At 39.6% G+C, this 60,948-nt stretch overlaps 2 protein-coding genes across 5 annotated transcripts; one reads left to right on the top strand and one right to left on the bottom strand.

Moving 5' to 3' along the window:
- Nucleotides 1-3,416: 3,416 nt before the first annotated feature.
- Nucleotides 3,417-20,400, bottom strand: ALG12 (ALG12 alpha-1,6-mannosyltransferase). Of its 4 annotated transcripts, XM_052668819.1 has the most exons (12): nucleotides 20,158-20,400; nucleotides 19,407-19,502; nucleotides 14,549-14,628; nucleotides 13,729-13,924; nucleotides 13,449-13,581; nucleotides 12,797-12,970; nucleotides 11,264-11,458; nucleotides 10,175-10,278; nucleotides 9,493-9,716; nucleotides 8,559-8,728; nucleotides 8,318-8,393; nucleotides 3,417-4,535 (listed from the first exon to the last, which is right to left on the bottom strand). In XM_052668819.1, exons 4-12 carry the CDS (start codon nucleotides 13,894-13,896, stop codon nucleotides 4,304-4,306), a joined length of 1,476 nt encoding a protein of 491 aa, XP_052524779.1. In that variant the 5' UTR covers nucleotides 13,897-13,924; nucleotides 14,549-14,628; nucleotides 19,407-19,502; nucleotides 20,158-20,400; the 3' UTR covers nucleotides 3,417-4,303. The 4 variants fall into 4 exon arrangements, with proteins under 4 accessions (XP_052524779.1, XP_052524777.1, XP_052524780.1 ...); XM_052668817.1 differs by lacking the exon at nucleotides 14,549-14,628 and having other exon boundaries at nucleotides 20,158-20,399; XM_052668820.1 differs by lacking the exons at nucleotides 14,549-14,628; nucleotides 19,407-19,502 and having other exon boundaries at nucleotides 20,158-20,220.
- Nucleotides 20,401-20,591: 191 nt separating this feature from the next.
- Nucleotides 20,592-31,422, top strand: CRELD2 (cysteine rich with EGF like domains 2). Its single transcript, XM_052668821.1, has 10 exons — nucleotides 20,592-20,909; nucleotides 21,293-21,375; nucleotides 22,227-22,337; nucleotides 24,899-24,990; nucleotides 25,766-25,942; nucleotides 26,911-27,009; nucleotides 28,194-28,271; nucleotides 28,598-28,693; nucleotides 29,563-29,703; nucleotides 30,853-31,422. Exons 1-10 carry the CDS (start codon nucleotides 20,607-20,609, stop codon nucleotides 30,909-30,911), a joined length of 1,239 nt encoding a protein of 412 aa, XP_052524781.1. The 5' UTR covers nucleotides 20,592-20,606; the 3' UTR covers nucleotides 30,912-31,422.
- Nucleotides 31,423-60,948: the final 29,526 nt, after the last annotated feature.

Here is a 60,948-nt window from a genome sequence, read left to right as displayed (position 1 = left end):
GCCCAGCTTTCCAGCCTGTCGAGGTCCCTCTGAATGGCATCCCTTCCTTCCACCGTGTCAACCGCACCACTCAGCTTGGTGTCGTCAGCAAACTTGCTGAGGGTGCACTCGATTCCACCACTGATGTAGACGTTGAAGAGCACCAGTCCCAAGACAGACCCCTGGGGGACACCGCTCGTTACTGTCCTCCATCTGGACACAGAACCATTAATTACCGCCCTCTGTCTGCATCCTTTCAACCAATTTCTTACCCATCGAGTGGTTCACCCATCAAATCCACATCCCTCCAATTTGGAGAGAAGGTTGTGGTGGGGGACCATATCAAAGGCCTTGCTCAAGTCCACCAGTTGCCTTTCCCTTGTCCACCAATGCCATCACTCCATTACAGAAGGCCACAAGATTGGTCAAACGTGACCTTCCCCTGGTGAAGCCGTGCTGGCTGTCTTGGATCACATGCTCATTCCTCATGTGATCAAGCATGTCATGCAGGATGATCTGTTCCACGATCTTCCCAGGCACAGATGTGAGACTCACCAGTCTCTAGTTCTCCAGGTCCTCCTTGCTCCCTTTCTTATGTGTGGGAGTGATGTGACCCTTCCTCCAATCACCCAGGACCTCACCTGACAGCCACAACTTTTCAAATATGATAGAAAGCAGCTCGGCAACCACCTCTGCCAGCTCCTTCAGAACGCTGGGATGCACGCCATCCGGCCCCATAAACCTGTACACATTCAATCCCATGAGGTGGTCTCAGACCTGCTCTGCCCTTACAGTGGGGGGGGATTTACTGCCCCGGTCCCCACCTAGAGATTTAAGGATGCAGGGCTCAGGGATGTGAGAAATACTAGAATCATGGCTGCCAGTGAAGACCAAGGCAAAGAACTCATCCAGTACCTCAGCCTTCTCTTCATCCATTGAAGCCAGTTGTGCTTTTACATTTACCAAAGGAGGTACACTCGCTTTGGCCTGTCTCTTCTGTCCAATGCATCTGTAGAATGTCTTCATACTGTTTTTCACATACCTCACTAAGTTCAGTTCTGCCTGTGCCTTGGCTTTCCTGATCCCACATCTGCATGTCTGGATGGCATCCCTGTTTTCTTCCCAGGTGACGCCCTTGTTTCCAGAGCTTGTACACATCTTTCTTTGCCCTCAGTGTGCCCAGCAGGTCCTTGCTGAGCCATGCCAGCTTCCTGCCTCCTCTGCCTGCCTTGGTATTCAGAGAGACAGAAATCTCTTGTGATCTCAGAAAGGCATCTTTGAAGAGTAGCCAGCTTTCCTCTTTGTCTTTAAGGACAGCAGCCCAAGAGATCTTTCCTCACAATTCCTTGAACAGCTTAAAGTTCACTCTTTCCAAGTTCAGATCCTGGCCCCCATCTGCTAGGCCCACATTCAAGATCACGCCCTAGACCAGGGCATGATCACTGCAGCCCACGCTGTCGCCAGCCTTAATACTTTGAATGATCTCCTCCACACTGGTGAGCTCCAGGTCCAGCAACCCTTCTCCCTCTGGTCAGTCTGTCCAATATCTGAACCAGAAGGTTATCATCAATGGATTCCAGGAGCCTCCTGGATCTCTTGCAGCTCTCTGTCCAGCATCTCTTCCAACAGATATCCAGGTTGAAGTCCCCCACCAGGATGAGAGCCTGTGAGCACAACACCCCTAAGCAGTCTCCCTTGGATCAGGTGGCCTGTAGTATACCCCTATCACCAGCTGATCTTTATTAGTCCTATCCCTAATTCTAACCCACAGGCTCAACCTGTTCCTGACTGTTGCTCAGAAAGAGCTCCTCACATTCTATCCACTCTTTGACATGAACTCTTTGACTCCCCCACTGTTCCTACCTTGCCTCTCCCTTCTAAAGAGACGATACCCCTCAGCGGTGGTATTCCAGTTATCAGACTCATCCCACCATGTTTCCATGATAGCAACAAGGTCAGAAGTTTCCAAGTGCATTAGTTTCCAACTTCCCCTGCTTATTTCCCAGGCTGTGTGCATTGGTATAAAGGCACTTCAGCTGGGCTTTGTCTCACCACCTTTCTAGAGGATCTAGGGTCCCATAGAACAGCAGCATCCCACTGCCCTACTCCATCATTTTGTACTCCACCCTCTGCTCAACCCCAGTGGCCCTTATTTTATCCCCATTCCCCTTTGTATGTAGTTTGAAGACCTTTCAGTCCTGCCAGTTCCTCAATTAGAATCCTCTTACCCCTTGGAGACAGGCTACTTCCATCTGCAGCCATCATGCCAGGTGCCCAGTAAATTGTCTCATGGTCAAAAAAACAAACAAAATTCCTGTTTTTGCACCAACCTCTAAGCCATTTATTTATGAGGTGAGTTTTCCTGATCCTCTCAGTATCCTTCTCCACTACTGAAGTTAAGAAGAAAAAAACATCTGCATGCCTGTTCCAAACTATCCACCCCACTCCCCTTAAGACTTTTTTCTCAGCATCATATCTACAACCTCAACTTGGTTTCAGATGGAAAAACTAAGCACTTCTTGTGAACCACAGATGTAGAGCAAGATATAACAGATCCAAATAAACCCTAGAGTCTGTCTGAAACTGCAATTCAGTATTTCATTTTTTTGTCCTTGAATGTATATTTCCTTTCTCTACTCCTAAAAGACATAATAAACAGGCCAATTTGAGCTGCTAGTATATACTTTCAATCAGCAGCAAGTTTGAGAGCAGTAGTACACGCTGCTACCACTGCCAGATGCTTGTCTATATTTCAGACAGGATAAATTTCACTTCAGGCTCTTCAGTTACAGCTTACACTGTGAGGGAGTTACATAACGCAGATCAGACTTAAATCCTTACTCAAAAATTTCCATTCATCATGTCCCAAGTTCTCAGCTATTTGCACATATACTTCCTTCTGTATCATGTCAATTATTTGATGTTCAAACTGGCTCTGGAGGAAGCTGAGTTTTCTTCCAAAGTCAAATAGATAGTACTTCACTGATTTCAATTTCAAGAGGAGCCACGGACTGGACTAACGAGTTCTGCAGGTTGCCTCTGCCAGATCTCAGTGTGAGGAAGCCTGCACAACAGCCACCCACTATGGGACAGACTCCACCTCACTAGATCAGTTCCTCTGATACATAATCTACAGGATAAAAGGAAAATACAGTCTAAAAAACTGAAGCACATGCAGATAAACAGTTTCTGAATGAAACACTTTAAGAAAAAAAAAAAAAAAAAAAACACTCAATTCTTTTACTTGAGTTTTCAGTCAGCAAGGAACAGCTTTCTGCCCATGCTTATTTCACCAGTTCTGAATTTTTACACTACTGGAATTCTTGCCATATTACAAATATCCCTACTGAAAATTTTCCCTCTTTTTTACCCCTAAATTTCTTCCATTCAGCAGTCCAGGCAGACATCCTTAACAAAAACATCTAATAAAGAAGAAATTACAGAGCATACTATTTTATTCTAATTTATACAATTCTAACACATGGTACTTTATTCTTTTCCAAGGGGACTACTTGATACAGAAATAAAACAGCACCTGTCTTCTTCAAGTGTATTCAAGTAAATATTTTTGTAGGTAAACTTTTGCACTGCAAATTAAGATACAACTGCAGAAGAAAAGGGAAAATAGTTTTAAAATACTATTTTCTGTGAAATCCAAGTCGCACTGCTCATTCATGAACTACTGAAATAAAGATAACCGTTCTTTAATACTGTTTAATACTGTTAACAAAACAGCGTTGCCAAAAGGTCCAAATGCTGTTTAAGTGAACCTTTCACTTTAATTAGTTTAATAGCCCAGAGGGCACAATCATGTATTGTGATGAAGCTACAATGAATATGGCTTTCCTATGCTGATAACATCATTCAAGTTTCACACAGGCAATCTGACAACTAAGCGGGTTACAGTCCTGCAGATATATCGAGTAATACATCTTTGCACACACAGATTACATATAAAGTTATTGCCAAAGTAAGATCTCGTTCCATTATGTATCTTATATAGGACAATTAGGACATACCTGTGCTGCATTATGAAACAACTACCCAAATTAAGTAGACATTTCACTTAATAGCACTAAACTTGCAGGCAGCCTCTCTCAAACACATCTAATAATATCTAACTCAGATTTGAGTTTATACTGACTAGGAATGCATTATAGTATTCATATAATAAACAGGATGAAGCTAAATACTGATCAATACAAAGATTTTCTGTACCTTTTCACAGAAGCTGAACTGCAGTGCTGGAATGATAATCTGCTGTTGTCATAGATCATTCAGTCATCAGCAAAATTACACCAAAAGACTTACATAAAATTCACAGTCAAGATGATAGAGGAAGTTTTTCCAACAGTACTAATTTTGGTTTTAAGTTTAAAGTAAAAGGAGGTAGTGCAGTAAGGTTCAACCCAATTTTACTGATGCCAGGTATATTTGCCAGCGGCCTGTGGGTTGTCTTGTAATGTGATATCTGAAGAGGGTTTGTTTCCATCAGTATGTGTGTATAAGAAAACATCAGCTGGTCTCCTGGTTTAACATCTTCTCTTTTATCATACCTGTAGAGAATACACAAGCTTTAGTTACATTCCTCTCTACACATCACAAGGCAGATACTCTCCAAGATGAAACAAAACAAACAAATGCAAAACACTCTCAGTTATATGCCTGCTTTAAAATTATTTGGAGAACAAAACGTTATTTTTTCAAGAGGCTAGAGAGCTAGTCATCCCATGCAAATCTTTCTGCTACTACTATCATCTAATTTAGGACTTGTAGAAAATTTCTTATCTAGCCTTCTAAGTTCTGTGGAAAAAGCACGAAGCCAATGACTATAGAGAATAACAGGCAGTCTGAGCATTATCTACAAAAATTGATGTTTGGATAACAGTCTTGCCTTTTCCTTTTGAAATTAAGAAAATCTGTTATGAAGCATTTCATCAGAAATCTTTCTTTCCTGGTAGTGAAATGTTCAAGTATGAGCCCCAGAAAACAGCAGGGAAAACACTGCACTGAACACCACAGGAAAGAAAGAACAGCTTGGAAACTGAAGTGTTAACCTGGCACTTGTTCAATTTCCTGATCTACAGCATGCTTGGGCAGTTGACTTAAGGTCAGCTTTTATAAACCTGTTAAAGAGTACTAAATACACGTTATTATCTCTATATAATACATATATAAAAGGCAACTAAGTTTCAAAAGTACTTAACATGTCCACTTACAGTTATTTGTTAAGAAGGCTTACGTTCAATCTAGCTGCAGAGGGAATTTAAGAGATGAAAAACCAAATGGCTGAAGTATTTGACAGGGATATTGAAGATTTAGATGTACGTTCTCTGTCTGATCTGAGCCCAGAACTGAGCACTTGAGTTCAGTTCATCCCTCACATGTCACAGAAATGCATAAACCTAATTATCTAGACTATGAGGAATCTCTCTTAGTGTCTCATGAAGATGCTGTCTTCACTGAAGAGAAGAAGGTGAACTTTGTAGCCCAAGGGTTAGGATGCTCATATTGGATGTGACATCCTAATTGAGTCCTCAATCCAACAACTTCACAAGGGGAAGGACAAGTTGAGTGCAGCCCTCAATATTCCACAGACCACTGTTTCCTGTACTTCTGAAAGGCGAAGACCTGGCTTTAATTCTTTGTTCCATATTCCAGAAAAATATCCCACACTTACTAATGATGGAAAACAGTACAGAAGATAGAGGTTAAAAGCAAAGTTACTTACCTTTAGTTCGTTTAGGACAGAACAGTCATAAGTATCTAACCATAACAAGAGTGTTAAAAAAAAATAATCTGTAAGCCAACTGAAGAGTGATGCAGCTCTTCACTCTTTCTGTTGCCCTCTTCTGCAAGCTATTCTCCACCAGCTTTTGTAACTTAGGCACCTGATTCCTCCCCACATGTTTCACAATTAACTTACTCAAGTCTGTGGCTGTTGTTACTGAAGTGAACACCGGTACTAAAGTTGTGCAATCCCAAGCCTGCAACTACTCTTGCATGTACCTATGAGCATCCTTTACCATGTGTAGCTTTGCAGACCTGGCTTCTCATCTCCCTGAATTCTCTGTGGAAAACTGGAAGCAATAATCTCACATATTTCCAACAAAGTCACTAACATTTAAGATATGTGAAGCGACAGACACTCTACAGCAAACTAAAGGATTTGTGTGCATGGTTAACCAAATACAGGACCAGATCTTGCATTACAAGTGTTCTGAAACAGAAAACAAAAACAACAACAAAAAAAGCACACTCTAATTTCATCTGCTATTGCCAGAAAGATCATTTAGGATGCCATGTAGGATGATAGATGTGTTAAAACTGGCAGAAAGAATGATATACTTTGTAATAGGCTTTACCAACTACTAGTTTTGCATTTTCCTCATCAGCAAATAAAAGGCCTTTCATCTGGCTGCAAGCATTTTTGAATTTTATTATTTTTAAATACTTGAAGCTTACACAGCATATTTATTCCTGGTTCAAAGAGACTACATAATTGAAGACAAGACTGTAACACCTGTCTTGTGTAAGAATCTGCACCAAGCTTATTTCAGTCAACCTTTGAAGAAAAATAATGGATCACCTGCATTTTTCTTGAGGCACATAGATTTAATCTAAGCACACCACTGAAAGCTGTTAACTTCTAAGAGACTTTCATTTGTAGATTGTAGTTTTCCTAAAGAATCATCAGTCCTCATAGCTGCGCCATCCATAAAGCTATCTATGAAGATGGTAGGTTAGTTTTCTCCCATCTGTCACATTCTTAAATAAAGAGAAAATGGACAGCTGATGACACTAAACTCTGCACTATTGTGCTGTCAGACAACACAGTAGCCCTTTGTATGTGAAACTTTATAATGAACCAGCCCTCCCTTAAGACTTCTTATGATAAGGAAAGATAAAAGTGATAGAGACCCTACAGCTCCAACACTATGAACCATCCATCAGTGACAGGGATATTATTCATGCACTTTCCAATCCCACTGCACCACAAAAACCTCGATCAAGTAATAAGAAATATCCAAACAAACTCTATCATCTAAAAAAGGCCAACAAACTTAAGCACTGTATTTGGAAAGTTTTGTTTATCCAATACATTTAAGAGTAGTTTAAATAAGTATTTATGTATCTTCAAAAAAAAGACTGGAGCTTTTCAGTTATCATGTGTGTTCTATCACTTGTACTAATAGAGTAATGTCTCCCCCAACTACTCATGTATTAAAACCCTCTCTACACAGAAGATGCAAAAAAAATAATTCTGAACAGCGGATTGGTAAATATGACAGAAATTCTGCCTTTAACTGACAATATCATCATGATACTAAAGAAGAGCACAGAGAAAAGAAAAAAAGGCAATACAGCAATTCCTGCAGCTTGTCCTGGAAGCATACTATTCCCTTCTTTTTCTCTATTACAAATTTTTTTCTCAAACAATGCAGTAAATTAGTTATGTTTCTTCATTTTATCCTGAACAGCTCAAGTTGGGAAAAACAACTCTAACTCAGACTTAAACTAAAACCAAAACCTGTTTGTGCAAGGATAAAGTAAGGTTTTTCATTAAGATGACATTTTAAATTAGAAATCCTGACTTCGGTTGATAAGGTAGGCCTTGAATCATAGAGACACCCTTTTTTTGCATCAACCTGAAAAGCAAGCAACGGCACCCCACAGATATCCTCTACTATTTGTTTAGATATTATGATTCTTAATACACTGTGTATTCTGCTCATGGTAACAAAGCTCTCAAAACTGTTATCTACCAGAGAATGAACATAACTAACAGTCTATGTGACAGCAGCTTTAACATAATCTATCTGAAGGATGTTTCACATAAAAAGACTTTAAATATTAATACGTAGATAAGCTTCACTTTGCAACACAGCATTTAAAAACAGATAAAATAAGATTCCCCCCAATTATTATGTCCCTATTAATTTACTTTATTAATAAATGTATTATGTTCTACCAAGAACAGAAAGATGTTCATCTACAACTGTGTTTTATAAAACCTAGTGAAATAGCAAATGTAGCTCTTTTAAGGATATCAGTGCCTTAGCAAAATAACTTCTGTGCTGTCCTTTTATTTCTCATGTATTTAAAGATTATATGGCATTAAAGCAAAACAGAACTAACCAAAACAGTGTTCTGTCTCTAAATTGGCAGCACTTCACATACCCAAATTCCCTGAAGATTCATATATACATATGTATAAAAATTAAGTATCAGGTGCTTATTTTATGAATGATTATATATATATATAAATAATATATATAATAAATATAATATATATATAAATATATATATATATATTCCTTTTAAAATCTGAACATACCTCCAATCTGAATTGATTTCTAGAAACCGAGAGACTCCTGTTTGTGCTGCAGCTACATCAATATGAACAGAGACCTCTGCAGAAACAAACAAAGTTTCAAAATTACTGTAAGGTCACCAATAGTAACTGAAAAGATGCATGAAAACGTGAAGAAGCAAAATTCAATACATGTAAAAATGTACTAATAGCAAAAAATTACGACTGAGTTAGACAAACATACCTCAAAACCAGCTTGACATACCTGCTGTTGAAGGTACCAACTCATGCAACTTCTGAATTGCTACTCCTCCAGGATAATTGAAATGTGAAACATACAGAGAAGTTCCAGAATAAGCAGCATTAACTAGAAGATGCATTACAACAAAAAAAGATCCAAGTTTGTACAGCCAGGATTTCCGGTAGTTATTCAATCTATTGAGAGGGGAAAAAAGAGCAAGACTAAACTGTTATATTTGTTTCCTAATGGTCATTGATTACTGTGATTTTTCACAAACAAAAAAAAAACCCAGTTAGATAATAAAGAACAGTGCAAACTTAATTACAATCACGTAAGGAATGCATTCATTATTACTAGGAGACTAAATTATAGCAACAAACACTTAAATTTGAATATCCTTATTAAAAAAATTGACTAAGGTTTATCATTACAGAGAAGTATTTCTGCATTCAAAACTCAGCTATGGATATACTCTATTTCAGATAAATTCAGAATTCAACTTAAATTTGTTTACTCAAGATACTCAAGTGTAGTCATTTAATACAAACTCCAAGTTTCATGAGTATATATGGTAACATATGATTCCACCTGTGTATTAAACAATTTCCTGAGGAAACTTATGTTAACAACACACTAGTAACTCCTTCTCTATTGGATAAACTGAATTGCAATAGCATGATGCTACTGCAATTCAGAACTCTAGATCACAACTCCATTTTTGCCTCTGCCACAGACTTATCAAATTATTGCTTCAAATCCTATCACTTTTGTCTCCATTTCTCTCACTAGAAGAATAGGCAGAATGATACAGACATTCTTTCTCTAGACCTTAATATAATCACGATTCCAGGAGAGAAAGAATTGTATAAGAACAGTAACACGTTCTCCTTCTTCTTACATTCCAAAAAAGAAAAAGAAAAAGAAAAAAAAAAAAAGGAAAAAGCCATCTCAAACTTACATTCGTGAGCACACTTTAGCAGCTACTATGTTGAAGACGGGGAAAGTGTACATGATAAAGCGCAACTCTTTGTGTGGAAGGAATGAATACAAGAAAATAAAGCCCAGTGCTGGCAAAAGTAATATCCGAGTTCTCTTTTCTGCTGCACCTAAAGGTACAAATATAATGCTGCATCCCAAAGCACGAGGCAAAGCTGAATAGAAATACCAAAAGAAGGGGGATATCTTCAAGGTGAAAAGGAGAGTTAAGGATGGTTTTACTGCTAATGAGTAACTATTCTTTACAGCAACAGACAAAATTTGCAAACATGCAGTAGAATTTTGTATATCACATTATTCCAGGGATTTGGTTTTCTGCCTTACTCTTGAAAAGCAAGAGCAGTTGCCTAACTGCTTTCAAATCATCCAATAAAGGTACATTAAGTGTTGTTACTGATGAAGAAAATCACAGGGAAGGAACCTGGATTTATACTGGGACACCAAGAAGAAGCAAAAAGAAAAACCAGCAGAGGAAAGTTAAAATTTTAAGGAAAGATCTAAGGTACTGACATTGCCTTATAACTTCACATACACTCTGCTTTTCATCAAGTATTTCAGTAACACCAGAACTGAGTCTCAGGAGTAAGTCTTCACATCAGCTGACAATGTTACAGCTCTTTTTCCCTGGATGTTTCAAAGGATACTCCCCAGTTGGAACTTTTGTTTAAAATTGTATTATACCAGAGCACTTTCCCTTCAGGCCACACAAGTTGCCTCCAAAATAGAGAGTCCACAGCCACTGTTAGCCCTGAAAGAATTAAATACACATCTGGATGAATTAAAAACTAAGGCAAACCAAACAAGCACATCCACACTGCACATTTACTGATGACAGCAACACAAACTTGATGATAAAGGATGATAACGGATTAAAGGCAAACAGAAAAGCAGCAAATCCATCAGTCCTATCTCCTCCACTCAGCTCCCCAAGAACCGCTCTGGTATTTATGAATTTTGCCAGTGAGGGAATGGGAGTATCAGTGAAACTCCTGTTGGACCTATGGACTCTGAATGAAGTGCTTCCGAATGCACGTGCAATGATCCTTCACTGTCTCTGCTGCCCACACTGCAGAAAATTAACCATGCTACCATAGCTCATCACTGGTCATCTGATGATAGTATTTTTATCAGTCAGGCTGGCAGAAAAGCTTAGAGTGTTTAAATGCATGTGCATGAGCTGTCCGTGAATAAGTAGAAACAAAATTTTTCAGCCTCTCCAACGTGGAAAATCATAGCTGTTGAAGTTAATGTAATAAAGAGACACAACGGAGAATTTTTTTAAACCTCAAGCATACAAAGTAGAACTGTGACCCTCCACAATCCTCTTATTCAGTACCCCTGTCTGTCACTTTCATTTCATCCTCAGTTTCAGCCTGTCATCATGGCAATAGATAATACAGCTGATAATGTACCTGGAACTGCAGCCTGGTACTAATTATACTTGTACATCTAAGATTTTTCAAGACCAGGACATCATACAGGATATCTGAAGGCAGAGATCACCTTCCTGGGGCTCTGTGCATACTTACTTCCTTGCACACAAACATACAAAGAAATAAACATGATTAACATGCTTGGGGTATTACTGGTAAACAGAATGAGACAAAACCAAACCCCAAGGGCCAGGACACTAGAGGAGAAATAAAAAAAAATAAAAATAAGCAAATCTCCATATTTCTGCTGAATTTAATATGTGGCTTCTCCTTCCCCCCTCCCCCCCAGCAAATACTTACCCAACCAAAAACATCCAGCAGGAACAGCATGGGAAAGTATCTTTAAAATGGAGATCCTTTTGGTTAAAAATGTCACGAGAAGCATGAGACCTAAGAATATGGCAAGCTCTGATCTGAAGACTATAATTGCCAAAGCTGAGAACCAAATGAATGGCCTCTGCTTTTGCTGTATCCAAAATGTCAATGCCAACAGCACTGTAAAGATAAAATACACTGTCTCATCTATTTGTTTTCTACAGGGCAACGCTTTTATTAAGAAAAGCACTCTGTTACTCAAACTTCCCAACCCATCCCATCTCAGTCTTCCTAGAAGTTTTTGTCCAGAAATCCTCCTTCTGTCACAGAAACAGAGCTTGGAAAATCATGTATCATACTATCACTGATGCTTAAGTAATCAGAAAAAGCATACTGCAAAAGGAACATGTGGCAGCTCTTCTGGACAGTGCATTTGATAGCTTTTGACCCCCACCCCATTCAAATTTAAATACTAATTGCCTTTCAAACTAAGACTCATAATTATCATTTCCCACCATCTCCTGAAAAGTTTTTTTTTTTTTCCCTTAGATTAGTATATCTTGTATTACTGACAACAGCACCCCATTTCAAATATGAAAAAGAGACTACAGACTACAGGTGAGGGAGAAGGAACTACGAATCCATCTGTAATGTTAGCTGGAGATAAACTGTATCTCCACAAAGTTACCTCTGCTACTACAGAGTTCAAATCACTGACTACATTGTAAAGTGGTCTGGACCCTAAGCAAAATGCAAAGGAACAATACCAACTGATTACATGTGAAATACTAAGAGTAGAAACACTTAAAACAATTTGTATTTTTAATACCCACAGAAATGAGCTGGAAAGTTTACTACTACACAGTGTTTGATGACTCAGTTTTCTTCGTTTTGTTTTTCAGTTCTGATCTATGCAGGCTCCTACATCAAGCCAAACAAATTCCACTGAAGCATTAAGTGACTATGCTAATATTTAGTATATGTGGTTAATTTTTCCTCCCATCATCTCTGGGGAAAAACCATGTACGTAGGGTATGATTTTGACATGGATTTTTTTTTCCCCAGTTCTGTACTGTTAGATTTATAGGTGATTCCAGAAAAGTAAGGTGGAGAGCTTGCCGTGAGAGTTAGTTCCACAGCCTCATGAGAAAATGGCTTCCTGTGTAGATTAAGTCCTACAGATCTGTGTTTGTTTTTTCTTTTAAACAGAAAGTATGCCTACTGCTTTAGTTTTACCAAAACCTTTGTTTTATGCATTAGATAAGTGTACTCAAGTCTCTGAGAAACTCCAACTCATCATGTATTCAGATGTTGTATTAGATTTAACAGTCACTGTAAACATTTCTGGGAAAAAAAAAACCCACCTCAAAACCACTCAAGTTTTCTCATCTTGTTATCACATAGCATAACAGAGCATAAATATTAACTTGGGCAGACCATATTTTTTCTATAGCTTAATTATCCACACATTTGAAAAGAATTTCCACATTTTGAAATTATCCATACGCAAATACTTACCAAAAGGAAGTGCAAATACATTGGGAAGGGTTCGTGTACAGTAAAACATCAAGTGAAACTGAGTAACAGTTATGAGACAGAAGATTGTTGATGTAGTTGCTCCAAACTGCTTTCTAACTTCTTTCTGCAACTTCCATAGCGTGTAAATCACACTGAGCCCCAAGCTTCCTCTGACTATCAGAACAATACAAACACAACATAATCAGACTGATCACCAATGAATGTGTAAAGACACAAAGGGAAGAAATTACTAAGAACATAACTGAAGAGCTTATAACGCAAGCCACTTTATAGAAAAGAACCAAACCCTTTCCACATTAGTTTGTTTTAACTCATCTTTAACTTGCTTGATACTTCTGCGCAGAGGTCAGTGATTCTGTGCCCAAATCAAGCAATATCTTACAAAGTGTAAATGGAAGTATACAATGGAATATATTCTCTGAACACACTTTCTCTAGGTTTTTGCTAAGAAACACTTCCTCTGTGTTGTTAATTACAGCCCCCCCCAAAAACAAGTGGAATTGCTATGCTGGCTCCACATAACTACAGTTTGTAAAATCCCTCATTAGCAAAAATACAGCATTTTAACCACTGACTCAAACACTGAATATTACATTACATTAAACCAAGTTTGAATTCAAAGTTCACATACCAATCAGTTGGGAGTAAAACTTGGACATTTTTAACAGGGAAAGTATGTATATGGCTGGGCTGGAAAGAGCAGCAATAAAGATCGGTCCAAGAAACGTTCTTGGGACAACTCCAGGAAATTCATGGTGGTCATACTGCAAAAAGAAAAACTTAAGATAGGCAAATTAGAAACAAAAGAAAATCAAGATAAATTATATTCACACTGCATATTTTCTACTCATATAGAAAGTAATAGCAAGCTTTAACAGTATCCAAAAAAAGAACACCTATTTTGAATTTACCTTATCCAAGTCCAGTTGGTGGTACACAACATCATGGATAGCCTGTAGGTTAAAGCTTTCCTCCACTTTTGTAAATGGGCAGACAGTTAAATGAACAAAAGCCACAACAATAATCAACAACAATAATGGGAATGACCGCCCACCACTTGAGCTCCTCTTCTGAGCCATCCTGTGTTCAAAATTCACATATATTCACCTATCAAGACCAGAAGATAAAAGAACACACATTAATAGCATGGTATAGAAATTAATACATTAATAACGAGGTACAGAAACAGAGAGAAATTGGTCAGGGTGATTCGTACAGAAAGAAAAGGTACTACCATACTAAACAAAAAAATAAATAAACTGAATAATCTACAGCTATGGACTAGATAGACAAAAAGATATTCAGACTACATTTCAGGATTTGTGCCATCTCCAGCAAGTGCAAAGGCTCTCATTTTCAATCTGTAACATTTCAGTTAACACAGACCCTACTTCAAATGCTTCCCTTTGTGCCCCATACTGTCTCTACTGCCAAGAGCACCATCTCAATTATGCCTGTGTTTTATGGAAGAGAGCTCTGTAATTTCTTCTCCCTTTAATCTCACACTGGATTTACACATGATCTTCAGGACATACTATCTCTTTTGTCTGGGACTCTGAAGCTCATGGGAGAGGAAGCCAGAAGATGATTAATTGTTCAGAACAGAGTACTTTGAACTTCTGAGTTTGTTAGCTTGCCAGTGGCTAGGTATGGTCTTGGCAAGCAGAAAGGAATCCCCCTTGGCACCCACACCACACATCATTACAGGGTGAGCACTGTCAAAACCCAAACCTTCACACTACTGCATAGAAGGAAAGGCCATCTGTCCATAGTGCTTTGTTTCACAACACCGTGCTGACCCATGGCATTACCTGCAAAGTATTTCAGCTGATATCAAGGGCATAAAAAACACAGGTATTTTAATGCTAACCTTTAGTAATTTAAAATCATAAACTAGTTTTAAAAAGTCAACTTCCGTTATCATTTCCAGCAGAAATGGTGGTCTAGTTCTACTATTTTAAGCTTCCCACTTTTCTAGGTTAAATTTCATAAAAGTCGAGGTATTTTGTTTATTGTTATTCTTGTTCCGTTCTCAAAGACATGAAACTTGAAAAATGGCACTTTTTAGGTACAATTGGGTTTTTGGTTGGAAATGTTTTCTCCCGTGTTTTGGTCTAAATCTGTCCATCAGACAGATGTCAGACAACTGGCAGATTTATTAGGATCATTCAGCAATTGCCTCCTATAGTCACCTTTTCCTCGATTTGTCCTTCCTAACATTAAAGAGAAACAGATATAATGTCATAAATACTCTTTATTTCCAAACTAATGTCAATTAATCCAGAAAACTATACAATCCCTGCAAATAGCATGCATCTATATTGTGCTATATACACAGATTGCTCTGAAGGTAAAGCTTATTTCCACAAAAACTACAACAGACACAAGGAACACAATAACGCTAACTGACAGAGCAAATTCTAAGCTACAAACTACCTTTTTTAACATTAACTACGCATTTCTGACAGCAACGAACAAGAGCCTACATGCTATGGTTGTAGAAATATGCACCAGCAGAGGTGATCTGCTGCCACTGTCACCACTGCTGAAACTCACCAGTCACTGCGTGAGCGTGCTCATATCCACTGCTTGGTCCCCATAAACATTCAGCAAGTCTCAATGCATGTCAATGGGTGCCACTTCTTCCACATGGAGGAATTCAATGAGACACTTTTGCTTCATACGCATTTCCACATCAGACACCATTTTGTCAGACTGCCCCTCTGCTGCCATCTGTCACATGGCAACAGGATGTAACAGAATCTTGATGCAAAGGTTCAACCCTTACTTCCATACCACCAACATCCATCCCGATGTTGTAGACCAATATAATAAATTGGAGGCAGTATGTCCAGAGCAGCCCTCATATATACTCACAAATTTTTATTGATGACCTGGATAAGGGCATCGCATGCACCCTCAGTAAGTTTGTGGAGAACACCAAGTTGGCTGGAAGTGTGGATCTGCCTGGGGGTAGCGAGGACCTACAGAGGGATCTGGACAGGCTGGGCTGAAGCCAATGGGATGAGGTTCAACAAGGCCAAATGCCGGGTCCTGCACTTTGGCCACAACAACTCCAGGCAATGCTACAGGATTGGGGTGGAATGGCTGGAGGACTGCATAGAGGAAATGGACCTGGGGGTATTGATTGATGCTTGGCTGAACACGAGCCAGCAGTGTGCCCAGGTGGCCAAGAAGGCCAATGGCATCCTGGCTTGCATCAGAAGCAGTGTTGCCAGCAGGAACAGGGCAGTGATTGTCCCCCTGTACTCAGCACTAGTGAGGCTGCACCAAACTGCACAACCTGTGTCCGGTTTTGGGCCCCTCTCTGCAAGAAAGACACTGAGGCCCTGGAGCGGGTTCAAAGGAGGGCAACAAACCTGGTGAGGGGTCTGGAGCACAGGCCTTGTGAGAGCGGCTGAAGGAGCTGGGAATGTTCAGCCTGGAGAAGAGGAGGCTCAGGGGAGACCTTATTGCTCTCCATAACTACCTGAAGGGACACTGTAGTGAGCTGGGGGTCGGCCTCTTCTCTCGTGTAACTGCGATAGGACTAGAGGGAATGGCTTCAAGCTGTGCCAAGGGAGATTCAGGCTGGACATTAGGAAATACTGCTTCTCTGAAAGAGTGGTCAGGCACTGGAATGGGCTGCCCAGAGAGGTGGTGGAGTCACCGACTCTGGAGGTGTTCAAGGAATGTTTGGATGCTGTGTTGAAGAACAAGTTTTAGTGAGATCTACTGGTGATAGGTTGGACTGGATGGGTCTTTTCCAACCTTGGTGATTCCGATTCAATCCATACATACATCTACATATATATTCCTACACATAATAGGAAAAGTTACTAGAAAATAGTACTAGAAATCTTCTATTTTGTGTAATTCCTACTGTTACAGACTCTAACAAAAGCTCTGATCTGGGGCTCAAAGGAAGAGTTCTGCGGTAGGTCTTTACAATTTTTGCCTTGTTTTACAATGTAAATAGCCTAAATAAACATATCCCATGAAATGGAAAGTTGTTAACCCATGCCTAGTACTACTTCTTTACTCGGATGGATAAAAATGAGTTCTGTCACAGCATAATCCTTTTTCCACAGCAGTAGTAAATGAGGTATTGGACTACCACTTCAAGAAGTGCTGGATAGGAATTAAGTATCTGTACAGTGCAGTCTACCTTGTATAAACTCTTGCCTCTAGAAAGCTCCCTTGCTGAATTCTTCCATTAAATACAGAGATACCTGACATTTCTGAAAAATCTACCCACAGAAAAATGGACGCTGAAGAATCAGGCCATATAGCAGCACAAATGTTTGAACAACTTGTATTTGACACGTATCCCAGCAGCAAGCTGAAATTCCTTCATCCAAACTTCAGCTATTACAGGAGTCAATGAATCCTTGGAAAAGGACTCAAGAGCCAAACAGCTTTATCAGTGAGTGACACTGAAGTTGCATATCCCATATACAGTTTAATCACAAAGCTTTTTTTTTTTCGTTCTTTTCTAAGATCTTGTAGACTCCAATCCTAGTGCATGCCTGAAGAAAGGAAGCTTTTGCCAGAGCACTGAGATTTTGAAGATAAATGTATGCATTATATGTCCTGAAATTCCCTGAAGGGAAACAAGCTAGGAGATTAAAAACAAAGCATGAAGACAACACCTAGTCTTCTGAGATCAAGTTTAATAAATTTAGTGATCTTGTCAAGTTTCAAGATAACCTACTCTGTTGAAAATTGATGTTGACAAGCCTCAAAATTCAAGTGCCGTTTATCACAAGTAGGCAGGGAGGCACTGAATTTGATTCTTAAAATGAATTGGCTATATAAAAGCAAGAATACATGCAATTTACATTTTTTTTTTTTAACTGCCAAAAACAGGTTTCAATTAAAAAAACCCACTACCTTTTAATAATAAAGGTTAGAGTAATATACTAATCAAATACAGTCTTATTCATCATCAACATTCTAGCAACTTTTGAAGAATCTTCAGAGCCAGATGACATAACAACGTTTACTCCCTCACAGAAATTGAACCTCAGAGAGATTCTCAACAGGAGTTCATCCCTTCCTGGAATTCAATGGGGTGAAAATAATGTTTAAAAAAAACCATCTGAAAGAAACAAATGTCTCAAACAGTTCTTTCAAAAGTAGCTTATTCTTTTCTTAATATTTCTTTTGTGGAAGCATGAGAAGTTTCAAGAATTCACTTTCCAGTCTTCCCTACTTGGCTCAGCTATGCTTTTTAGACACTCTTCAGGATAAATACATGAAGAGTTTTGCAGCCAATCCACACACTGAATCACACAATCACTAAGGTTATAACAGACCATTAAGATCAACTAATCCAACAATCAAGCCATTATCACCATGCCCACTAAACCGTGTCCCCAAGTACCACATCTACATGTTTCTTGAACACCTCTAGAGACCACTCAACCACTTCTATAGGCAGCCTGCTCCAATGCTTCACCACTATAAGAATTTTTTCCTAATATCTAACCTAAACCTCCCCTAGCACAACTTCGGGCCACTGACTCTCATTCTATCACTACGCAGAAGAGGCTGACTGCCACCTTGCTAGGATCTCCTTTCAAGTAGGACAGGAGAGCAATAAAGTCTCTTCTAAGCCTCCTCTTGGCCAGCCTCAACAATCCCAGTTCTCCCTGCTGTTCCCTGTAAGACTTGTTCTCCAGACCATTCACAGCTTTGTTGCCCTTCTTTGGCACACTCCAGGGCCTCAGTATCTTTCTCAGTGAGCAACCCAAATTGAACACAGCAGTCAAGGTGCAGTCTCACCCAGCACTGAGTATAAAAGGATGACCACCTCCCTGCTCCTGCTGACTGCACTATTTTTGAAGCATACTAGGATGCCATTGGCCTTCTTAGTCACCTGGGCATGCTGGTGGCAGACATGCAGCCAGCTGTCAACAACATCCCTAGACCCATTTCTCTGCTGCAGCTTGCCAGCCACTCTGCCCTCAAGCCTGCAGCAATGCATCAGATTGTGCCCAAATTTCTCCAGAGATGGCATTTCACCCCTTCACACACTGTCTGGAAGCATTCAAGCAGAGCCATCAAGAGCACGCCAACTAGCATCCTCCCTTGTTGGCTACTATCTTTGGTACGCTTCAATAGCTTGTCCAACTCCATTCTAGAGATAACCTCTGAGGTCAGATTTAAGCACTGAAGGTGTTTGTTTGTTTGTTTTTTAACCCATCAACATTTATAAAAATGAATGTGATAGTTGCTATTTTAAGCTGTATCCCTGCTCATTAGCTTGGGAAGTTATGAAAGTAGAAAAAAAAAGCAACAGGAAATAGAAATCTGAGCCAGGAAACAAAGCCTGGGACAGTACCAGCTACGAAGGAACTATAAAGCTACGTAGAATACGCCTACTGGAGAGTGAAAAAGCACTTTCTCCCTTCCATACAACACACTTACAGACGAGATACACGGGACGCTCCCGACCAAACCAATCCTCTCCTTACACACACGCCGCCAACCTGGGCTGGTCAACAGGCCCTTAAGGACCAATGGACTCCGCTCCGCGCGGGCACAGCGCCCTCTGGCGGTCGTTTCACGCCGGGCCGCCACCTACCTGGGCAGCGCCGCCAGCCGAGCACGGGTCGGGGACCCTCAGCCACTCCGCTCCTCCCGACACTCCTCCTTGCTCCCAGCGTCAGCTATAGAATCACTGCCAAATGAATCAAGTACGTGACCGCATCTTACGTGCTGTACCCCGCAGGGTATCGTAAGAGATAAGGTAACACCGCATTTCCATAGGTTAGGAATTGAGGAATCACAACGGCTTAACGCCAGGTTATAGGGCCAGCATTTAGGAGCGCACTGGCCTGTATACTGACGTACGCGCTGACTTCCCTGATTGCTACAGAGCTATTTTCGGAATAAAGAGCCATCGCCGCAGAGGCGAGCAGCCTCCTGTCGTGGCGTCGAGCCCGACGGAGCGGGGTGACCCCAACCCGCGGGGTGTCGCGACCCCAGGGAGCGCACCCGCAAGGCCGCTCCTCCCCGTCCCCCACCCCCCGCCAGGCCACGGCAGCGCTACGCGACGGGAGCCAGAAAGAGCCGAGGGGAAATAGAACCCGGGCGTAACGGCTGCGCTAGCGACAACGCTCGCACAGAACGGCCATCCCTGGCGGTGCTCTCAGCCGCACAGCGCCAGCTCCTGCCCGGCCGGCGCTCCGCACCGAAGGGCTGATGGCTGCAGGGGCGGGATCTCTCGGGGACGCCGGGCGGCAGCAGCTCCCCGCCCGCCCGCCCGCGGCCTCTCTGCCCCCGTTGCCTCCCGCCTCGTCCCTCAAAGAGCCGCCACCGCGCCCCTGTCTCACCTCTACCCCCGGCACCGCGCCCTGTCGCGCTTTGTCCCGTCCCGCCCCGCGCTCACCCGCCGGCTCTCCACGTGGCCGCCCCCCAGAGGGCGCCGGCGGGAGGAGTGAGGAGAATAGCGCCGAGCTCACGTGACCGCCTCCTCGCCGGCCATGTTAGGTGAGGGCAGAGCTCGCCGCCAGCCACCCTAAGCTCCGAGACAGCCGTCAGTAGAAATGGCGGCCGGCTCCGAGCCGAGCACGACTGCCCGCACTCACGATGGCGGCGGAGCCTGGAGTTACTGTCACCGCAGCTCTCCGTCCCGCCCCGCCCGGCAAATCTGTGCACGCGGGGGGCTCCGATTGGCCCAGAGCGTGGCGGCCGCTGATTGGACCACGTTCCTCCTCTCCCTCCGACTCTACCAATGGCCGCTGGGAGCCGGAGCGTGCGTGGGGCTGACGCGGAAATCTGAATGGGGCTCGCGGGCCGGTGTCTCTCTGGTTGCTACGGGGGCCGGGGCGGGGCGAGGCGACGCTGCGGGGCCGCGCTGCGGCGGGCTGGGAGCGCGGCCGGGCCGCCTCGCGCCTTATCCTCATCCTTTTGCGCTGTGCTCGCCATGGGGCCCGGCCTCGCGCCTCGCTCGCCATTGCCCGCGCTGTACGCCGCACTGCTCCTCCTGCTGCTGCTGCTGCCGCCTCCTCCTGCTATGGGCGCCGGCGAGCGGCGGCGTCTGGCGTGCACCACCTGCCGGGGCATCGTGGACAGGTTCAACCAGGTGGGCGGCGGGGCTGCGGGGTGCAGGCCGGACCGCCGCGGAGCTCCTCGTCAGCCCCCGCGGCGATTGCATTGCCGCGCGGCAGCGGCTCTTTCCGCGCTCAGGAGCCGTTGTAGGCGCCAGGTCGGGGCCTGGCCGGGCTCGGGCTCCGCTGCCGGAGCTCAGCCGGTGCTGTAATGCCGGTGTGTCCGTAGGATCTGATGGGTGGGTGGGAACCATCGCCTCTGCTCTTTCATTTGTTGTTGCTTGTCGTTTTTGTGCTTATCGATTTGATCAGCAGCTTTAGAGCTTTGCTGAAGTATCTGTGACATGTAAGCAGTTACTGCTGCCCTAAACTTTTGTTGGAAATGGAGGCTGCTGCTCATATTCTGTTAATTTGCCAGGGGTTAGCAGATACAGCAAAGAAGAATTTTGGTGGTGGAAACACTGCTTGGGAGGAGAAGACGCTGTCGAAGTACGAGTCCAGGTGAGTGCCTTGAAACTCTTCTGGTTGGGTTTTCTATCCCTGAGTGTGAGTGCTAATCTGATGCTTAAATATCAGAACGAAAGTCTCATGTGTCCAAATCATGAATCCATACTGGCTGAAATACAATAGGTTACAGCAGCATGTCTGCACTTCACCATAAAGACTGACATCCCTTATTTGTAAGTGACTGACAGTGCTTACTTTTATTTTTTTTGAAAAACAGAAAAGATAATACTGTTTTTGGTCATGGCATTGTTTTTTTTGTTTTGTTTTGTTTTTTTTTGTTTACCAAAACAATAGTTTTAAATAATGGTTAGTAGTTAATTGATTGTCCTAAATGGCGTGGACTTTATCTTGGTGTAGTGCCAGTCTTGTTTTACAGTTAGAGCAATAACTGCTCCCTAGAATTCACTGGTTGCTATTTCAGTACCAAGTGGCAAACTGGAAGAGTGACAGGTTACTGCACTGCTTTGTGTATGTGCTTGATCGCACAAACTGAATTTCAAACTGAGTTTTTAATCTTAATTGGAACACTGATGTGCAAGGATAGATTGTCTAAACTTTGTAAGCTTGTGTCAGATATTAGCAATATGTGAAAATTACTGTTGAATTTGGTAGAAAAATCTGGTAAACGTGCAGTCTGCAAACATAACAAATGCAATCTTCGTAGTCACAGTAAGTGAATTAGGTCTTTATTCTAATATTTACTGTGGCTTTGAGCTAGTTCAGAACACACCTTCAACTGATAAAATATTCTAGGTTGCAGTGTAGCTTCTGTGTTTTGAGTGGTGCTGAATTAAACTGAAATTAAACAGTAGATTAAACTTATGACTTTCCTTCTCTTCTTGTAGTGAAATTCGTCTTGTAGAGATCACTGAGAATCTCTGTGACAGTAGTAACTTTGAATGTAACAACATGGTAGAAGAGCATGAAGAACATATAGAGAAATGGTGGTTCAAACTGTAAGTATCTTTTTTTTGAGTACAGATCTTTGTGCTGATAAACGAGGACAAAATAGTAATGCTGTATTTTGTACCTAATTAGTAGGAGTTTGTTAGTTGTAGCACAGAGATGGAAAGTGTGTAAGTCCACTTGTTTCTCCTGACAGTAGTTAGCTATGGAAATTCCGAGAGCTATCATGAAGTGACACTGAACTATATGTTCCAAATAAAATTTATTCAGGGCTACTAATTGCAGCCACCTCTGAATGGAAGTAGGGTTTTGCTGTACAACAGCAAGGGGAGGAGAAAGCATCTAATTACAATTTGGATGAAAAGAAAATTTCATAGGATTTTTGTTTTTTTGCTTAACAATTCATATTCATTCCTCTATTCAGTGATTATTAGTTCATTAAGTTAGTGTTGTTTTTATTACCTTGAGTTCACAAGATGCTAGAACAAGATTTTTCCAGTCCCCAGGTTGTTTTTATCCTTCCATTTAGTATAGGAATACATATATGTCAGGAAGTGATACCAAATGAATTGTGGAAGGGATCACCCTGTGTGGATTAACCAGCTGGGCAATTCAGTTAGCTCATCTACTTCAATTTCCCATTTGCAGACAAACTGGGTCAGATCAAGTGAAATTCAATAGGGTGAACTACTGTTACACCACTTTATCACTGGATAAGAATTTCTGATAATCCTTTTTGTTCTCAATGATTCTTTTATTGCTTCATACTTGTACTGTGCAGGACTGAGTAGACTTTAAACATGCAAACTGGAGGAAAGCTTTTCAGGGTCTCTGCCTTGGAGTAGATACGATCAGATGTAATAGTTTATAAAAGCTGTATGTGCCTCAGGAGTAGCTGAAGGCTTATTTCCTGGCAGACTGCAGAATTTCTAGGCATTTTGTAGGGCTTTCATTAATTATGGTTTTTGAAACTTCTGTATCTGCATGATACTGAGACCTTTCAGTTTTCATTTATGGTGGGTTGAGAACTGACTAGGAGAGCTCAAATGGTTGTGATCAGCAGCACAGAGGCTTGTTGGAGGACTGTAACTGGTAGTGTTACACAGGGGTTGATACTGTGTCTGGTCTCTTTCAACATCTTCATCAGTGACCTGATGGGTGAAGGGATGGAGTGCACCCTCAGCAAATTTGCTGATGATCCCAAGCTGGGAGAAGTGACTGACACACCAGAGGGATGTGCTGCCATACAGTGAGACCTGAATGGACTGGAGAGTTGGGTGGAGAGAAACCTGATGAGTTTCAACAAGGGCAAGTGTAGAATTCTCCACATAGGAGGAATAACCATGTGCATCTGAAAGGTTAGGGGCTTATCTGCTGGAAAGGAGCTCTGAACAGAAGGACCCAGGTGTCCTGGTGGACAACAGGTTGACCATGAGCCTGTGTTGTGCCCTTGTGGCCAAGAAGGCCAATGATATCCTGGGGTGCATTCAAAAGAGTATAGCCAGTAGGTCAATGAAAGTGATCGTCCCCCTCTACTCTGCCCTGGTGAGGCCACATCTGGAGTACTGTGTCCAGTTTTGGGCTCCACAGTTCAGGAAAGACAGGGAACTACTGGAGAGAGGAGGGCCACAAAGATAATGAGGGGCCTGGAGAAGAGAAGACTGAGAGGGGATCTTATCAGTATGTATAAATATTGAAGGCCAGGTATCAGTGCATGGGGCCAAGTTCTTTTTTGGTGATACTCGGTGGCAGGACAAAGGACAGCGGGCACAGGAAGTTGAACATAAGAAAAAACTTCTGCCCAGGGAGGTTGAAGAGTCGTCTTCTGTAGGGATATTCAAGACCAGTCTGGATACTTTCCTTTGCAACCTAAACTGTAGAGATCGTACTTTAGCAGACGAGTTGGTCTAGGTGGTCTCCAGAGGTCACTTTTAAGCCCTGTAGTGTTGAGAGTCATAAGTGTAAGTGTAGCAACTGTTGTGCCTGCTTGTAAAATAATACTTAGTGTTTATATCGTTTATTGACGGTATATTCTACTGCTGAAGTAACACATAACTATTACTTCTTAATACAAAGAAAATCCTTCTGAAACATTCCTTGATTCATGGCAAAAAAGACAAGGAATTTTAATGTGCATCTTACCAAGAAGTCAGGTTCACAGTAATTTGAGCAAATGTTAATATCTGCTTGGGGTTCTCTTCTTGCTGAGGTAAATACAATAGCTGTCTTTAAGAGAAGTATTTCAATGTGACTGTCTGAATTTTATGTAAACTTTTCCTGAAAAAATAAGTAAGTGGAAGGGGATATCAAAACTACACTCAAGTCATTTTGTTGATCACTCTTATTCCACTTTTTTGTAAATAAAAACATTGTGTGGAATTAGCTAATAGTATTGCAGTTTAGAAAGTTATTTTTTTTTTTAGCAATGCCTGAAGTTGGAAGACTTCTAGGAATTGATTCCTGAAGTAAGGTAGTTGTCATTTCAGCAGAGAAGTCTATCTTGTGTCACGTGCAATAGATTGTGGTTGACAGTGTGGATGTTCATTTGTGTGAGTTAACTGTTAAAAATCTTTGTTCTTTTTATTGATAAATGATTGTCTTTCATATACAGAAAGAAGAAATATCCTGATTTGTTTAAGTGGTTTTGCATAGAGACATTAGAAGTTTGTTGCCCACCTGGAACTTATGGACCAGATTGCCTTGGTAATTTTTCTTTTGAAGCATATAGTCACAGATGTTTTCTTTTTCACTTGTTTCATTTCTCCATTTAATAATATGGACATATGAAGTATGACATTTGGCTGCTGAGTAGCAGCTGCTGAGTAGTAAGTCTGTTGTTTAGGTACCATTTCAGAAGGTTTGTAGAGAACTCGACTGAGTTCAGGACAAATCAGCCGAGACAGTACTGGGGATTAAATGAAAAAAAATCATAAATAAGGATAAGTTGAAAAGGGAGTGGCAGAAATAGGTGGGAACATGATTGGATCAAAGCGAGGTCTATGATACAAGAGAAAGAAAGTGTTTTGGCCACTGTATGGTTTATAAATCTGTAAAACTTTCCATGTTGTTGGAGGTCAGCTTTGGCCTCATCTTTGGCAATTGCTAATAAAGTAGTGCTAATTCCTGGTATTGATCTAAGAGATCATTTCTTCCAACTGCAGTCTGAACATTCTTAGATATCTGGAATAAATGAAGACACCAACTTTATCCTGCAAGCTAGAAAAATAGATAACATTCTAAGTCATGAAATGTATAGCTGAATTTCCCTGGAGACTGTTTTGAATTCCTCCATATACTCAGATATCTTAGTATTTTGGTTGCTCTTAAGGGAATAAGATTTGGAAATTGCATACTGTTATAGGTGTATATTTTTATGTTGTACTGTCTATGCAGAGGGAGGCACTGAGGGAGACTGTGGCTAAGATAGGAAGTTATTTCCTTCTACATCTGATTTCAAAAATATTTTGATCCTTTTGAGCTTGTCGTGGTGGATCAGAAAGACCTTGTCATGGAAATGGCCACTGTGATGGTGATGGTACCCGAGGTGGAGATGGCACATGCAGCTGCAACAAGGAATACACAGGAGAATTTTGTTTGGACTGTTCTAATGGTTACTACAGTAGCTTGAGAAATGACACACATTCAGTTTGTACAGGTAACAAAATCTTGGCCATCTGCAAAGATCTTTGTCTTCCATCTACTTTTTTTTTTTTTTTTTTTTTTTTGCAAGCAAGGTAGAAACAATTTAAACAGATAAGTGTAATGACTTAAAATAGTTGTAGGAAAATAGTTTTTGATTACTTAGCTTTAACCATGGAGGTCTTCCGTTGATTTTTACGGAATTCTGAAAACTTTGTAGGTCAATTTCATAGACTGATTTCAATTTTTCCCCTGTATGTTTTTTTTTGTTTGTTTGTTTTTGTTTGTTTTGGTTTTGGTTTGGAAAGCAGAATTCATTTCTATTGTGAGAGAAGAGAGAGGCAAGAGTCAGTTCTGTACTTTTTCTTTAATCCCTTAAGGTACTGTACAAAAATCTTCAACTGAAGTGGCAGTGGAATGAACTATTTTAAAGGCTGGTTTCACCTCCTGTCTCAAATACACATAGCTGGAGTAAACAGGCATGGAAATAGCATATCTGTACTACAGAATATGTTGATTCCAATTAAATATGTCTAAGTTCAATTATAAAACAGTCCATCAGGCTGTACAAATAATATGTTACTTTTTTTCAGCTATTTTTATGTTTTGAATAAGATTCTATATCAACTAAATCCCGATAGTGAGATTTAATATTTTTTTTCTATTATTTTTTCATCTGTCTAGTAATTCTTCCACTTAATTTGTTTTATATTACGATATAACTTACAGTCAGTCAGCTGGATTTATGGTGTATTGTTTTCTGAAGAGTGGCTTCCTGTACTTTTGGTAGGACAGAGCTGCACTTTTGTAAATGATATCTCCACAAAATAAAACTTTTAATCTTGTGAATACAAGGCTCAGCCTACTAAAATAGGATTTTTTTTCTAGTAAATCCTAAATAAGTTTTTCTTTGAAAATGTGTGAGCATTAACTCATGTTGGAAACTCTCAGCATAGCTCACATTGTGGTTTTCTGTCATCTCAGCCTGCCACACTGCTTGTAAAACTTGTACTGGTTCAAGTAACAAGGACTGCCAAGACTGTAAAGAAGGCTGGATCAAAAATGAAGAAGCAGCTTGTGTGGGTGAGTAATGCTTACTACACTTAAAGCAGGTTTTACAGCAACATTGGATGATAAAAATAGATTGCACTAAGTTTTATAGTATTTTTTGAGCGTGTTCTATGAAATCAATTGGTTTAGGTTCCTACAGTTGTAGTTTCTCATTTCCAAACTTGTTTCATGCGGGAGCAAAGTAGTATTACTTCCCCACTGGTCACTGGTTTCTAGCTCAGTATTTCTGTCTTGGGAGATATATATGGAACGCTTAAGGAAAAACTGCAGGACTACACTAATGTGAGAGTAACATATTCCACTCAAATTATGTAAAAGTCATGAGTATATGAAATATGCCATAGCAAACTGATCGAATCAAACTAGCAGAAGACATTTACAGTGGTGTCTGGAAGCAGTACCTTAGAAGTTATGTGAATATGGATTCTTTTGAAAACCGTTAATGGGAATTAAGATTTGAATTACTGCTGCTGCAACACCTGCCTCGACACAGGAAGAGGTTTTAAGGTGCTCTGGTATTGTCTTCTGTACAGCTGTTTTTTTCCACATTGCAGCTGATAAAGTACAAGCTAATTAATGAATTAGTAGGAATGATGTTGGCAGCAACTATGGCTGAAATAGCCTTTTTTAGTCCAAATTTTTTTGATAATGAATACTATTGTGCTCTTTCCTTGAATTTTCAAGGCCAAAATATTTTAACTTTCTGAGTGAAACTTGGCTATGGTTTGGACCATAACTTTGGGGTTTTTTTTTTTTTTTTTTTTTTTTCCAGTTTCCTTTTTGTGGAAAACTATGGGTTGTATGAACCTATTAGTTGTATGAAACTATTTAGTTGTATAAATTTGCTGTCTTTTTTTTTTTTTTTTTTGGTAAGTGCTTCTAAAAGTTCCATAGTAGAGGAATCAAAGTATTTCAGAAGAGTAGTCTTCTGTTTGTTTTGCCTGCATTTACGCTTTTTATGCAAATAGCATAACACTGACTTGAAAATGGCAAGGATGGCAGGTATCCTGGAAGCTTTATTTAACTCCATCTCTTGAATTTCTAATATGTCTGTTGTTGTCATCATATAACAGCTTCTGCAGATCACAGTTTTCATTTGTTAGTATAAGCTTATGCTGAAGAAAACAGTAACTAAATTATCTGTCTATTTAATCATGACTGCTATTTCGGGTAACTTGTTGCTTTTTATATTTCAGATTTAGATGAATGTGCCTCTTCTCCTTGCAAAGATGAGCAGTATTGTTTGAACACAGACGGATCTTTCTCATGCAAAGGTTTCTTTTTAATCTGCTTTTGTAGTATATTGTCTAGACTCTTAATGGAATGCTAGAGAAGGCATGTAGTATCATGTGGTACGATTCTCTCTGGGCTTAGGGAGGATGAGGCTTTAGACCTATCATGTGAGTAAGGTGAGGCATTTCTGGCTCTTTTTTGTCTGAGGAATCTGACTGATTTCAAGGGTGTTATTTTAAGACTGAGATAGTTGAGTTTTTGTATTTAAGTGTTTTATCTTAAGCGTGGATAAGCTGGCTGACTTTCAAAGAGAGTGCATTTTAAAACTAAAGTATATACATTTTTATGCTTAAACTATTTTCTTTAGCATGTGATGCCAGCTGTGTAGGTTGCACAGGAGAAGGTTCTGACAAGTGTAAGACCTGCGCATCAGGATACGCGAAGGAAGATGAGAAGTGTACAGGTTGGTGAATTTAACAGGGTATGACTGAGTGCCAGTCAGCTCACTGTTAGTCACATTAGGGAGCTGTCAAAGCGCTTTCGCTTCAGTCTGACTTAGTTTTCAAACCTATCAGAATAATCCCAGTTGCTATGATATTACATAATGTATAGTATCTGTAATATTTTTTTTATTTTGTTAAGCTAATATGCTTGATAAAGTTTAAAGCTGAAATACTCCAACAAAAAGATGAAATTCTTTTATAGCTGATTCCAGAAACAAATATGCAAATACTGTCAGTTATGTATCAGTGCACTAGAAGTGTGTGTTTGTAGTCATTTATTTAACAGAAAAGAGAGTATGCAGTACAGTCTGTCTTTTGGATGCATTAATGTCCAAATTCCAGTGATAATAATTTGCAGTGATTGTCACACTTGAAGTAAGAGCGAAATCAGAGCTTCTCAGTGTGGGAGAGAATAGGGTACACAATCTTAAATAGCTTTTATCTGTGACAATGAAGTGTTTACAAGATCCCTTCCTTTTTGTTGCACCTTGGTGGCATGGACAGAAAGTGACAGTGGGAAGTCTGCAGTAGGTTAAGATGAATGCTGTCTAATTAATTTCTTGATGCAGGACCTGCAGAACATAAAATGAGTTTGAATAAGTTTGAAACAATCTTAAATATGGCAAACTGTAACAGCTTATTTTAGCACAAGTCAAATCTGTTGCAGCAGCATTCTGCTCTTCAGTGTTTTTAGTAAGCAATTAATTGTTATGTTGGAGGTGGCCTGAGATGGAATTTTGAGCATAATTAAGTTATATAATAAAACCATAGCAATGGACTTTTTTTTTTTTTTTTTTTTTAAATTTATTTTCCTCTATCCTGTCTCTAGATATAGATGAATGTAACCTTTCAGAAAAGGTGTGCACAAAGGAGAATGAAGACTGTGTTAATACTCCAGGTAGTTACAAGTGTGTATGTTCAGAAGGGTTTGAAGATAAGGATGGAACATGTGTTCAAACTGTAAAAACAGGCAAGTAACTTTTTAATGACAGATTGTTAAATATATATATATTAAATATATGTTTTAAATATATAGATAGAGATGTGTTTCTGTCTAAGGATCTTGGCACTTGAAAATTATTATGTATAACTTATTATCTTTCTAAAGCTCTAGTCTGTCTCAGGTTGTTGCAGTTGGCCTTGTATTCTGCCATGCATGTTGTCTTGCTCAAAAAGGAGTGTTTTCTAAGTGTCAAGTTTCTGTGTTGTATTTTGTGTTTAAACCAAGGTTATGTTTGTAAGTCACTAGGTTTCATTAATGTGAACTAGCAGATCACTGCTATCTCAGAAGGAACATTGGTTCCTCATTGCTTTTTTCTTCGTTGTTAATTATGACTTGGAGGTTTGTCTGATTGTATGGAGAACACACAAGAACCAGAACTGGTGAATCTTGCATCAATGAAGTTGTAAAGATCTGTGCAGTACTATTCAGTATTGCTCATTAGGGTCTTTCAGTTAACTACACTCAGCACTTAGTGTTCTTATTAGTCCTTTTTTAAAAACAAACAAAAAAAAACACAAATGCATGGTCACTGATCTCCTGAGTATTTGCACGCACAAAAGCTGCTTAGCTATGATTTTAACGTGGCCTGACGCTTGTATGAATGTAAAAGCAAAATGAACAGTTTACAGAGTGACCTAACATTTTCTTTAAGTGGTTCTATTATCAACACGATAAAACAGCTCTGCTTTTTGAGGGCTGCTTTAACATCTGAACTGGGCAGTCTGCAGTATAGAACGTAGTTCTGAGTAATTCTTGCTTTTTAGGTTCAAATATCTGAATGTCGTATGGGAGGTCACGTGGAAAGGAGAAAATTCCTTGTGAATAGCTGAAAACAAAAGCTTGAAATGGAAATAGTTGTGCTGCTTTATCTTTCACTACCACTGTGAAACCAGTATATTTGAATCTCTTGTTTGTATCTGGTACAAATTTCATGAGCTTGGACTTGCTGGTGCAAGTAGCCCTTCTATATGACTTTGTACCTTGTTTGGTCTTGTAAAGTACGTTTATTTGGAGTTTCCCTTTTAAAGATTTATCATTTAAAAAGCTATGATGTAGTTAATAATACATTAATAATACATATTGATTTTTGTGTTCTAATGATACTTAATTTCACAGGAGAGGAAGTGGAGACTGAAACAACTGAGCCGTCACATACAGAACATGAGGACTTATGATCTGCATTCAGAACCAAAAGACATTCCTATTCTCAAGTTCTAAATTATTGGACTAAGCCTGTGCTAGCTGACATACTGTGGGAATGGTATTAAACATGCAGGCTAACATTAAGATTTTTTTTTTAAATGGTGATAAACTGCTCTTTAAGCTGCATTTCTTTATTCTTAAATGCCACTTTTTATATAGTTCTTTAAGAACAACTGTCTAGATGGGTAAGTATAAAATTTGAATTAACATAAATTGCACCCAACGATAGTAAGATTGAAGATTTCTCATTCTACTGCCTATTGGTAATTATCATCTTCTTTTGGAAGGACTTAGTTGCACTTCATAATTCAAGAAAAAAATCTAAACTGAGTCTTCTTTTTTGACATGAGAAATATTTCTGTAACTGAAATACAGCATTTAGAAATTGTGAAAGGGAAGATCTCTTTAAGGTGGGGGAAAACATTGTTCCCTTGAAATAGAATGCCTACTACTGCATTCAATAAAAAAATTATTTTGTTGGAATGTGCCTTAAAATTTTTAAAAAGTCACTACCTTGCTGTGTGATTATGTCTACTTTTCATTTGGACAGTGGAAAAGGTTAAAAAAAAAAAAAAATACAGAACCTAATAAGCACCGCATTTCTGTTCAGAACTTGGACACCTTTTCAAGTTGTGCTGGAATGCAGATTTTTAGGGGGAAATGTAATTCTTAGAGGAAAGTAATGTCAAAACAGCTTTCCGAAGGCAGGTGGACAAGTCTTTCCTCCAGATAACTAGCAGTAAGTGTATAAAACTATAAAGGGATGAGAAGTAAGCTTGGCTAATACTTGGACTTAGTATTTCAGAGTTGTTACATGAGTGATCTCTGGAAGTGATGAAATCTTCATTTCCACTACCATTTACTCCTGCAGATAATAGTTTCTTGTCTTTTTTAGAGCAGGCATATAACAACCAATTTATCTTGTTGTCTCTTTTGCCATTTTGGAAATAAAGCTAATAAGTATAGCATAAAATGCATTCCCACATTGTCCCTAGGCTTAGAGGCAAGTATCAGAGCTAAAATTATTGCAGGACCATCAAAGCTGTAAGTAAAGCAAGGACCAGCCTGCTGCAGCATTTAAAGTTTGGATGGAAGTCTGGAGTGGTAGATACTGGGAGCATGAAGAGGTAGTATAGAGCACTGATAAAAAGAACATAGCATAGGCTTGACAGTGAAGAAGTTACAGTCTAGAAACCATCAACAGTACCCTCAGTTAAGTGGAAGTACAAAGGTCCTGCATGCAGCGAGACCTAGACAGGCTGGAGGTTTGGGTAGGGGGGAACTTGATGAGGTTTGACAAGAGCAAGTGTAGAGTCTTGCACCTGGGACCAATAACTGCATGCATCAGTACAGGTTAGGTGATGACCTGCTGTAGAGGAGCTCGAGGAGAAGGACCTGAGGATCCTGATGGAAAACAGGTTGGCCATGAGCCAGCAGTGTGCCCTTGTGGCCATGTTTACTGAGCTACATATTTGATAGGCATCTTACAATAAATATTCTGCTGCCTCGTACCATTCTCACTGCTGAGTTTCTGGAGTCAGTCCTTGTTTTGTTCTGTATCCTTGCTTTGTTGCTTCAGACCATAATTACACTGCATTTTAAAAATCAGAACTAAAAATTGTTCTGACTGAATGTTGGTTTTTTTTGGCCCTCGGATGTGAATATAGTGAGAAGTGGGCTCTTATTTTTCTTTTTTTTTTTTCCCATCGTTCTCAAAATGAGCACTGAAGATGGGAGGTAGGGCAGAATTTAAACTGACTTTATCAGGAACTGGCAATGAAGGTGAGGTTCTTTGTGTTAGACAGCCTAGTCTTATCAGCAATGCAGTCTAGCTTCCTACTCTGTATTTTTAGGAAAACCTGTTAAAATGGAACAGGAACAGCTTGCTTTTTTCCTTACATTGCAAGGAGATAGGGTTAGCTAGTACAAAGCTTTAGTCTTATGGTTGCCTGGAATTTAAGTTCTTGTGCCAAACTATGTGAATACGTTGATTAATACTCCAAAAGTGATCCAGCAAACAAGATGTGCCTTAGTGAAGTTCTGTTATAAATACTACAGGCTAAAATTATTGGTGAACTCCTAATTTAGAGAATCATAGAATGTCTTGGGTTGGAAGAGACCTTAAAAATCATCTTGTTCCAACTTTCCTGCCTTGGACAGGGTTGGCACCCACCCAGGCTGCCCAGGGCCCCATCCAGCCTGGCCTTGAGTGCCTCCCGTAATGGAGCATGTAGTTTCCCTGGGCAACCTGTTACAGTGCCTTATTTCCCCCTAAGATCTAGTCCAATTCTCCCCTCTTAGTTTAAAACTATTTCCACTTGTCCTGTCAATATCAGACAGTATGAAAAGTCCTTCTTCCTCCTGATTATAAGCTCCTTTTAAGTATTAGAAAGCGGCAATGAGGTCTCATCAGAACCCATGCTTCCAGATTATTGCTTATTATCTTATATGTGTCATGCTGTGGTGTCAGATTAAAAACTGCACTTTTTGCAATGGGAAGTATGCTACTCAGTATCCAAGCACTGTACAGAAAGGTTCTCTGTTAGGTTATAAATGAACCCTATAGAAGATTAATCTTGAACTCAGAGGGAAGTACTTTCCAGGAACAAGAAAACCTATTTCTTCTATTTCAGTTAAAGCTCTTAAACAGGGTCAGGGAAGTTCTCTATACAGCAAGTATGCCACAGTGCTTATGAAGTGTCTAAACTTAGACATCTAAGCATGTGCTGAAATATTTTCATCTGAGCATTTGGAAATAATCTCACTATTGAATTTTTTTTTTCTCTGACTTGAGTTCTCAGCATTATATATCATGGACACTGAGTTCTCTGCAAAGTATAATACCATCCATTCATAAATACAATAAAAGCAGTCTGTTTTGGTGAATAACTTGCCAATTCAGGTAATTCATTCATAGAGGTCTCATGAAAGGATTCAAATCGCTAACTTATTTCTCTGTAGAGATGCCAAAGCCCATAGCTTATAGACAAGGTCAAGATGCATGTCACGGTAAAATACGAGGGCTGCTCTGAAAGTAATGCCTCCGATTTTATTATGTTGGGCCATCAGAGTTGGGTGTTGGTTTTAACGGCAGTAGAGGTTGGTTGTTGCAAGAGGGCATCAAGCTCCCTTGCGGGTGTTGCGAACGAGACTCCCTCCATGGTCCAGAACAAAAGACCTTTATTGTAGGTGCTCAGAACCTTTTATACACAACAGTTTTCCTGCTCAGCCAAGACTGCTTACATGTAAGGCTAGGCGCCTTGTGGGTGTTTACATCCGCCTCAAGCTATTGTTGAGCTTTACCACTCATTAGCAATACAACGACCTTCTTTATCCCGTAGTTGAACCTTTGCACCAACGTTCTGTTATGTTTTGTTGCTGTGAGACAGATGGCAGCAGAGGAACTGTTTGACAGTGGTATCTGACATGGAACTGCGTGTGAAGCAAAGGTGCGTCATTGGATGCAGAACCTGCAGTGTACCACAAAGTAACTGCACGTATTACTCAAATTTTTGGTCTTCAAACTATTTCATGTCCGCATACAAGGTTGTTTGTGTCAAGCTGCTTGTCACTCTCAAGAGAAGCATTTAACAGCTGTGAAGTAATGTCATAATTAGGAAGGTAATGAAGGTCAAACTGCAAATCATTGCACAGAGCAGTGTACCCAACTCTAATACCTATTTTTTTTTATAACCTGCTAGTCTTAATGCTTGAAAGATCTTCATACTCTTCCCTTTTTGTCTTATCATTTTAGCTATAATAACAGTAATGAAACACATTCTCTTATTTGTATTTCTTAGTATAGTGTCCAAAATTGATGTTTTAGCTTGATTGGTGGGATCTGGAAATTCAGAGAGAGAACTATTAGCATGTTGAGAAATCCAAGTATTGTGTAAACGTTAACACTGTTCACAGAATCATGGAATGGGTGTATTAAAAAGAACATGGCCAGCAGGTCAAGGAAGGTGATCCTTCTTTGCTGTGCACTGATGAGGCCACATCTGAACTACTGTGTCCAATTCCAGGCTCCTCAGTTCAAGAAAGACAAGAACTTTAAGGAGTCCAGTGGAAGACTACAAAGATGGTGAAGGACGTGGATTATTTCCCTTATCAGAAAAGGCTGAGAAACCTGGGGCTGTTCAGCATGGAGAAGACTGAGAGGGCATCTTACAATGCTCATAAATACTAAAAGGGTAGGCAGCTAGTGAATGAGGCCAGGCTTTTTTCAGTGGAGCCCAGCCACTTTGATGCATAGGACAAGGGGCAACGGGTGCAAATTGGAATTTAGGGAGTTCCACATGAGGAAGAAAATATTTGAGGGTAACAAAGCAATGGCTACCCAGAGAGGTTCTGGAATCTCCTCTGGAAATAGTCAAAGCCTGGCTGGATGCTTTGTTGTGTAACCTACTGTAGGGAACCTGCTTTAGCATGGAGATTGGATTCTGTTGTAGTTTCCATGGAAATAAATGGGAGGCATTACATTTAGAGCAGTCTATGTACATTGGATATATATATTGTACAAACTCAACACTTGTTTTCCATTTCCAGTTGACAAGGATTGATCATACGTTATCCTACTGAGTGATGGAAAGTCAGGCAGTTGTCTTTGCTAACTTTTCAGCTGATATTTGCAAGTTAAAAAGGGACCAAAACTTTTGAAAATCTCCAAAGATGTTAAGTGCTCAGTGTATACTATGCAGGTATAACACGATTATCTCTCACAAACATGATGGACTCTTTCCCTTGAAGTTACTTTCAGATCACTTTTAATGCAGACCATTCTTAATTATCTGTACACCTAATTTTGTTCCATATTAACAAGTGCTAATTGAAAATAATGTGTCAAATAAAAGCCGTGAAACAACCACCACCAACAGCATGCAGTCCTGGATCCTATTTAGCAGTAAGATAAATGACAGTACTCTGTTATTATCCTAGCTGGCCTATTAATATCCTTCCTGTTTATTCTTACCTTCCATCAGTCTGCCATGGATTATTTTCTGCAATTGCATCATATATATTCTGAAAGAAAGCTCCTAGACTTACTCAGAAGAGTCACCTATCCTTTGTACCTTCTTCAGATCAAAATGGAATTCTCCCTATCTGTTTCAGCTACACCATGACCAGCTTTCTTGTTTCAGTTATAACATTAGCACATAGTATGCCTGCAGAGATACTGGTTTTTTGTTGTTTTTTTCTTTCTGATTCTTACTAGCTAGATGTTAATAGATGCTAGCGTAGTAGCACTGATGTATTATATTGTCTTTATTATTAGAATGTACCTTTGAAATTGTATTTCCATTATATTAGATCTCTTTCTTTCCTATTTTTTTTATTTGTCTTGACTTTTTATTCTTCCACACCTATCCTCGCAACAGTCAGAATTAGTTCTGTTAGTTCAACAGAATTGAACAACTTTTCCACTGCCAACAGTGGAAGCAAATGAGTTTCTGAGATGGCAAAATCACAGAATGGTTGAGGATAGAATATATCTGTACAGGATGCTTGTAGAAGATGTCCAGTCCAACAGCCCTGCTCAAAACAAGATCAGTCTGCAGCAGGTTCATCGGGGCCCTTCTGGCTCACAGTCAACTTGGTATCTATTGGGACCCTCAGTTTGTTGGAAAAACCATTTTCCAGCCTCCAGTCTGTTCTGGGTTATTCTTCTTCAGGTGCAGGACTTGACATTTCTTTTTATGGAACATCAGGATGTTCATGTTAGCCTGTTTCTTCATTTTTCAAGCTCCCTCTGAAGGACAGCACAACCAGCTGGTCAATCTACTAATACTCCTGGTTTTGTTTGTGTGCAAACCTGCCAGGTCATTAATGAAGGTATTAAATAATACGGGCCTCAGGATCAGCCCCTGGGAAATGCCGCCTTTACCCATAGCTATGTGTTGCATCTTTGATCACAACCCTCTGAGCCAGGCGGTTCAGCCAGTTTTCAGACCACATCACTGTCTGTTTGTCTAACTTATATTTGAGTTTTAACAGTGAAGATGTCAAGGGACAGCATGAAAGGCCTTGCTTAAAGTCAAGGTAAACAACGTCCAGTGCTCTATTCATATCCATCAAGCTTGTTTTGTTGTAGAATACTGTCAGCTTACTCAAGCATGATGTAAATTTGTGCTGACCCAAGTTTGGACAACTTAATGCTGCTGATATGTCTGGAGAAGGCTTCCTGGAATATTTTCTCCATCATTTTCTTAAAGACTGAGGTGAGGCTGACTGCCCTATCATTCCTTAGATAATCCTCAAAGATAGTATGACATTTGCTTTTGGTAAGTCTTCAGGAATCATTTCCAATTATGACTTTTCAAAGATGATCAAGAACAGCTTTGCAATAACATTGGCTAGCCTCATATGTGTCCCATCAGACCCAATGGACCTGTTTGTTCAAACGTTTCCTAATCTGATCATCTTTCAGATAAGTTTTCCTTATTCCAAATATTGGCATGGGCTTGGGAATCTTGAAAACAAATACTGCCTATAAAGACCAAAGCAAAAAAGTCATTGATTACCTTGGCCTTTTCTGTGTCCTGTCTCCCAGTACCCAATTGGCCAGCAGCGGGCCATTTTCTGTCACCTTTCACTTTCTGTGTACATATTTGCTGCAGATAGGCCTGTAGTAGCCCTTGTTCTTCAAATTCCTTACCTGGTTCTAAAAAAACTGGTTCTAAAAAGTAGTCTTTGGCTTTCTTGACCCTATCTCTTCATGTTTAGACAGTACCTCTGTACCTGCCCTATTTCCACATCTCATGCACTCCTATGTATGTATCATCTTTGCTCAAAGGGGGGAGGAGGGAACCTTTAAATAGTTTCACAATAGTTTTTAGGTATCTTCGAAGATTCCAGTTTGGGTCCAGTTTGGTTATTCTTGCCTGTTGCGTATGGCTGTAAGAAAGAAGTTATTTCAAGTTCCATTTTTTTATGTTGTTTGTCTTCAACATTTCTAAGTTAAAAAGAAAAATATATATATTTTGAAAGTTTGTGGTGAGATACAAGGAGGAACACAAACAAAAAAATAGGATGGCCTGCATGCATTTTTTCTAGAGTAAGAAAGACTGCTCAAAAGAGGATCTGTGAATAAACAATTTGATCTTCTAACAGGAAAGACTTTGTGGATCATCTTATTTTTGCCCAAGTGGGATTGTTGTTTGTGACATTTGAAAACATATCAAATTACAAAATTGATGAGGCAGTATCTTTTCAATCATTCCCTACAGTTTTATGTATTAAAATATAACATAACATAACATAAAACATATTGTCAGGTACTTACTTTATAATAGTTGTTTTTAGTGACTGGCAAAATAAAAACCATCCTGCATGCAGCTGTGATTATAGCCTCATTTGTTTAAGGTAACATGCAAACATAGAAGATGATCCTCTGCAAGATCTTAGCCTTGCAAAAGATGGAGGAGGAAGTGTTTCAAAGAACTGAGACTGACCTATAATATCTAACATAAATATTAAGGGTTTTTTAGCTTACTTTCCTTTTTCATTTCTCAGTTTTAGGTTCTGAGCTGGGTAATAACACATTTTCATGTTTTCAAGCACTGAAGCGAAGAAAGCTATAAACCATCATTTAGAAAAGAATAACTGAAATTTTAACATAAAATGTTTCCTAAAGGAAATGGCCAACCATAAACCCTGACAGTAATGAAGCATTTAGTTTCAGTCCACTTATGCTTGTGCTTGGAAAATTCATTCTGAATTCTTTCTGCACAGGTGTGCTTCCCAGGGCCTTTATGATAGAAAACTTAGCTCTGGCTGCCCAGCTTTGGTAAATAGATCTCACATCAGTGGGGAAAGAGAGAAGTCATCAAGTGTACAAAGCCACTCTGACACTAGTGTGGCTTAGTATCCACATCAATGGCAATATCTTGGTACTCTTTAATGCTTCAGCTCAGAAGTATTAAGCCTTAATTTTATGTGTCTATTTTTGTGACTATAAATCTAAATGGTTAAGTATTTAATGAGGTACTGTCATAGGTATATGGTATATGCAGATGTGCTTCTTGAGCCATATAAATTAATAATCACCTTTCTGTTGCAGTATTTCATAGCTTTCTTTTATTGTCTTTATACATTATGATATATATAGTTCTCAATTTTTCTTCAGCAATTAACATGAGTTCTTCCTACTTGATGTCAAAGTTGCAACAAGAAATTAAATTGCTGTGTGATCTGGGAAAGTTGGAAAAACTTCCTGTTAGCTCACAAGAGAGACAGATGAGTCATTAGGACACAAGCTGTTCTATCTTTTAGGACATAATTCTCTTATCAATTCATTACACATTGTTCATACAAAACAAACAGTGTCCCCAGAATAAGTCTTATTTTATGTTAAAGCTCTTCACGCAGATGGTGTTTGGCAGGCTGTTTGACAAGACAGCCATCCTAATGGCATGACAGCTCTGGAATTCCCGTTGCTTGGGAAAGAGAACTCAGTAACAATCACAGTTCGATGTTGCTCCAGGCATTCTCTTTGTAGATGATAAATGTTGCTACACAGCTGTTTGCCCCATGTGGAGATGCACAGCTGTGCTACACCAGGAAAGGAGCCTATCTCTACAGTGCTATTTCAGTAGCTTGTGCTGCACGCTTTCGCAACTTCCAAGTAAAGCCAGCAGAGGGTACTCTTAAGCTTCCAAGAAGGTGTTACTTTGCTTCATGAGGCCTTTATGTCAAACTGAGTTTTCATACTGAGTGGAAGGGATAGAAATGTCCCTTCTTTAATGGCAATATATGGGCCTGATTACAAATAAGTAAAACTGATGAATAGTTCATATACTTAATACATTTTCTGCACCGTGTTCTTTCCAAAACCACAATCAACTGAGATCTTCTCAACCATATTAAAATAACATGAACTTATAAAAGGGAAATTGCAGCTTGGAAGGGACCTCAGGATGTCTTCTGTCCAACCAGCCATGAGTTATGACCAGCTGTCTCATCTTCTCTTGAAAAATCTCTAAAGATGGAGGTTGCACAATCTTTTTTGACAACTGTCTTCATGATCAAAATGTTTTTCTATATGCTTAGTCTCAGCCAGTATTATTCCAGTTCATGTTTTTTGTCTCTTGCATTGATGCCATACACTGCAGTGAATCCTTGACTCCTGGCTTAGTTCCTATTAATACAGCCTATGAGATTGGTAGCCTTTTCTGCTGCCAAGACACTGCTGGCTTGTGGTCATCTTGCTGCCCACCAGCACCGTCACGCCCTTTTCCACTAAAGAGCTTCTTCCCAGCCTGCAGTTGCCAGCCTAATTGCAAGGAGTTCCTCCTTACTAAGTGCAGGAATGTACAGTGGAGATTTATACATAAATGTACTGCAAACAAAACTGCAAAATTTGATTATGATGTTTTATTTTTCCTTTAAAATATAACACTTGAAGAAAAATTGTCTTTATTTTACATAGCTTACATGTGTCTAGCATGATTTTATATCAAAAAGACGTAGCATAAGTGCACTGTTTGCTACACCGGACAAAATGATACAGACTGCATAATAAGTACAATCTTCCTTTTTAAAGGCTCATAATCTTTTTCTGTAAAACTTGTAACCATCTCATTACTCACTTATACAAACTCAGTTTATTCAAACGAAAAAACAATTTGCTCTCACTGCTTTTCAGTCTTTTCTTCTGTCAGTCAGTTATGTCACCAGTTGTTCCAGTTGCCTCTAGCTGAATGTTTTCTGCAGACGAGAGGCAGAGCAATGTGGTATCCAGAAACATCTGGAAATGCTTTAAGACTTTCTGCTGCCATTTCTGGAGCTCCTGGAATCATCAGAGCACTGAAAGTATTGGGACTTTTTTGATCCAGTTGCAACCTGGTGCCACCTGAAACAGATGTGCTTTAATGGAAGTTGGTTACTTATTAACAACAGAATACCATCATTTTGTAGACCCTTGACTTGACATTACAGCCAGTTAAATTCTACCTCTTTCTTCTAAAAAATCTTATGGAAATATACTGGGACAGTAAAAGAATGGGTGAACGTTGTTGTTTAGAATACCACCTCTCGTATTTAATTTTTTTATGAGCAGATCATTAGGGGAAAGAAAGAGATAGCAAGGAGGGAATTAGGTACTGGAATGTGTATAGACCAGACAGTTAACATTCTTGTTCCTGAAGGAAGGTGAGATCAATCTTTTGCACCTTAAAGTTAGTTTAGTTTTCCAGCCATCACCGCTTTAAATAAGCAATGTTAAAAATTTAACTCTTATTTGTCACTGCTGTGATGACCAAACAGCATGATAAAAATGCTAAAGATAACAATTGCGAGCATCATTTCAGGTTGGCATGAGGGGTATGCGTTGCTTCAAACATAAATTCCTTGTACATGTATTTTATATATGTATACACGCATATGCCTTCTTATCTCACCTGGTTTAGGCACTCTTCAGAAAAAAAGTAAATTCATACAAACATATGCATCTATTTTTATACAAGAATGTGTATGGCACAAGTAGAAAGTATTAAATGCAAACTGAAATACAACTCTTGCCATAAAACCTGTAGTATTTAAGCATAAGTTTAACCAATACGCCGAATCATGGATGTGTGCTTGAGGCTCTACGAGCAATAAAGCATCATTTTAAGGCTGTGGATAACCTCTAGTGTGTCAAATGCAATTAGAATTTAATAAGAGGATTGGCACTGGCACATAGAATTTAAGTAGCACATTGCAGTATTGGACGAGAGAGATCTACATGATGGTTGAAATGCTTCAGTTAGTAGCAAAGATCAACAACATGGCCAAAGATGGAAAAGAGTCACTTGAATTGTACTTGGTTATAAGGGGTTAGAGCTACTGAGCCCTTCTGAGACACTTGGGGGCTCCCCTGACTTTCTGACTGCAGAGTTTGCAGGTTTCACATAGAGGTGAAAACAATTGGTTCATCATTCTTTTCACAGCCGTGTTTCCTCACTCTGGGCTTCTTCCAGTGCACTTATCTTCTTGTTAGTGAAAAGAGTACTCTGGCACACTGCACTTGGAAAGGTGCTGACCCCTGGTCTACATCTCACACTTCCATGGAAAACATCCATGGCTGTTGAATTTAGCGATATCAGAGCATGTGTTCCAAATCCTGTGAACTTATGTCTGCTAACAGCAATTTAAAAAACTGCCAGTTTTCACAGTATTCAATAAACAAGAAAATGTAGTACTTCTGAACAGTTATCTATACAAAAATAGTAAAATATTTACCAGGAAAACCATCACCAAGTTGCAGTACAAATCCCCATTGGCTTGTATTCTTTATTGTAATAACGTTTGAGCTTCCCATAATATGAAGTAAGAACACAGTGTTTTCATGAGTAAGAATTGCAGTACTGGAAAGAAGAAACAACATGAGTTAATGTTCTCTGAATAGCAGGCAAATAGAATTCCATGGGAAATTTCTTTATTTCAGAACTTTAAAATGGTTCCAAGAAATATTCATGCTGTGACAAAATTTCCATTATTTTCTGGGATGGAAGACAGATTTTATCATGGGATCATGGCATTTTGAATTTGTCAGTAAAGGAATAGAAACACTGCTTTTTATCCAAAGTTCATTTGTTTACAAGTACATAGAAAAAGGAAAAAAAAAATTACTTATGCAAACTAAGCTTGGCAATTGTACTTAAATTTTCTGGATAGTCTTAAAAACGTTACAATTCATAGTAGGAGGTTGAAGGAGGAGGTGATTGGGATTCATAAAAATAAGCAGTTTTGTAAAGTGTTGAGCGTCGCAATCTTCTACTGCTGTTGTCCTCTAAATATGCAGTAAATGTAAGGTTTTTACCAAAGCATCTAAACTTCAGATAGATTACACCCAAAATTATTATTTTTAAACCAGTAGGAGAACAAAAATAAAAGATAGATGTAATAACATGTAGAGCACAACATAGAATCTTACGAAAATTAGAAAAGCTCTAAATTTACAAAGAAGACAAAGTCTGTGAAATGGAATGAGAAGACCCTTGCCACAGAGACTGTTTCAGTGTCACACTAACATTTTGCTTTGGTTCTTATGCAGGAGGAACTCTGGAACACATCCCCAAAGCTTTTTGGTTTGTGCCTGTTTAACAGTCAGCAAAGACACACTACTAATGAATTAAAGTGCAGTGGTAGCACACCAAGGTATAAATCAGCTGCATCCTGCAAGAAAACAAAGATGGCTGTGAGTTTTTCCAGTCACTCCCTTGAGGTGCCTTCTTGGAACTGCGGAATGTTCAGATATTACGCCCATAGACAAATCATCATGAAATCATAGAATGGCTTGGATTGGAAAGGGTCTTATAGCCCATCTAGTTCCAACCCCCAGGCACGGGCAGGTTGCCATCCACCAGATCAGGCTTCCCCAGGGCTGCATCCAACCTGGCCTTGACTACATCCAGGGATGGGGTCTTTAAGTAAAATATCCCTGGGCTAGGACAGTCTTGCAAAGTGCTGTCAGGGAGATTTCTATGTCCAGTACTGCTGTAAATTACACCTGTGATCTGGGATCATTTACTTCATTACTATATGCTTTATTCTTGGGGCTGTCTTATACCTGATAGGTTCAGTAGCCTGGAAGACTTGGGGAGTGTGATCTCCACATAAGGAAGGAAGGTATCTCTGTCAACATACGTGGTATATACAGTGCCTTGCTTGAATTTGGAGGCCAGACTCAGAAATGGAAAGCTTTAACCCTGACCATGTATGATGGCAAAACTAAGATGGCATAATGGCCACCCATAGCTGGTGTTGTTCAGCATCCTCATGGTTTCCTGACTTACTGTGGAGAAACTGACAGGACAGTGGAAACCTGGGCCTGAGACAAACACAGGGGCAACTGGTGTAAACCAAGCACCTCTAGTCAAGGCAGTGATCAGTAAGTGTGCCTTTTAGTAGTTCTGTGGAATTCATGTCACCATCAAAATGGGAGAAACACTCAAATGCTTCAAGATGATGAAATAACTACCGGTTTTGAACTGTATTTCATTGCAATTCAAATAAAACTGAGGATTAATGTAGATTTTTGTGCAGACAAGCTGTTGCAATTTTTGGCAAAACTGAATCCAATGTAGAAACTCAGAGAAGAAGTTGCTTTGGATTACATGAGGTTTGGTTGTGTGTTCAGAACCGGCACTGTCTCGTTTAGGGAATCTGCACTTTGCTGTGTTCTCACAGCAGTAATGAAATAGATGTTCAGCAAAAAAATGACAAAATGTGACATGACAGTTGCATACTGTCCCCAGTTCTTTTCTTTAAAAAATAGAGATTTCTGATTCTGCCCACCCCAACACTCCATCCCCCCTTTTTTTTTCCTTAAAAAGGACCAGCCCTAATGAAAAATCGTGTTAGAAGATGGTATTAGTAGCAGGGCAAACTGTTAGTAGCAGGGCAAACTGTTCTTTCTTCTTTTCAAAACCAACTTTCCCTTAAGAGGAACGTGTCAAGAAATGGTAAACTTCATGAAACTTCTTTAGCCTCTCATACTTTCGTAAGCAAGCAATGGATGTCTTGGTGACAAACAATGATTTTGTTGAATACTTGTTTCTGCTAGCAGGAACAATCTGCTAATCTAATAAACATATCAGAATAAAGTTTGTAGATACAAATATTCAAGTTTAAAGTGCAAAATGACTGAGAGTCTGCTGTAGTGAAAGTTACTGAAACTGGACAAAAGTAGTTATTTTCCAGCTGCAAATGTATGTTGAGTTATTTTACTTGGATGACCCTCTCCAGCTTCAAAGTTAGGCACAGACAGTTAGCTGATTAGTAAAGTCAAACACGCACGCAGGCAGGAGAAAGCTCAAGAATCCTTTCCAACTCCAAACTGACTTTCAAAATGACTGCTGATAGTGATTAAGTAATGCTGGAGCTCATTTTTCTGAGTAATTCTTCAGCTTTCCCTACCCCTCCCAACCCCACCTGCTGCATTCCTTCCCACTCCATCTTTGCTTTTATCTCAGCTTCTCTCCTTCCTCTCAGACCACAGCTGTCGTCTTCTTGCTACTTACATTTTTTCCATTCCTGGTCTCATCTTACCTCACTTCTGTCGACATCTAAAGAGATATATCAGCTGCTTTTCTCCAGTAAAACCCTTGATGATTCCCAGAGATTCAATACTGCAGCAGGGATGGGACTAATCAGCACATAACTAGCCTGAATTGCGCAGCTACCCCTGTCATGTTAAGATAGAACCTCAAGTACGGTCTGACCATCCTTTGATCTGAGGGAGTTTTGCCCAGAGCTTCTAACATGTCTGAGACCACAGAATATTGAAAATGTAGTGTTTTTGCCAGTGTTTTGAAGAGAATACCCAGTCACTGGGGATTCCTGTGTATTGGAGTGGCTTTCAGGAGTGAAAAAATAAACAAAAAAAGAAAGGAAAGAAAAAAAGTGGATTTTGTCTGAATGCTGTAGTTGGAGTGTTACAAAATGATTGTGACTGTTTTATTTAGTCTGATCCCCTCACAAAAATCTCAAGCTCCAAAGAAATGCAAGAATCAAAGGAACAGACATTAGCTATGAAATAAAGTATGGCTTTGCTTGCTTGCATGTAAGAAAAATCATAATATCTTTATATACCAAAGTTTCACAGGGGAGTTCTTGCAAACAACAGGGACCAAATGTTAACGATGCCAGGAATTTGGATAATGCTGGTAAATGCATCTCAGGGCCTGCAGGTGCCAAATGCCTGAGAAGCACTCTTCTCCACAGGGCAGGGCTGGGGGAGCTGGAGATCCCTTGGTGTGGAGGCAGACCGCAGTCGGTGCCTCACAGAGGTATGACAAGCTGTTTATTATGACTGCAGACTCTTTATTAGGGCTCAGTGGCAACGAGGAGGGTTGGCAGCCTGTTCGTATGGCTTAACCAAAGTCTGATAGTCTGTTGCGTAAAATTGCAAATAAAAATATTTATGAAATTCTTCTCCAAGTAAAACATAGATAATCATTTTGAACACAAAGACTATTACCCATCAGTGAATAAAATGTTGCTGTCTTGATGATGAATTGCTTATTTTGGATGTGGTGGTGGCATAATATGAAACCGAACTGTTATATCCTGATGAAACTGAGAAAACAGAGTAAGTAGTGCTTAGCAGACAAAATCAGTCCCTCCCTTTTTTGAAATGTATTGTCTTTTGCCTTGCAGGGAAGCTTAATTAGGTCTGAATTAGCAGAAATATCACTGTAATACGTATACAGTGATGGAAATCAAGTCCAGCTGTGCAGTACTGCACATTTTGAATGCACGCTATTGCACACTAAAGGTACAAATGAGGCTAAGATGCAAAAGCACTAGACTCCAGAATCAGCATTATTTTTCCAGGTAGATCTGCATTGCGGTCTCATCAAGCAAAAGAACAGAAAAATATGTCTTTTTTATTGGCAGAGAGAACACCCACAGTCAACAGTCATATTTTATAAACTATATTTTTTTAAATTGGTAAGAAGTTATGCTTGCAGAAGTGTCATGGGACAGAACAATGATAATAAATCCTAAATCCTAAAAAATTTAAATCGATTAAATAGAATGCTGTTTTTCTGAGGGTGAGGGCTTACCATGCAAGGAGTGTATTTTCAGTGTAAGATTCTAGTATTATGCTGTTTAAGTATGTTTATCAATTCAGTAAATTATATTTCCTGCCTAATTATCCATTATCATTCATGAAATAATTTGCTATTCAGTTGTGTAATTCCACAATAATATTGGTCATCGTGAGCAATAGTAATAGATTTTAGGATTGCTGAAAGAATTCTTCGCTCCTCTATCAAACCTCTGATTTTTTTTCTCCCAACTATTCATCTCATATATAGTTTATTCTATAAGCTTTTCTATAATACTTATTTTATTCTATAGTTTATTCTATTATTCTTATAGTTTTTTCCATAAACTAATTGTATAACACTTAGAGTGTGCTGTGCCATAGCTTGCCCACATGGAGCTATCTGTACTGTGAGGGCTGCTTAAAAAAAGTCAACAGATGCTGAACATAAGGTGCTCAGGGATCCTCAGTGTAGATGTGTTGGCTCTAAGTCCATGCTCATGCCCAGCACTGAGCTATGCATTTTGGCTATGGGCTCCCTTAGGTGCAGGAGCACAGGAACCCCAAGTAAGCTTTGTCTGTGGGTAGCAGCTGAGTTTAAGAAATTTTCATCCAGATGTTCAAGAACAAAGCAAATTCAGAATCTGTAGGCAGAGGACTTTGCACGCTCAGCTCTGGTCATCATGCTCTCATGTTGCACGGTTTATGGTGATCTGCCCAATGGCCAGCCAATTATTCTCTTGGCACAGGGCCACCAAAATGGATTTAAAACAAAGGAGCTGCAGGTTAAATTTGTTCCTGAATTAGAAACATAGATTTCAGTAGCAGATATTAGTCTGCTAAATTTGAAGTAACCTCCATGGTATTATAAACCCATGTAGAACTGACTTCGGCCTTTAGTTGAAGCTTATCAGATCAGAAAAGCATATTCCTATTTCCTAGGAACTGGATGGGTTCAGAACTTTCCTGGGTTCAGTGATGCTTATGGGTCTCTTCCAACTCAACTTATTCTATGATCTACTCTCCCTCTCCACTGTTGGAAATTTGGCCTCCTCATTTACTCATGACAAGCTTGACTTTTCATTGTGAGGCCTCTGATGATAAATATGTCAGTCAAAGTCCATAAACAGCCAGTACACACAACTTGCATGTGCATCTTCAATCAGAAATAGATCTATATTACAGAATTGCTCTATTGGTTTTGTTTGAGAATACTTAAAGTAATGAAAGCCATCTGTGAAATACTGGACACTCGCTGCTTATACACAATCAGAACAGGAAATTACTTTCTTCTTAGGATATTTCCTTCCCTTGAACTTACAACTAAGTAAAGCTATGATCAAGACATCAGGCAGCACTTCTGTGTTATGCAGGTGATGGAGCACTGGCACAGGTTGCCCAGAGGCTGTGGAGTCTCCTCCATGGAGATCCTCAGAAGCTGCCTGAACGTGGTCTTGGGCACCCTGCTGTGGTGTCCCTGCGTGGACAAGAGATTGGGCCAGGCAGTCCCTGCCAAACACAGCCATTCTGTGGTTCTCTGATATAAGGTGCCCTCTCAGCGAGACAAGAACTTGGTGAATCCTGGAAACAGAATAAAAGATACTCAATCCTCTCAGACTTCAGAGTAATTAAGCTATGCTGGGAAAGAGCTGTCCATATTCATATAGCTCAGTACTTGACAAGTATTCATTAAACATCAAAATTAAAAATAATAATAAAAAAAAGACAAGTAATTTCTTACAGAATATAGTAGTTCATCAAGCATAGCCCACATAACTGAAGCCACCTGCTTCCATTTCCTCTCTAGGAAAAAAAAAAAAGAAATACCACAGCACATAAAGCACAAAGCAGTGAATGTAACAGATCTTGTTTAACAACGAAATATCCCCTTCTTTTCCACTTTAGATTCAAGCATTTCCATTTGGTATCTTTTGCATGGCTTCTGCTTACTAGACCATACCACAACTACCAGAAATTGGGCCTCCGACTATCTGTGCTGTTGAAGTTGTGTAGATATTGGGTACTTTCCAGGCTTTATATTAATAGAGTTGCATTTTGTTTGGAATCTAATGATGAAAAACGTCACACTTTCTCACTGCAGTGCACAAAATACGCTTTTTTCTTACTCCTGCTGAGAAATGGTGAGAGCTACCACAATGGCTTCCATTTCTCATGGTCTCCAGCTTAGGTACAAATGTAAACACTGATATTAAGTGTTGCCTTACCCTCTGAGTGCCCTTCCAGTTCATGTTGACTTCATCTGTATATTCGCTGAGTAATCAGTAGCTCTGACCTGCAGATGTTGAATCCTTTTATGTGGCCTCTTCTGTTGCTAACACTGAGGAAATGTTTTGGAACTCTACTCTCCTTGCATCCTTCAAAACACTATAAAGAACATTTTTTGTTATGAAATGGGCAGTTGTCACTAATACTATGGCCTCTATCAAGACAGCCCAAATACTTATTTGCAGAAGTGCCAGGTGCTGTTGTTTCACATCATATACATCCCTTGCTTTATGTACTTTTTAATAGTGTACTCCTAACTGCAAATACTTGCTGCACTAATATTTGAAGTCTCTGTCTCACTAAATATCAAGATCTCATTGCTTAGACTCATTGTCTTTTATTTTTGGATTATTTTTTTTTTAATTTAATGAAATAAGTAAAAGAGAAAGAGAAAACTGTTGTTGTAATTGGCCATTATCCTCAGCTGGCAAAACTGCAAAATTGTATGAGTTTATAAGATGAGGCATTCAGACTCCTGAGAAATTACCTCTGAGATGGTGCTGTGCTATATGTGTTGTATAAAATCACTTGTAAAATAGCTAATAACTGATCAATAAAAAAAGCACTGTTAGCAATTATAACATCAAGTACATTTGCATTTCTTTCCCTTAGAGGTACCTATGAGAGCAGCTCTGCTTCTATTTTTTTTTTCCTATTCTTTTTATTATTGCTCTTATTATGTTGACCCACAACAACAGAAGTGGATGTTGACAGTATGGCAGTAGAGGCCGAACCTTTCCACCAATGTTCTGTTACATTTTGTTGCTGTTACAGATGGCAAAAGAGGAACAGTCTGACAGAATGGCATCTGACACGGAAGTGCCAGATACATACGTGGAAGTGTATGTAGCAAAGATGTGTCACTGAATTCCTCCATTCAGAAAAAATGGTACCCACTGACATTCATTAAGACTTGCTGAACACTTAGAGACTGAAGGAACTGGGGCTGTTCAGTCTAGGGAAAAGGAGGCTGAGGGGAGACCTTATTGCTCACTTCCAATATCTAAAAGGTGCTCACAGTGAGAGCAGGGTTGGTCTCACTGATGACAGGTGACAGGACGAGGGGAAATGGCCTCAAGTTGTGCCAGGGTAAGTTTAGGTTGGATATCAGGAAACATTTCTTCACAGGAAGGGTTGTTAAGCACTGGAATGGGCTCCCCACAGGCGTGGTTGAGTCAGCATCCCTGGATGTGTTTAAAAACTGTTAGGATGTGGTGCTCAGGGACATGATTTAGCAGAGGGTTGCTAGAGTTAGGGTAGTCTGGTTAGCTTAGTTGGACTCGGCGATCTTTAAGGTCTTTTCCAACCTGAGCAATGTTATGATTCAATGATTTACGGAGATCAGAGAGTGGACGTGATCACAGTGAGGCAGTAGGTGGGGAAACACTGTGAAGCAGTGGGTCACATCTACTGGTGCAGATTTTTACAAGTGTGACAATCAGGCTCTTGTTCAACACTTGAAAAAATCATAGCTAATGTTTAAAAAGTGTAGCTGAGGATTTTCTCTATCAAATAGTGTTATTGAATTATTTGTAACTGTTGTAGTGTCCATGGATACAAGCAGGAGGCATTACTTTCAGAGCAGCATTCATTTGGTATTCCTGTGATTAACATTTAAATTGCCAATACTCACTCTGCAGGTTAAATAAGTATTAGTGTTTCTTATTCTAGTTTTGGTATCTGGATGAAAGCCACAATTATCCATCCTGCCCCACGGCTGCAGCACTGTCCAGGAGTGAAGATGTAGGAGATTCTTGTACTAGACAATGGAATCACTGCATGATTTGATTCCATAGAGCTGGTTTCCCTTCACCAGTAACATAAGTGGTGGCACCTCAGTGCAGGCAGTCAGCGCAGCTATGAAAATCAATTTTGGTGTCCCTTCAGAGTTCTGTTCAGGTTTCTCAGGTTTCTGAGCAAAATAGTTCAGGAACAATAGTGGCTTCAACTAAGAGTACATGGCATCTGTAAAACTTCTATCCTTAATGGCTTGGCAGTGGATCATTTGGGAATTAAGGATGAAAGAACAGATGTTATGCATTCAGGCACCCCCAAAATACGTACATTATTTTGACAAAGCAAAACGGTGAAACTTGTATTTGTCTGTGATATCCCATCCTATTCAGATAAGGGGCTGTTTGTTTTTAAGTGGAAATATGGCTTGACATAACTTGACAAAACCATAAAGGCCCTTGTGGCCACATTACATCTCGGTCAGATGTATTTGATGTTCTTACTTTGATCTCCTGTGTAATCAGTGTGTTTTCAGCTTAGATCTTGAATCTACATCTCTTGTAAACAAGAACAATTTCCAGACCTTTTGATCTGCAAAATGACTCATCCTTCCACAACTCTACTCCAGGACATTGCAGGAGTGATTTCTGTTCCTAGGGCTTTCTTTGGTGTGCTCCTTTGAGACATATAAATCTCACTCCTAAAACTTTAAAGGGACAAAACAAGGTCCCTACTGGATCTCTTGGACCTTTTCCCTTGGTGTTCCTCCCACAACTTTTCTTGGAACCTTAAATGGTTGGGTAAAGTTCTCTATGACATCTGAATTTCTTGACAGCACTGCTTGAGGCTTGTTACATAAGGAAACAGGGGCTGTAAAGTAAGAAAGGAAATAGTGGATGGTATAAAAACTGATGCATTGTGAAGGAAGAAAGAAAACTGGAGAAAGGGTCTGGAAAAGTGCAAAATAAGACTGGAAAGAGGGAGAGACTGGAGATGGCAGAGCCAGCAAGGAACTTGTAGATATTCAAACACCATCTGGACATGGTCTTTTGTACCCTGCTCTGGGTGTACCTGCTTGAGCAGCGGTTGGTCCAGATGGACACAGAGGTCCCTATCAGCCTCAGACATCCTGCGATTCCATGATGAGAGATGGAGTTTTGAGGAAAAAGAAATGAGATGTCCAGGACAAGAGCACTGCACTGGCTGAGGAGTTTGAAGGAGAAATTAAAAATCCGAACACCTGCAACCAAGATCTCAAGATAGAGATGGGTGAGATGGGATCCGGGCTGCATGAGTGGTCCAGGGCATGGAGAATGGGTCCAGCACAGGGAGAAAAATAACAGTGGGCTTGAAAAGTGTGTAAGAGATTGAGGCCAGTCTGCAGGGAGAGGAAATCTTGGAGGATGGATGAGAAGTAATGATATATATAAAAATACTCTTCACCATATGACCACACTCCTGACCTTTCCTGTTCATCTACACTTATTACTTTTTATGGAACAAACTGGCAATTGAGATAATAGAAATCTCTCTCTGACTTCTATGAATTTAAGTGATTAGGGTTTTTTTTTTTTCCCCGCATTTAAAACAAACAAACAAACAAACCAATATGAAAACAATTAACCTTAATAATATTTTAGGATTCAATTCAGTCCAGAAACAGATTTTTTTTTTCTTTGAAAGCTTAGAACTGTTTTGGAAAAACACACTTTTCCTCACCTCTCTCTATCCCATCCAACCTGAGAGCACTAAATGAAATACGCATCTTGCTAAAAATAGGGTGAGATCATGAAAGGAAAGACAATGCCAACACTTTTACGGAAGTCTTAATAAAAGTAACCCTTTACATTGTTGCATTATGATGTCTCAAATCACCCCTAATTTTACTCTTTTAAAACATGCTTTCCCATGACTGAATAGAAACATTTCTTCTTAATATCATAAGACATTACCTGTGATTTCTATTTCTGTCTGCCTCCCCTATTGTTCCTCTTTTGTCTGATTTACTCAGAATGTGGGTAGTAGCCGTGAGCTATATTTTTGGTGTGTAATGCAATAGACGTGAGCAATGGATCCTATTATAGAGACAGAGAAGAATTCTGCAGAACATATCTCATTTGGTGGTATTGTAAGTGTATATCTCATAAATGTGAAATGGAGCAGCTGCCTAGATTTTACATAACAAAGCATGAAGGCCATTTAAGTGTAAGGAAACACAAGCACAAAACACTGGCACATTTTTCGACTTGATGGAGATGTCCAACTTGTATACCTTTTATTTTGGTGCAAAGTCGCTGCATAGACACAAATCATATTCTTGACTTCTCAGTTTCCTAGTTTAATTTCCCACTGCTTCTTTTCTTTACTCAGCTATGAGGACAGTAAGCGTCTGTGCACCCATTCCTCGTTCCTTTAAATTGATGTGGTTTTGACCTGAGAACCACTTACTGAGAGCAATGTTGGAAAACCTGCAGTGACGTATTGTCCTTGAACATTTTGGCAGCTGTGTATCAGGAACTGATGGCATCCAGGAAAGGTGCAGATTCCAGGCCAATGAGTTCCCCTGGCATTCCACCATGCACAAACACATGCTTAAAATACCTACTGTGGGCCACACCAGTGCCCTTTTCCTTGCTGAATGTACCACTGGCTCAGCAGGTCATTTTTAGCTTTTGGCTGGAAAACTGCTCAGTTTTACTGAGAGAAGCTGGGAGTTTCCCTGGTATTTCCCATTGGAAGAAAACTATATCCTGTTATTGGAGTGCTTTTCCTTTCATGTCACAAAAAATGTTAGGGAATATGATGTTTATCTTTACTAAACTCTTTCTGGCTCCTGCTTGTCTATGAGCAGCAAGTGCCTAAATTAAAAATGAAAAGCTATCTAGCACTGTGTTAAACACAAAGCAAACAACAATGGGATTGATCATATATGTATGCCTAAGTATACATCTATGTACAAAGATATAAAACATGGTGAGTATTGTCCTAAAAAACCTGGACTTTTGGCCTACAATGCATATATTCCTAGATGAATATTTCTTGTGTATATATATTTTAATCTATTTCTGTACAGTGTATACTTGCGTGTTGTATATCTGTTGATTTTCTGAGTCGCATGTATCTGCGAGGATCTTCCCCCTTAGTCCTCTGGAAATGCTGGTGTGGTTTCCATGATGTCATACAGCCACTACAACAAGAGGGGACTACAACTCTGTCCTGGAGAAGCTGGGTTTAGGAACTTTAAAGCATGGACTTTCTGTTCCCAATACTCATTTGCTTAGTGCTTTGTTGCCAGATCTGGCCTCTGTCTGGAGAAGTCTAACACAGCAGTGAGCAGGTTGTGCCTGTGCCCTTCACCCAGTTAGAAGCTGTAGGAGGAAGGAAGGACAGTGTTGCTGGTTGCCTCACTCTGTGTGAGGCTGACTGAGGGAAAGCTGCCACGGACATGCCAACATCTGACCAAACTTTTAGCAGGGCAATAGTAGTCCCAAGATTCCCATCAGCCTTTGTGCTCATGTGTATCTTATTCTAGATATTCACAATTGATTGAGTGATGTGCTTGGAATGAGACAACTGGTTTCACCAGGAATCCAGGTAGGAATTCACGTAAGAAAATGAAATCCAGTCAGAGAACAGTTTAATCTATACATATCTCCAACCCCCAATTCAATTAAACCAAAATTCATAGATTCATATACATGCCTAACTGCACGAGAAGCCCATTTGGTGATACTTCTTTAGATCATAAAAAAAGTTATTATTTAGGTTTTTAATGAAAAAAAATCTTAAAATATGAGTATGTTATCTAGGTACTTTTAAATATAGCAATCCCTCGTACAATGATAAACATCTTCTGATATTTATTCAAACAATTGTTGAAAAAGTGTAAATAGGTATTCCAATAGATTTGAGATACACCTGGTTGAAACTACCCAAAGCTCTAAAATACCTTGAAAATTTCTTTAGTAGTCCAGTTCGTAGAGTTAGTACAGTCACTTAGGAATGTCCCAGTGACCAATGAATTTGAATATAACTCTCTCTTGCTCTTAAAATTGTAATCATTCCGTGTGTGTATGTGTATTTCAAGTGTAAAAAATACAGAGAAACATGCTGATTAGCTCAAAATAAGCTTCCAGCTCTGTGAACCATCTGTGAACCATCATGTGTCTTCACCAGAATGTCTTTAGAGCTTGTGGCAGTTGACTCTCCAAGTCTCAGTTAGCAAAGAGTTAGGCTCCTAAAGCATCCTCCATGCTCCCCAGGGCATACTGGAGATTTGTTTATTCATAAAAATTAACTTGAAGCCTTCTTTATCTCAGCTTCTGTTGAGTTTGGTCCACAGTGTCAGACCCTGTAGCTTTCAAAGGGTCTGATATGACCATGGGAACATGGACTGTAATGCAACTGAGTCAGAAGTTGGCATGGAGCTAGCCTGCAGAAATCATCAAGCTGATTTAGTGGTTTCTGAGAAACCAAATGATATAAGAAAATGAGCTGGAAATCCCTTTATGCAAAAAAAAAAAAGAATTATTGGAAAAAAACAAAAGATCGTAGAGTCATTACAGATAGCACCAAGTCCAGGAAGGGGAAAATGAGGACAGCCTGGAAACAGTTCTCTTAAAAGCAATAGGAGAGGGAATCCCTTGAGCTCCAATTTCTAAGGATTTGTCAGGAGAAAGGAAGCAAGTGCTGTAGTTCAACCACAGTAAGAAAAAGACAGGGCTTTTGTGGCTTCCTGTGCTAACCCCACGTTTCTGAGAGGTGGCTTGACAACTTAAATACTGTTTGTGATTTAGATCAATCACCCCAGGTAGGAGGAGAGTGAAAACTCCAGTGTGGAGACCATGCCTGGGGCTCTTGAAGCCGGCTGGAAATGCACTACTCGTTTTGGTTTTAGAGAGTCGCAAGTAGTGCCCTTTTCTCTAACAGTGAAAAGCATCAAGTGTGGTGGTTGCTTTAAGCTTGTGGCAACCTGCACAACATAAAGGCTTCTGAGTAACCAGGATATGGTAAAAATAGTTTCAGCCACAGGCCTTGAACAGGTGATTAAGTGCTTTATGGCCTGTGCTATACACACCCCCATTCGACTCATATCAACACGAAGCAACATGTACCACTTCTCATTTTTCATTTATTTATATATTTTTTTATTGATGTGTTTTGTCTGCTGTTTGGTTACAGATTTGTTCTGGGCTGTGAGTATTGTTTGGGATGGTTTCTTGCTTGTTGCACCTGACTGATCTTATTGATTTAAAATGAAAATAAAAAAATAAAATAACCAAATAAACCTACAAAAGAACCAAAGTGACTGCAGGGCAGATTGGTTTCAATATCCTCATTTTCACTGCTGGACTTCAGACTGCCACAAAAGGCAAGCTGTCATTTTTTGTATCTGCACAGACACACATCTGCACACATACACATAGAACAGATTCTTGCATGGTCAGATTCTATCAATTAATGGAGATTGATTCTGAGTGCCTGCTGCTCTCCTGTTCATAGAATTTGTTTGGATTTGACTGTACTTGATTTTGGTTGCCACCTGTAAGGTGCTTTGTGACCTTGAGCCTCACACAAAACTCCTCCCCTGTCTGTCAGTGAAGTACCAAGCTGCTAAAGAATGTCTGGATGATTTCAGAGGCACTGGAAAGGACATTTTTTGTTCAAGCATTCTTCATAGGTATGCTCCAGTCAGCAAGCCTTTTGGTTTAGGCAAATGTATGAAAGTCTTCACAGCCTTAGTGAGGCCGTGGCAAAAGGAAAAGTGTAGGAACCTAGGAATTTATTTACAACAGGGCTTTTCACAGGTTGAAAGTCAAAAGTATAAAGAATATCAGAGTATATAAATTCTCCTGCATGCACTTTTTATAGTAAAATAGTTCAATAAAGATAAATAAATTTTCTCTTTAGGTATAAATGTCATGTTGTGGGCAATACTGCAGTGTTGCAGTCAGATCAGATCACTGTTGAAAGACAAGAGATTGCTTGGTTCCCATGCCTCTCTAAATTACCTGTGATGAGTTCTGCAGATATAGATAGACAAGCCTCATATTAGTAATTTACTAGGTACACTTCAAAGGCCAATTACTATAGCTGGTAATTGTGAAGGGTTGGGCTAGGGGGATAAGGGCTGAACCAAATACAGAGTCAGGTGAGAACATAACTGTCAGGCACAAAATCATGCTAGCAGAATGTGCTTATAGAATAGAATGAATTGATTTTGCATATCTGGCTGTTTATTTTTTAGTTCCCTAAAACATCAATTATATCAGCCAAATCTGATAAATCTGTCATGCTGTAAAACATGTATTTTAGATCTGAACAGCAGTCTTCCTTCTGCTCCATAATTACAGTGCCAGGTGCCACTGGTCAGCTTGATCCTGCACATTCATGAAGTGGTCACTAAGTAGGAGGAAAGCCATGATGCTGAAGAGCAGCTGGGATGAGTCCAGAGCCAAGATAGTGTTGCTGTCCATTTTTCAAAGCACAGTGGCTGATCTGAATAAAGCTAGTTGGGGACTTGGACGTGTATTGGGCCTCCTATTAATGCTGAAGGCACAAATGGGGTGTGTATGTTTAATGGCTGTGAATCTAATGGCTGTGATCTTGTACTCTGCCTTAACATTTGGGAAAAGGAGATCACTGATAGTTAAAAACAGAGAAGTGGTTGCTCCAAAAGTAATGCATCTTATTTATTTCCATGGAAACTACAACGGATACAAAGAACACAATAACATGATTTGATAAGGCAAATTCTAATCTACAAAATACTCTTTTTCAACAGTCACCACCATTAACCATTTTCAGCAGCAATGAACATATCCTTCGTGCTGCACCAGTAAATATCAGTACGAGCGGAGGTGATCCACTGTCACCGTCACTACAGCTGAAACGCACCACCCATTCCCTCAGTGTGCTCATATTCACTGTTTAGTCTGTTCAGCAAGCATCAGTGGTTGCAGTTTTCTCCACATACAGGTATTCAATGACACACTTTTGCTTCACATGCACTTCCATACCAGACATCATTTTATCAAACTGTCCCTCTGCTGCCATCTGTCATATGACAACAGAGTGTAACAGAATATTGGTAGGATGATTCAGCCTCTACTGCCATACCACTACCATCCACCTCTGATATCATGAGCCAATATTATAAAATGAGGCATTACTTTCAGAGCAACCCTTCTATGTGTAATGAGTGCAAAATTATAAGAACATGTTCATCTTACTTTTTTCAAAAAGTTAGTTACTTAAAAAGTTTAATTTTGCATCATCTTACATTAGACTCGCACAGATTCTGTGATTTAAAAGCAGATGTCTAAGTGTCATTTTACAGGTGGTTGGATACAGCATCTGGTCTCTCACTGCTGTTCCAAAAGCATTCCAAGACTTTTGCAAATTCAACATCAAATGCTTGGCCTTTGAGGATACCTCAGTGATTTAGAATACGGAAGTATCTAAAGTAGCACAAGACACTTACGACTATTTGCTGATTACTTCAATCACTTTCACAATAAAACCTAATTGTCTTAATCTGGTGTTAAATTCCACTTCTAAAATTCATTAACATCAATTCCAAATCAGAATGTCAACTTCGCAAAAGTATCTAGATGATCAGTATCACACAGATTTAGTAATGATGAAGGTTTCGGAGAGAATTAACAAGCTTAAGATGAGAGACAGCAGATCTAATTATTATTTGAAAATATGAAGCAGTCAGACCTGTCCTTCCTTGAATGGCTCGGAGAGAAAAGAGAATCACAACTCTTCAAATGTGGAAAGTTAAAAGAATTGCTTTATGAACAAATTAAACAGCACTCAGTATTCTCACAAATAATATGCTGATGTCAGTCACTGAATCCAGTTCGGAACTGGAGATGTTACTGTGGATCTTTCTGGAACCTCTTTTATTTATGTAATACAACATTTCATGCTTCTGTGCTGCAAGGTCTCCTTGAGCTTTGAGTTTGTTATGAAAAGTGGCAATTTGTGATCACTAATGAAATGAAGTTTGAAATTCCCCCAGTAAATGAGACCATCTGCTGTTAGGATCTTACGGATAATGACCTCTTTGCAAGATGGAATAAAACCTTGACCATCTCTTGCAGGAGATGTCCTCTTTTACACTGGCGCATCGGTAAAGCATGTTAGCATAGATCTAGTATATTCAGAAGGTATGATTTACCATCCCCTTAAAAGACATAAAGTAATTTTATAGAGGCTCTCTTCTTCTGTCACAACCGCATTCAAATTAGTGATTTCACCAGCACTTAATGGGCATGAAAATGGTATAGATTTTTTAATTCTAATAAGTGGAAGCTGCTGTGTACATTCAGACTTTCTAATACCTAGTAATCCTGGTACAAACAAGGAGTTCCTTTTTTCTTGTTTGTGGATACAGGGTTAACTTTTGGCAAGAAATTTTAAACCCTACCTTTAAAAATCTACTGGGTACTTTGATCTGATTTGCCTTGATGGGAAGCTCTTATTTAAGATATTCAGCATGGAAATCTCTAGGCGACTGTATGGAAGAAGGAAACCACAACATCACCGACAGCTTGAAGTTGAAAGGGACCTCAGGAGATCATCTAACTCACCTCCCTTGCTCTAAAGACAGTTCCTTAAAGAAAAGTGCTCGGGATCATATTGAAGTGGATTTTGAATATCTCCAGGAGGTACCGCAGTCTCTCTAGGTGACATGTTCCAGCATTTGAAAATTCTCACAGTAAATAAGTTTTTCATTATATTCAGATGGAAATTCCAGTTTGTTGCCTTGGCTCTTGCACTATTGAGCACCACCCAAAAGCACCTGGCTCCATTTTCTTTACTTCTTCCTTTTTAGTATTTCTGTACAGTGATAAGATCATCGTTGAGCCTTTTCTTCTCTGGACAAAAAATCCCAGCTTTCTCTGCCTCTTCACATTTGTCAGGACAGATTCTAATTCTTAATTATCTCACTTGCTCTTTGCTAGGCTTATTTGTAATATGCTCGTGTTTTTGTTGTACTGGGAAGTTAAATTCTCAGTAAATGCTGTGCTCCTTCTCACCTCTGTATCACCACTAACTGTCATAGTGTCTGTTTTGAGCAGTGTTCATGAAATATGCTTCTTAGTATAACTTTTTTGTTCTACTGGCAACATTGGCAACTCAAAGCCTTTGACATGAGAACAGTTTTATCTCTATCACTCCTTCCTTCTGCTGCCTTGGGTTTCATCTGGATAGTGTGAGGTAACTAATTACAGTGCTGGTACAGTGATTGGTTTCTGGGGATGGGCCTCACTTGTACACAAGTTACATGGAATTAAACTCTTTAACTTAAAGGCTGTGTTCATATGTGCAAAGTAGAAGTAGCTGTGAAGGATATGTGTTTCGTTTTGAGGCTTTTGCAAGAGACATTCCGATTCATTGTAATGGATATATTACACCTATAATTTTTAAAAATGGAGAAATAAAATATTTTTTTACCTTGACAGAACTTAGGGGTAAATTGAGCAATTTATGGAAGCTTCTTCAAAAATAATTCACCTTGGCACAGGAAGTAGAAAGAAAAGATCTGGCCTACTGCAACTTGAAAGGGTTTTAACTCCTATATAATTTTATAGGTAGGTAGACATAGCAATAAGAAAACAGTTGTTCTTAACAAATCACAAGTGCATGACATAATTTCTAAAAATGCATCAAGGATAGGTGCATGATCCAATTATGCAAATGTATTCATTTGAACTTCACAACATTCACTATTTTCTCTCATAATATCCTTTCTAAGGAGAGAATACTTCTGTCCTAATTTTTCAGAGGGAAAACTGGGAAGGAGTTCAAAGCATTGCTTTACAAAGGCCACTTGACCGTCTGAATTTGTGTTACACAACTGGCTGTGGCTGAGGCCCGTGTGCTATGCTCCTTAGCCACTACTGAAGAGGGGGCAGAAAATGTCCAGGAGAAAATACATTTGTGTAACACTGTTAAGACGTAGCTGTGCAGCAGGTATCAATGCCGGCTGATGAGGAGTAATGCAAGTTGGTCCAGGTAACTGCATGGACTGTTGAACCTGAGACAGGCACCCTACACACAAACCTGAGGTGATGGGCTCTATTCAACAAGCAACATGCAAGACTGATGGGAGCACAGCAAGAATTCTATTCTGTGGGCTACTATCTGCTCCTTGGCAAGAAGAAAACCTCAATTCTGTTTTCTGCTTGTATGCATTTGATCCAATGACCTTTTATAAGCTAAATTCAGTATAACACGGCAAAGGTTTTAAATTATATAATGTAGTTGTGGTGAACTGCAGGGCAGAACAGTATTAATCTATAGTCAACATGACTGGTAAATTGTATATCACAAAAAAAAAGGAAATTGCAGGACTAGGCAGGCAATCCTGCCCCTGGACTCAGAACTGGTGAGGCTTCACCACGAGTACTGTGTTCAATTTGGGCACCTCAGTACAGAAA

The sequence above is a fragment of the Tympanuchus pallidicinctus genome, unplaced genomic scaffold (assembly GCF_026119805.1).
Source record: "Tympanuchus pallidicinctus isolate F22 unplaced genomic scaffold, pur_lepc_1.0 scaffold8, whole genome shotgun sequence".
NCBI lineage: Eukaryota > Metazoa > Chordata > Aves > Galliformes > Phasianidae > Tympanuchus > Tympanuchus pallidicinctus.
The sequence above is the reverse complement of the archived record's forward strand: the minus strand, read 5'-3'. Positions and strand labels throughout refer to the sequence as shown.

Excerpts from the sequence above, each read along its gene's own strand:
- ALG12 (XM_052668819.1), bottom strand. The coding sequence starts at position 13,896 with ATGGCTCAGAAGAGGAGCTCAAGTGGTGGGCGGTCATTCCCATTATTG. Across the intron at positions 13,582-13,728 it reads ACCAACTGGACTTGGATAAG|TATGACCACCATGAATTTCC; the intron begins GTAAATTCAAAA and ends TTCTTTTTGCAG. Across the intron at positions 4,536-8,317 it reads GAAATCAATTCAGATTGGAG|GTATGATAAAAGAGAAGATG; the intron begins GTATGTTCAGAT and ends TATTCTCTACAG.
- CRELD2 (XM_052668821.1), top strand. The coding sequence starts at position 20,607 with ATGGGGCTCGCGGGCCGGTGTCTCTCTGGTTGCTACGGGGGCCGGGGC. Across the intron at positions 24,991-25,765 it reads TTATGGACCAGATTGCCTTG|CTTGTCGTGGTGGATCAGAA; the intron begins GTAATTTTTCTT and ends GATCCTTTTGAG. Across the intron at positions 28,272-28,597 it reads CGGATCTTTCTCATGCAAAG|CATGTGATGCCAGCTGTGTA; the intron begins GTTTCTTTTTAA and ends TATTTTCTTTAG.